Source organism: Camelus ferus, chromosome 10 (assembly GCF_009834535.1).
Source record: "Camelus ferus isolate YT-003-E chromosome 10, BCGSAC_Cfer_1.0, whole genome shotgun sequence".
In the NCBI taxonomy this organism is placed as follows: Eukaryota; Metazoa; Chordata; class Mammalia; order Artiodactyla; family Camelidae; genus Camelus; species Camelus ferus.
In genome coordinates this window covers 31824691-31878134 of record NC_045705.1, presented here as the reverse complement: position 1 = coordinate 31878134, position 53444 = coordinate 31824691, and the positions used below count along the sequence as shown (strand labels likewise).

At 36.1% G+C, this 53444-nt stretch overlaps 4 protein-coding genes and 2 pseudogenes across 4 annotated transcripts; 1 reads left to right on the top strand and 5 right to left on the bottom strand.

The window, feature by feature from the left end:
• The first annotated feature begins 11295 nt into the window (after positions 1–11295).
• LOC106729835 (olfactory receptor 4C6-like) lies at positions 11296–12228 on the top strand. Its single transcript, XM_032490488.1, has one exon. It carries the CDS (start codon positions 11296–11298, stop codon positions 12226–12228), a length of 933 nt encoding a protein of 310 aa, XP_032346379.1.
• A 2882-nt stretch (positions 12229–15110) lies between these two features.
• On the bottom strand, positions 15111–16037 carry LOC116656635 (olfactory receptor 140-like). The gene is made up of 2 exons (XM_032490487.1): positions 15656–16037; positions 15111–15544 (listed from the first exon to the last, which is right to left on the bottom strand). The coding sequence occupies exons 1-2, from the start codon at positions 16035–16037 to the stop codon at positions 15111–15113; spliced, it is 816 nt and encodes a 271-aa protein (XP_032346378.1).
• Positions 16038–28106: 12069 nt separating this feature from the next.
• On the bottom strand, positions 28107–29321 carry LOC116666660 (annotated as a pseudogene).
• Positions 29322–40274: 10953 nt separating this feature from the next.
• Positions 40275–40935, bottom strand: LOC102505340 (olfactory receptor 4A47-like). The gene has a single exon (XM_032490440.1). It carries the CDS (start codon positions 40857–40859, stop codon positions 40275–40277), a length of 585 nt encoding a protein of 194 aa, XP_032346331.1. The 5' UTR covers positions 40860–40935.
• Positions 40936–47021: 6086 nt separating this feature from the next.
• On the bottom strand, positions 47022–47985 carry LOC102505084 (olfactory receptor 4A47-like). The gene has a single exon (XM_032490439.1). The coding sequence runs from the start codon at positions 47940–47942 to the stop codon at positions 47031–47033; it is 912 nt and encodes a 303-aa protein (XP_032346330.1). The 5' UTR covers positions 47943–47985; the 3' UTR covers positions 47022–47030.
• Positions 47986–52374: 4389 nt separating this feature from the next.
• On the bottom strand, positions 52375–53026 carry LOC116666658 (annotated as a pseudogene).
• Between the last annotated feature and the right edge of the window lie 418 nt (positions 53027–53444).

The following is a 53444-nucleotide window of genomic DNA, read 5'->3' as shown; positions in this document are numbered from 1 at the left end:
GAGCATCTTCCTAAAATCACTCTTCACCCTCCTCCTGTCACTCAGAGCATGGGCACAGTACCACCTTCACATCCAAGACTGGGTGCCCCTTTGAACTCTCCATCATTTATATACATAACACGTAAGGGTACCTTTTTAATGTGTAGACAATTGTTTTTCAAATTTAAGTATCTTGCAGAAAACTTTTAAGTAGGGATGCTCTGAAGTTCAGCTTCAACCTTGGTCTTCAGCCAACATTATTTATCAGCTTGGACTCCAGCATTTGAAAGGCTGAAATCTAAATGGCTACATCAGAGACATCTCTGCCCTTCAGGGATATGACCACATAGATTACTGCCATGTCCAATCTGCATAATGGCACAATCACAGATTACTCACAGCATTCAGATTTATTATTAATCTATAAATATTTACTCTCAAATATTGGTGAACATTCTAGGTGTGATTTGGAGAGAATATCTTATTTGTTTCATTTTTTTCCACTTTGGTTTTCTTTGGATGTGAAACATTAAACAAATTGACATTCTTGTAATACCAGTGATTATAATATTAACCTCATCTCCAAAACATGAACACAGACATGACAGCCACAGCTACAACTGACAGTTCATCACGTGAAAGCAAGCACAAAAAAGATCACAAAGCAAAAACTAAATTGCACAACTTTTTACTTTCTTCATTTTTTTTCAAACCTAACACCTCATTGACAAAGAATGGAATCTTATTATTTTTCTTGCCACAAACTAAGTAGTAAAATTATCTGATAAGTCTTCCACAGTTCTGTAAATTTGGTGTGTGTGTGCATGTACACACCTACAAAATCCCTTAAAGTGTATGAAATTTCTCTTTAAAAATTTTTACTTATTGTTCACTTTGAACATTTTTATAGAATGATGACCATTGGAGGGGTCTTGGTGGATTCCTTTAATGAGACATTGAATAGTTAGTAGAATAGGACAGGAAGGGGGAAAAGAAGAAAGAAATAGGATGGTTCAGGTTAAAAATGCACTCTTTAGAGGAAAGGAAAATGAGCTTTTCATGGAATCACCCAGGGATGCTGGATGCTTTAGCTTCCATTTTAGTGCCCATAAATATTTACAAAATGATCCTCCTGCATTCAGCAGGAACTGACCTAGAGTTCTCAATACTGGAATATGAGTGAAGAACTAACAATTGCCAAAATTTCTATTCTTGCTTTGTGATATCAGAGAAGGCTGCTGGTACACCGGAGTCGGTAGAGAAGTCACTGTAATATCAGTGGTGCATGGTAAAGAGAACTCATTAGTGGTGTATGGTAAACATGTATAGTAAACTTAACTCATCATGGGTGATCATCTGGAATCAGTTCTATGGGGAACATTTTATGGGGACCCAGTCCTCTGGGAACATAGGATCAGGGCCTCCTTCAACACCCCATAATTAGATAGTAAGAATCCATAATGAAATGTGTTCTTAGATTGGAGTTGATTTTGATTAGGTTTGGAATCTTCATTATTTTACTCTTGGTTATTTTGCAAACTCTAACCTCGGGGCCCACAGGTTCTTGGAAACAAAGCAAATGCCATTCAATATATATTTGGGCACTTCTGCTCCCAACCCAGTTGTCAAAGGCTGGACAAAAACCATGCCCATAGTTTGCATATTTACTTTCCAATATGAACAAATTGGCCTGGTTAAGAAGTGTCTTATTACTTATTTTACTGGGGGACTGGTTAACGTGCAGGTGAATTTGTGGAGAGCTGAGATGGTCGGGATGTTGGGGATCTTCAGGATGACAGGCAAGATTAGTGATGTGAGGAAATAATTCCAGGAACTCACACAGGACCTGGACTAGTTTGGGCTTCCTACCCATCAGAATAGAAAACTTCACAATTGAAAATACAGCAATAGAAACTATCCAAAATGAAAAACAAAGGAAAAAGAGACTTAAAAACAAGGACAGAAAATATCAGTTAGCTGTGAAAAATTTTCAAACGGCCTAGCATATGAGTAATTGAAATCCTAAAAAAACAGAACAAGAAAAGCAACAGAAAAATATTTTTAAAAATAATAGCCACATTTTTTCCAAATTTTATCAAAATTATGTAAGTCCACAGATCCAATAATCCAATAAACCTGCGCACAAAAAATCATGGAGAAAGTTACAAAAAAAAATGTGTTATAATGCATTGGTCAAAAGCAGTGATAAAGAGAAAATGTTAATAGCAACCAAAGAGGAAAAAAATAAAAAAGAACTTTATGTACAGTTTATGCCCAGAGGAATAAAGGCAAAACTTACAGTAGACTTCTCACCAGAAATAACATAAACCAGAAGACAGTGGAGTAACAGCTTTGAAGTATTCAAACAAAACTTGTCCACCTAAAATTCAATACTTATCAAAAATATTTTTCAAAACAAAGGTGAAGTAAAGACTTTCAGATACTCAGAAGCCAGGGAGTTCATCAACACCCGACTGCAATACAGGAAAGGTTAAGGAAGTCCTCCAGTCAGAAGATGATACCAAATGGAAATCCAGATCTGCTAAAAGGAATGAAACCCCCAAAGTGGTAACCATGTGTGTAAATACAAATAATAAGATTTCTATGTGAGAAAACGTCAACACTAACTCATTTTTCCTTCCTGTAAAATGTAATTTTTATCTCAAATAAATTTCCATCTTAATGCTATCCTATCCATGTGCCCAATATTGAAACCCTGTATTTAAATACCCACTCGATACAGCCACGATTACCCTCCTAAATCCCCTGAAAGTTAAGTGTGCTGGTCCCTATAAAACAGCCCCAAACCAGGCTAAAGGTTGAGTGTATGGTAATTTTTAAAGCCTCATGGACTATGAGAAATGTATCCAAAATACCCTCATCTTTAAAGAACGGGGAATTTCTACACTGAAATAATCCCACTTTGTCAGTTATCTATCACTCTATAACTGTCTAGCCCTCTGAGGTTTGAAATGTCATCAAGAAGCAGAAGCTAAATGAACCAGCCCTGCGCTCCTGGAATTGTAACATGCTCTAGGTGGAAAATGAAACTGTGAGAGGAAGTGACTTTAACCATCTATCCCATGAAAACTTTTCTGAACCACGTTTGCACTTACAGGTACCACAAAGTAGAAGAAACTGATTATTATAGGAACAGTTAGCAACAAATATTTGGGATAAAATCAGGAATAGATGATGCTTTGGAGACTGTTTCCAGGGCAGTCAGAGAAGCTTTCTGCCAGATTTAAGATGTTTTGAAATCTGTTTGGAGAAGATGCCAAATACACCATTTACAGAATTCTTAACTGAAGCACAACACTGTTAAGACCTTTCAGAGAAAAACAGAGACAAAGACTCTTAACCTGGAGGGAAAAGGAGAAGCTTGTTACTGAAGAGAGTTGACAATACGTTTTTTTTAAGTGGGGAATTTGTCACATCTGTGGACAAACAAGCTAAGCTGATGCAATGATAAATATAAAGTCTTTTATCAAATAAAGATCAGTTCCCAGGAAGAACTCTAAACAGGCAAGGGAACATGCCACACAACCCTATCTTTGCACAGATTAAGGACAACCCCATTCATGATAATTTCTGTAGCTCCAACACCCCTTTGGTCAACTTGGCCCTTATGCTACCTTCCCACAAGGTGGCGCCCAAGTCAAATAGTAGACTAAGTCCAGTTCCTTCAAAGTTCACTTAGAAATTTTGTAGATTTGTCTTCAGAAAATGCTAATGGACTGTGTGCATTTTCAACCTAGAATTGTATTTCATCCTGTGGTCCCATTACTTTGGGGCCACACTAACCAATCCCCCTTAAAATCATAACCTAGCTCTCAAGTGAGACTTTGACGCTACTAGACCATCACACTCCATTTACACCATCCATTTACTCCCTCATTGTTCTACAGTGAATACAGGGCTGTTAGGACTGTTAGTGATACAGGACCATACCTGCTAGAGGAGTACTTCCACCTTTTTCTCTTTCTCTAAAATCCCAGTACTTTATTCTCTTTCCTCTGGCCCAAACCAATGACGTCACTGTCTACTTCAGAGAAACCTTGAAGCAGTTAGCCTTTAAGTATAGCCCTGTGTGAAAAGCTGGTATTTTTTCCCTGTGAACAGCTGTAGTCTGCATTTTAAACTTGTATTTAGCAGTTTGTACTGGTCCTCTCGAGCTCCATTCCACCTACCTTCACTTTGGAAGGCATTGGAATGCTAAAAGCCATGCTACTGGCATGCCCTAGAGCTTGGTCTCTGGATGGAAATTAGATTCCTCCCATTGTATGCGCACCTAAGGGATTTGGAAGGTGATAACTGCAAAGGCTGTGTTCTTTCAGCTTTTGGCAACAGACCCATGAACGAGACCTGGAGAAAATTCGTAATATACTATGCCCAGTGTTTCACAGCTGCTAAGTAGCAGTTAAAGCATTTCAATTCATATCTTTTAACTTCATTTAGTTCAATGCCCTGTAGACTAAAATAGAGCTTTTTTTTTTTGGTGTGTAAATTTCTGTAGGTATTTTGTTAACACAACTTCAGTGATATCTTCAGTATTAAAAATAATCTGACCAGGGAGTTACAAAATTATGACAAGATTGTAGCACTTCATCATCTGTAACTTTTGGTAATTGTGTTTCTCCACAACAATGCAATATTCTTGGCTTCTTTTCATCATCTGCTAGTCATCTCCTACCTGGGAGATGGAAATACAACCAAGGGCAAATCAAGGGTCAGCAGTGGAGAAGTATTAAAAAAAACTACCACTTAATCCAGAGCATAAGCAAGTATTTGAATAATATCAAACTGATAAATGGGAGTCTGATGGAAAATCATCAAGATCTCAGTGGGGGAGGTATTAAAATAATCATGAATGAGACACCAATGTAAAAAACTGGCAACAGCAAGTCAGGAGGTAATAGGACTCTAGGATGTAACAGAAGTCAGTTTGACTACCTCAGGGTAGAGAATCTTGATAGGTTAGGAATTCTTTCAAGGAACCAAGTCTCCCTTTCTACTTCTGTCATGCAATTGCTCAAGGATAACAATAGCTATCCAATAACTACTGTAGCTTTAGAAAGCAATTTTCCAAAGCTTGAGAAAGAACAATGCATGTTAAGAAGCATATGGCGCCGTTGGATGAGACCATGTGTGGCCATTCTGTAAATAAAATACAGATCACGGTGCAGGAACAATGATAAAGTGGCTAATTCTGTGATCTAGATTTCTGCTTGTGGAGCAGCATGTTGATCTGGTCTCAGTGATAAGTGATGTTCTTTCTCCTGGGAGCACCCTATTAAAGTAGGAGGGTGGAAATTCACTGGATCAAGGATTAGCACCTCCGTCAGTGGAATATCAACCACACGGGGGCCGATTAGAATGATGCCAGCCTGTGCCCTGTCACAGCTGCTGGAACCGTCACTCTGACCTCTTACAGCCCAGATTCATCACACAACGGAGAACGTTACATTTATAATAAAGCTTCTAAGAAGCTGAAAGAAAACTACTTCTATTTGATCTAAGAATACACTCAATTAGGATTCAAGAAGGGACCCTAATGATTTTGGTAAGCACTGTATTTGGATGCCTTTTAGCAATTATCCTTAATTGGAGAAAGTGGAAATCCTTTGATAAATCAGAAAGCTTACTTCTTCATTAAGCTTATAAATACTTAAGACTTCTGTTTTCAGTCTCTCTTTGAAAGCAATGAAAATCCTATCTCTACAAATTTGACCAAAAAGTAATAATTGGATAACCTTTACTTCATTTGTTTTCGATATATCATTATATCAGGCAGCTTGACACCCTCATTAAAAAACCCAAGCTGGAACAGTTTTTCCTGGCTCTTGGACTCTCTGATGTTACTTTACATGAATGAATCTTGAGTTTGGTAAGATCTTAGGTTAGACATGAGATGATTTTGGAATCTTTGTTTGTACAACTTGTCATTTTTGACCAACTGATAAAACTAAGCTCTAAGAATCATTTTATTATTTGGTTAAGTATTTAATTACCTGATGACTTTTATCCCAATTTCTCTCTCTCTCTCTCTCTCTACCTGTCTATCTATCTCAAGCTCTGTTTCTCTCTTTCCCTTTCTCTTTCTCTCCACCTGTCTATCTATCTCAAGCTCTGTTTCTCTCTTTCCCTTACTCTTTCTCTCCCTCTCTCCCTCCCTCCTCTGCCCTCAGTCTATGTCTCCACTTTCTCCCTGTGAGTTTGCATCTGTCTCTCACTCTCTATTTGTTCTTTCTTTTTCTTCTTTTTCCTACATCCCAAGACTTTTCTCTTTTCTTTCCTACTATTGGTCTTTAATCTCTGCTTAAGAAAATAAAACAAAACAAAACAGAAAAACTAAAGTACTACTTTTTCTACAATGTGTTATGTTTAGTCAGTAATAGTGTTAGATTGATGGCTTTAAGGATGGGTAGAAATTTTATATTTCTCTATATGTCAAAACACAAGTACTAAATTTAGTAGTAAGTAGATCTACCCATAGAAATGATGGTAGTGACAGCGACAATGATGGTGATGGTGGCAGTGGTGATGCCAGTGATGATAATGTTGGTTTCATGACATTAACCAGGGAGGTAACTTAGGAGCATCCTGGGCAAACAGTAATAAGTTACTGCAGACCTTAATTTTTTTTAATTACAAAATTATTGCCATTTTCATTCTGCAAAATTCTATTTGAGTTAGTTGCACTCTATTAACTAGTCCTTAGTTTTATGAAAAAAAGTACTGGGAAGATATTTGTATGAAGGAGTTGTTTTGAAGCCTTTCAGTGATAAATCCAGTTAGTGAGTTAGAATGCTCACAGAGTTCTATAGGATACAGGTCCACCAATTACACATAAAATTGACAGTCCAGATGCAAGCACCGGGACCACCCAGCTGCTCAAGCGGTCACTGGAGAAATTTTACACATATTTATATATACAGTATGTGTGTATATATATACATGTATATATATATAGTACATGTGTGTGTGTATGTATCTATCTATATCCATATCTATGTATCTATATCTATCTATATGAATATAAATATAAATAAATATAAATATAAATATAAATATAAATATAAATATCTATCTATCTATCTCAAACAGAAATGAGAAAGCCAAGCCACAGAGTTCAATTTCAGAGTCCCTGGAATCCAAATCCAAGTTATACCACTCACTAACTCTGTGACCTCAAGGAGGTGACACTTTCTACGATTAGCTAGTTACCACAGTTGTTATTTTGAAATGGGTATACTGATGAATCTAAAAAAAAATTAATTGCCACTCTCTTTTATCTATGAAACTAATTTAAATGTTTGTTGAAAAATTTTTCTGAATTATTTTTGACTATACAAAGCATTCTTGTAAGATTATAAAGATAAAAGAAAAATACTACAAAATAGAACTACAATTAAAAATAAGAAATGCTATACTTCAACTAAAAAGATACGTAACTCTGAAATTTTAAAAAGAAATAATAAAGAGCAAAAAAATAAGAAGTGGATATAAAAAAGAAAGATAGTAAGTTATAGAAAGAACAAACTCTCTGATACAATATTGGTGGGGAAAAACATTTTTAAAGGAGAATTTACCCATACTTACTCAGGGTAAAGTGTTCATAGTCTCTGATTCTGCAATTCCATTGTAAAAAATTACCTTACGGAAACATATACATATAGATAGACACACTACCATGAAATGATTGTCACTGCAGCATTGTTAAAATAGCAGAAATTGAAATAAAATAAATCTTCATATACTGACATGGAGTGGTGTCCATGGTAACTTTTTTTGTTAAAATGTACAGTGTATTGTGTACCTGTTGTATAATTGTATTATTAAATTGCATACATAAATATACAAGTTCAGTATTTCTAAATACAAATATACAGCTGAAAGAATAAATTACAGAGGCAAAATAATCACATAGCTAGAAAGTGGTCCAGAATCAAAACTAGAGCCAGTGCATGTGAGCCAAGGCCCTTACTCTCTGGCCTTCACTGCGCAGTGTCTCCCAGCCTCACCACTGGGCCTTTGCTCGTGTCCTCTCTGCTGGGAATAGCCCTAGTTCTCCTTTCTCCTAGCCATGGTCTAGCTTTAAGACACAGTTTCCTTAATAATTTCTTGATTTATTTATTTACTTTACAATGATTCCTATTGTAATTATTTGAAATTTACCAGCCCTGCCCTTATTTAAGGAAATGGATTACCTCTGAAAAACTTTCAAAATATTTGTTGTCTACTCAAGTAATGAGGGCAAAGTGAAGGAAGCAGACTATCCAATAAAAGAAAAGCATCCATCATAACTGCTCCTGTCTTTACTTGAACAGCCTTTGAAAAAGTAACTCCTTACTGACCAGTGTGAAAGGACTTACCAGGAGTGCAGCTGATGCTGAGATTCAACACCGGACTGAAGCTCAAGGTACTGTTTAATTCTTGGTTTTGGCCAAAGCAGAGATTATCCAGAAACAGCCAGTAAATGGCATCATTGTGCCCGGTTGACAGAGAAACAGCAACTAGACTATGGTAGCAGATCTGTTTTCAAACCTGGAGAAGAGCTGGCACCAGCGTTACCAGTGCCCTTCGGCTCCTTGGTGTTTCCTTCCAGTCAATAAGGTGTCTTGGATTGTATTGGTTCCACTGCATCCTTACTAATGTATTAAGGACTCTGAGAAACGTGAAAGGAGTGGCAATCCTTAAACATGTCTCTGTGGAAATAAGCGAAACATGAAATCAACGTGAAGTAGTCATATACAGAAAAGAAATGTTCCATGAGTAAGTGGAACAAATATTCAGGCTGGTGAGGGTGCAGGCAGGCACCGGGGGAAAGGCAGCATCTGGGAAGCCTGGTGTTGGATTGGTTGGTAGAAAGGAGTTGACAGAGGCAGTAAGAAAGCCTAGAACTTACAGACATAAGGATATGGTCAGGAAAAATGTGTGTAGGCTGCTTTCCAGAGTTTTCTCATATACATTACGTCCTTTGAACTTCACAGCAGCTCCGTGAGGCAGGAGGTGGGTACTGGGGGGCCTGAAAGCACAGTAGTTAGTGCTGTATGCTTTGGAATTAATCACATGCCTGCCAAGAAACTGTGGAGGTGTCATACAACTTCTCTATGGCTCAGTAGCTGCTTCAGAAAATCCACATAATAATAATACTTACATAATTTGGCTGTTTGTGGCGATTAAATGAGGGGGGGAAAAAATCCCTGTGCAGATTCATCTCAAATAATAAGCAATGCATACATGGTATCTATGGTTTCTCTTTGAATAATTGCACTGCTGCAGGAATTGAGGCTTGGGGAGGCTGAGATTATGTACTAAGCCTGCCAGTGGCCTGGCTGTGACTTAGGGGTAAGTTTGCTGTATCTGGATCCAGTGATGTTCCCTGGACACAGAAAGGCAGATGTGAAAAAAAGTGATGAGTCTGGCAGGAAGTGGGTGGGATGACAATGCAATAAAGTGAGGAAAACAGAGGAATAAAGTTGAATAATTAAGAGACAGGGTTCTGGAGACAAATGTTGAATGTCAGGTAGGAATCACTGTAAGTCCCAAGCCACAAGGACAGATGGGGCATGAGTTAGTACTTAGAACACTGGCTTCCTTTTTTTTTTTTTTTTAGCATGAAATGAATCACATCTCTAAGGAAATCTTACCCAGAGGCATAAACAGTGAATGCAATTGAGATTTGAATGTTTGTGTATGAAGAGGACAGAGTTCCTTCTGTGGCTTCTCAGCTAGTGAGCCATCCTTACATGCAAGAGAGGAAACTAACAGACTCGGTTAGTGATGTGACTTGGGATAAGACCCACTTCTCCCTTCCTGACTCCTGAGCCAGTGTTCCTTATGATGAACAAAGGTTCTTCTACGAAAAAATCTCAGTTCTTGGGCTGGGAGGGAGAGGAGGAGGTTAAGTAACATGAATAAAATGTTTCTCTCGTAGTCTCCTGTGGACCCTCTGCATTTGTGTAAGGAATGGAGGTGGCGGTGGGGTTGTTGAATAGCACGGCTGACCTCTCATCACTCACAGAGTGTTACAGTCCAAATACAGTTTGAAGCTATGCTATATGCAAAATTCCTGAGAGGAGGCAGCCTGCCTCTGCTTAGAAATCCCACAAATAGAAAGCATGTTTTCATTGTTAACTTTTTTCCAGGCTGCCATAGTAACTCTCCTGAAACCCCGCATAATCTTTTCTCTCTTCCGGAGCAGAACATAGCAGTTAAGCGTTTGAGCTTTGTGATCAAAATGCCAGCTCCGTAGCGCACTAGTTGTATAATCTTATGCAAGAGAGTTAACGTGCAAAGACCTCAATTTCTCTTCTTTAAAATGGGTATAGGACCAGTGCCCGCTTCATATGGTACCATGAAGTCTAAATGAGGTAGTATCTGCATCGTACTTGACACTGCCTGGCAACACAGTTAGTGAACCTGGTTATTGAATTGTTGTCACTGCTGTGTTCCAGAATCCTTTGCTCCGTGTAGGAAACAGAGGAACTGAAAGGAATGACTTGGACTGATTCAGATTTGAGTCAATTACATTGTGACCTGGGTCTTTGCTGAATCATCACACTTTGTAATCTCCATCAACGGACACTGTATTAGTCAGAGATGATATTATCACTAGTTTTCGATGTATTTTGATCATTTCATAGTTAGGAGTATAACACAAAATTATGAAAAAAGTGTCACATTGCTTGAAAAATAACCCAGAAGAATAATCCACTTCATGTTTATTGAAGATACAACAGGATAATATATTGTAACATACTTAGCACGGAGATTGGTAAATGATAAACTCACAGTGTAATTGCTAGAGAAGCAATACTGATGTTTGAAAGCACTGATTCTGGAGTCAGAAAATGTGGTTTGCTTTCCAGCCCCACTACCCACTCGCTGTGCAGCCCTAGTTAAGTTTCCTGAACTCTCTGAGAAGCAGTTGCCTCATCTGTAAAAGAGTCAGTCATAGGGTTATTCTAATGCCTGGAGCAAGGTAGGTACTTTCAAATGTTGGCTATAAATGATAACAACAAAAGGAGGAAAAATGTATTTCACATGGAAGGACCATTTAAAGAGAGAGAAGAAAAGGCCTGGGGAGATCCTAGCTTTAATGAACTTGCTCTCTTTTAAGCTCTTTATTTAGCATGTTATTAAAGGCCAAATGCTTAGATGGTGAATAAATGAAAAAAAAAAAAAAAAAAGGAACATAAGTTCCCTGAGATCCTGGAAATACATGAAGCCAAACAATCACTAATTATAAATGGTATGCTGCTTTTTTCAGGTTTATAACTCTCAGCTGGGGCTTATATCATCATCTAATACATGGGAAATCAAAACAATGTGACTGAATTCATCCTTTTGGGCATTATGAAGAATCCAGAGTTGAGGAGAATACTCTCTGCTGTGTTTCTAATCATGTATGTGTCCACCGTCTTGGGAAACCTCCTCATTGTGGTAACCATGGTCACAGATCAGAGTCTGAGATCACCCATGTATTTTTTCCTTACTTCCTTGTCCATTTTGGATGTCACCTTCTCTTCTGTCATTGCCCCCAAGATGATTGTGGACTCCCTCTCTGAGAGCACTACCATCTCCTTCAAAGGCTGCATGGCCCAGCTCTTTGCAGAGCACTTCTTTGGTGGAGTGGGGATCATCCTTCTCTTTGTCATGGCCTATGACCGCTACGTGGCCATCTGTAAGCCCCTGCACTACATGACCATCATGAGACCTCGGGTGTGCTGCCTGTTGTTGGGAGGGGCCTGGCTGGGGGGACTTTTCCACGCAGTTATACAGCTTCTCTTCATGTATCAAATACCCTTCTGTGGCCCCAATATCATAGACCACTTTATGTGTGACTTGTTTCCATTGTTGAAACTGGCCTGCATGGACACCCACATCCTGGGCCTCTTGGTCATCCTCAACAGTGGGGTGATGTGTCTGGCCATCTTCCTTATCCTCATCACCTCCTACATGGTCATCCTCTGCTCCCTGAAGTTCTGCAGCTCTGAAGGGCGGCGTAAAGCTCTCTCCACCTGTGGTTCCCACCTCACGGTGGTCGTCATGTTCTTTGTGCCGTGCATTTTCTTGTACGTGAGGCCTGTGGCCACCTACCCCATAGACAAGGCTATGACTGTGTCTGAGTCAGTCATCACACCCATGTTAAATCCCTTGATCTACACCCTGAGGAATGCAGAGGTGAAAAATTCCATGAGAAAACTGTGGATGAAACAAGGAAATCCTTCAGTTGGCAAGTGATAGAATGCTGAGCACATCACATGTTTCCTGTAAGGAGAAGTCATTCTTTTAGAAAGGTGTAAAAAGTAACTGTCTATTCTCCACCAACAGCCAGAGGGATCTCTTAAAAATATAAATCTGACTTATGATTTAGGGTGTTTACAACTGAAGGATTATGGTGCTCTACTGCTTCACATCCTTCCTTGGCCTCCCATTGCCTTTAGAACCTCCTTGCCTTATCCTAGAATCTCCTGGTTAATCTCTCTGCTACCTCTAATTTTCCAACCACATATTGAGTGCCTCCCTGCCCCTCACCATGAACCAGACGTGTTAGGTTTTTCCCATCTGCCCTTAGAGCTGATAAAGCCTTTTCTCACCTCAGTGCTGTTGCTTCTCTCTCTCTGAAAACAAGCTCTCATCTACTCAAGTGGTTGTTTGTCTATAGCTTCTGGTCCTAGATTAAGAGATTGGCATTCTCTCAGAGAGCCTCCTCTCATGAATCAAGTCAATGATTCTTCTACTCTTACCATTATTCTCTATGTCTACATCCTCTTTATCTTCTTAGTAACAATGACCAAGAGTTATTTGTGTATAATTATCATTGGATTTTTTTACTTTCCATCTCTCTCTAGATTGGACAACTACAAAAGAGGAAATTTTATTTATGCATGGCATTTGTTAGGTTTACAATAAATACCTGTTGAATGATTATAGAATACAAGAGCCAAATAACCAAATTCAAGTAGCCAAATTCAAATGGTTATGGGGGAAAAAGAAGGCAATCAATAAAATGAAAAATAAACAAAGGAAAACCAAAAGGCAGAAAGTGGCCGTAAGTACAGAGTTTGTGGAAATGGAGGGCTGTGACTATTTCATGGAACCTACTTCATATTGGATAGTCAGAGAAGAATTCTATTAGAAGGTAACATTTCAGCTGACTTTGAATTCTGTTGAGGGTCTCTTAGGAAAAGTTATGAAATATTAATAAGCTTAACACTGATGAGCACCAATAATTGACAAAACATATCAAAATGAAACAGCCATATGAGGATCAGTGGGATGAAGACTCTAGAGAGAGAAGACTAATGCAAGAGATACCGTGGTACTTCCAAGGAAATATAAAATACCAGAATGGATGGGACACAATGATCTGGGCATAGAGTGGCAAGGAGCAAGATCAGAAATGTACACAGGGCTTAGAGCTTGTAATGTTAGTATTTCTAGTCCTCCCCGAGCCCCCAGAGAGCATGAATGTAGTTGTGTCTTAAAAATGACCCAAAGCCAGAAATGTTTTAGGAACACAGAGTAACTCTAACTTTTGTGCTATAGAGGAGACGGGGAACATGGTGTGAAAAGCTTTTGTAGTTAGCTTCTAGTTGCCCTTTAATTTTCAATCATAGAAGAAACTTCACAATGCCATTTAAAAATACTGCAAAGTAAAGATTAATTTTAGCCCTAAATTTCTTTATTTCTTTTCCACCTATAACTAAAGACTAAATCCGTATCAGTGTAATGACTTGAGTCTTTAGGAAACTCTTAGGATGACCTTCACTTTATTATAATTACATAGTGAAAATATGAGGAAGAACCTTGGAGTGAGGTTCTTGACTTTATATTTGTTTAATATGTGAAGTAATAGGTTGATAAAGTTTGATGAATGAAATAGACTGATGCCAGCAGAGTACTATATTTTTATTTTATTGCATACAATTTTCTTATCTGTAGACCTAAATATACCACAGACAATTGTGTTTCACTTGAAAGAAAGTAAGACTGAGTTTTTAAGACCTGGATTGCAAGTTTGTAGCTGAAACTTTTGAAAAGAAGGTGCATTTCATCGTAATAGTCCCTGACACACTATATGGGGTAAGCGTGTGTAAGTAAACTAGTAAAGGCAAGTAAGTTACTGAAACCTCTCTGGCTTCAACTTGCTTCAGTGTAAAATGGTCATATTAATCATGGAATGACAGGCTTAGTATGTGGATGAAACAACTGAGGTGGATATGACTGATATATAATCAGGTGTTCATTTAGTGTAAAAATGTGCATCAGACCTACAGAGCAATAGCTTTGGAACCTAACTGTATGCATTTTTTGTTGAAATTGGATGAAAAAAAAGTTTACCCTTCTTCTTCCAAATGGCTTCACAAGTATTTACACTGAAAAAAATTCTTTATATTCATGACAAATTGTGAGCCATAAGGATAGTTAAGAAAAAGTATGAAAACAATTACATTTATGGATATATATGACTGAAACATTATACTCGACACCAGAAACTGAACCACTGTAAGCTAACTATACTTCAATTAAAAAAAAGAGTAACTTCAAAATTTCGGGCTTATTTTGTGCCAAAAAAAATTCAAAAATGGATTTTGAATTATTCTTTCCTCTTTTTATGGATGTCTCTCTTATTGGTTTTGTAAATTCATAGAGAAGGGATAAAATTTCAGCTGTGATTCCTTCAAGCAACTGTCCCTTCCCTGTGTGTCTGTCTAAGAATTTTTATCCCTTATTGGCTTTGCCAAAGGCTAAGCAAAAACAAGAGTTCTTAGGTGAAGGGCCTATGGAAAAGCCAATTTCATCCAAGTAACACATACTAAGAGTTTGGTAAAGTAACAGGAAGATTCTGGAGAAAAAAATCATACACTACAATCATTACTAAGGGTTGATGATTGTTCTCTCCATGGGCTATTAAGAAGCTATGACATGGATATTGAAGCCTTGGTAAAATACAAGTTATCAGAATAAATGCCTACCCATTACTAAGTAGTCAACAAATGCTAGTTCCTAGGCCTTTTTTCTCAGTGATCTGCAAACTTCCTTAATTTTTCTTTTGCACAAATTTCAACAGGTATAATCCTTCCTATGTAAATCATTACTTCTTCGGCATCATGAACAGCCTAAGTTACTCTCCTCTTCAACAAACTCCTCATGGCATTTTTCACCTCAGTGTTTCTCACTGTGTAAATGATAGGATTTAACATGGGAGTGAGGACTGAATAGAACACACTCACCAACTTGTCTACAGGGTACGTGCCCACAGGACGCATGTAGGTGAAGATAGAAGGGACAAAATAGAGCACCACTACTGTAAAGAGTGAGCCACATGTAGAGAGGGCCTTGTGAGGGCCCGCAGAGCCATGGGACTTCAGGGAGCGCAGGACGACTATGTAGGAGATGAGTAGCATGAAAAAAATGAGTAAGCACATGGCCCCACTGTTGGCTGCCACCACCACTCCAAGCCTGTAGGTGTCGCTGCAGGCAAGTTTCAACAGTGAGAAGAAGTCACACATGAAGTGGTCAATGACATTGGGACCACAGAAGGTCAAGTCATCTGCAGAAAGAATCTGCAGAGTAGCATGCACAATGCCCCCAGTCCAGACCACCACCACCAGGAACTGGCAGAGCCCCTGTCACATAATGGTTGTGTAGTGCAGAGGCTTACAGATGGCCACGTAGCGGTCATAGGCCATGACAACCAGTATGATGGCCTCTGAGCCTCCCAGAAAGTGTTCCAAAAAGAGCTGAGTCATGCAGCCACCCCTGGAGATGGTTTTCCTCTGCTGCAGCATGTCAATGAGCATTTTGGGGGTGGTGACGGAGGTGAGTGATACATCTAAGACAGACAAATAACTGAGAAAGTAGTACATGGGCGTTGAAAGTGTGGGGCTGAGGGAGATGGTAATGACAATGAGCAGATTGGCCAGTAGGGTAAATAGGAAAGTAAACAGGAAGACAATGAAGAGTACTTTCTGCAAGTGTGGATCCTGCATGAGTCCCAAGAGAACAAATTCAGTCACATTGTTGGGAGGCGTGAGGAGGTCCATTCAGCAAATAACATCTTCCTGGGGCCTGAACTACCTAGAACAGGAAAAAGGAAAGATATTCATTAATCATGAAAAGATCATGGTCTGAATTTCTTGGTATAAAAACTAGAGCAGCCACTGTACCTGTGGAGAGTGTCCTTAACACTCCTGCCTCAGTGCTTGATTCAGTTCTCTCTTACTTCCTCCATGATGTTTCCATCTCTTCAAACAAACAGTTGATGGGAAATTTACTCAGAAAACCGTAGGCTGTCCTCGTGAGATCTGGATTCTCATTCTGGTTCCAACTCCATGTGACTCTGGTACATCAGCTCTGTGTCCCATGATTCCGAGCCTTCCTCTGTGTCTGTGAGGTTACAAACTGTAAATCTCAGATGGGTCTTGTGAGCTGAGAGGTGCTGCACACAGGTAAGATGTATTCCATCTTCCATGAGAATTTACATTTGAACCCTCAGCTCTAACTGGAAAGAAAGACAATGGCGATGATAATCTACCATAAGCAGACCATTTAGGAAAATGTATATGTTGTTGTTCACATGCCCTCCCTGGTACCTCCTATAATACAGATGCTATTCATGTGAGCCTTGTCACTGAGCCTGCCGCACTGCCTGGCCCAATGCCTGAAGTTTCTGAAACCTATTAGGTGATTAGTAAATGCTTAGAGAATCACCATTCTCCGTGGGTAAGAACGCAACTGCTTCCCAGACCACAAACCTACCAGGAATTAAAGTGTGTTTGTCCCCCTGCTCTGTTTATCATTGTTTATCTGCTTCTCTATGAGAAACATAAATAAAAATCTGAAAAGAAGCTGTATTCCAGTTTAATAGTTTCTAACACATTTGTAGGGTAAATATGAAAATATGAATCACCTCTAGTTAAGAGTAAGTTAAGGGATCATTTTACTCTCAAGATAATTATAGTGTTTTTTAATCGATAATTCTTATTCTTCAAAATTCTGTTCCACACACAATTTAATATTGACATATTGAGTGAATTTACAGACTTTGTAGACTTGGGGAAAAAAACAAACTCTTGCATAGGTGTTCAGTACACAAGGATCTGTCACACAAAGGGAATCCCAATTTTCAAAATTCTAAAAATAATAAAAAATGAAAGAGTCTGCTAGATACAACAGAGAGATAGATAATATACATATATGTGTATAAACACGCACAACACAGACACATGTAAAATCTATTACTTACTGTAAATACCTACTACAAGTTCACTCATTCAACACATATTCCCTGGACATATATTAATGTATGTTTGTTCACACAGTCGTGAAAAGTATTGCTCTTAAATGCCTGTGATGCCTGAAATTTCATTACCAGACAGCAGCAACTCATCCCTCCATGATGTGAGTGACCTTCCCACCCCTTTATGTTTCTGCTACAGGCGTTCTCGTGCCTCCTTCTCCCTTCTTCCCACAGCATCCATCATCCATCATTCCTGGTTACAAGACACAGCATTACTAATACAATGAGGAAATTTGGGGACAAAAATTTCCCAAAGAAGAGGGAAAACATGAACATAATGAAATGTATTCGACCAAAAATGTCTTTTCCTTTGAATGATACATGTTTAAAGCTTTATTTTTTTAATTATCCAAAACAAAAGCTTTACACATATGAGGAAACAGAGTGCAGCAGCTGCAGTACACCCCCTTGTTGTGAGGTGGGAGCCCTCAACAGAGAGGAAACAAGAAGAGTGCACATAGAGTAAGCATTAGACATAATTAATAAAAGTGATTTAGAAATACCTAGGAAGAAATGGAAATTACTTTTTCCTTTTCCTTTGGCTCCACAGTATTCTTTCTAGGAATAAACCCTAAAGGAAAATATTTTTTGGAAGAGAAATGTCATTATTTATAGATGTGATCAACACTATTTTTAAGAGCTGTGAAAAATTTAGAAACTACATGGAATGTTCAATATTGGAGAGATGGATGACTAAAATATAGTGCATCTCCTTGATTCATGTGCATTTTTTACCAGAGGTGTTTAAAAAGGTTGTGCCATATCATAGGAAAATTCTTACATTGTTTTCTTAACTAAGGAAAATTTGGGATGTGAATTTGAATTATGTAATAATTCTAACTAATTTAATTCTAATTATATTATTATCATAACTTAAATATCTCTCACTGAGAAAAAAATATTTTATTTCTAAATTAATGTTATTGTAGTTGAGTCTCTCTTGATGTTTTCATGCTAAAGAGGGATTGAAGTCATAGATTGGTGAGGATGAGGGGTGATCATATAATTTGTAAGATCCATTTAATCTTGAAAGTCTGTGATTATATGATATCCTGGGGAAAAAAGTAAACCTTACCTATGAAGTTGTCTGACATAGCTCTATGGCCAGGGCCCCAGGCAGCTGCTAGTTCTCCAAGAAAGAAGTAAAGTCGTAAGATTAAAAATGCCACCTAGCTCAGCTATAATAAGTGTCTTTGCTGATTTATAAGCAGTACCTTTGGATAAGGCATTTTTCTTGAAACTTCAAAGTGCTACCACATTTCCTGTTTATAGCCCAATTCTGTGAAGTTTTTATCTGTGACTAATTGGACTCAGGGGTACTTCACCACCATTAATAGATCTTGCGAACAACCTAATTATTGCATATAACTGAATTTCAGAGGAGAACTCTTAGAGCACTCATGTTGTTTTTGAACTCCTCCTTAAACCTGCAGGAAGGCAAACGCTATGACAAGAGAAAAACATCATCAGTTTGACCACTTCTGAATTTAGGTATTTGATAACAAATGAGCATAATATGGAGTCCAAATATTGACTATTGTATAAACTAATCATTTAGGTAGGTAACTATCTGACTTTAAAATTTTTCAGGGTAGTATTTTATTTTCGTTGATCTACCATTCATTCTAATCATAATTTTTAAATATTGTTTTCAGATGTACAAGTGGTAATTATGAACCCTATTATAATTATGGCACTTTGGACCTGGTATAGTTTACAGTAGGTTTTTAAAGTGGTCATATTTTGTGTTAATGCTGGAATTAGATTAACATGATAATGATGAAAATAATTCAATTTTTCAATTATATTTGGAGATGGTAAAATGCAATTTTGTCACTTAATCTAACAGTAGACCTATGGAAAATGAAAAATGGGCAATAATATTCACAATTTATAACAAGAAAATATAAGACATTGAATAAGAACACCATTTGGCAAGAGGAAATAAGAAACCAGACCAGTAAACCCTGGGCCAGGATTCTTATCTTTAAATGATTGCTTTACATTGAAAGTGTCCTGATGTTGTTAAACTGCCACCAACTGTAAGACTTATTGCAATTATCTACTAAAATAAATAAATTTGAATATTTGACATTATTTAGTAAATAAATTTAACCAATTCAAATCAACTCAGGAATATTCCTGTATAGAACTACACTCACTCAACATGTTAAAATATGCTTTCTTTAATAAGAAGAAAAATAAATTGTGCATAACTCTGGATTGGATCTAGAGGATGTGGTCACTGTCAGCAGGATGTGTCATGTAGGAAAAGAGTTTAAGAAAACTGAAACCAGATGACTTAACCTAGTTTGACTAGACACTTTAATAGTATAATACTGTAATACTATGTGTGATGATAGATGCCAAAGACTGAATGAGGATGTGAAACTACCTAAAGAACTATAAGGAGTATGGATTTTGTGGAAGTGTCAGTGTGAAAATGGTTTTCAACTTGAACTTGTCTTTTAATTCTGTAATGAAAACTAGAATCAGATCAGAGAATTGGCATGTACAGACAGAGTCATCATTCCCAACCTCATAAAAGCTTGACATCCATTCACAGTGGCCGATTAAGTGGCCTTGCAGCCTCTACTTAAATATCTACAGTTTGGGGCAGAGAGATTGCTTTAGAACCCCAATCATTGCCTAGTCTAGCTCTCCAAGCCCTAGAGAAGCATGACATGGAAGGAGAGCAGAGTTAGGTGTAAATCAATGAGGACTGTCCAGGAAAATCTTTTCAAAAGAGGAGTTGCTGGAGCTATACCAGGAAAGTCCATATACAGAATACAAATCCAAGGCCAGAGTCATTTAAAACCCTGGAGAGTCACAGGTTCTCAAACATGAAGGGTAATTCAGAAAAAAAGCAGAAGAAATTATATAAAAATCTTATCACAGTTGACCAGAAACTAGGTGAGGTATGGTTTGATAGGTTCAGGGAATAATTTCACAAAAACCAAATAAATACCTGGCAAAGTATTCTGACAGCAGCTTAATGCATTTCACTAGGTAGAAAAAAACATGTTCTCAAAAATAAGAAAGCACTTAAGAGCAGAGCTCATGTTGTCTTAGTCCAATCCAGAGACAACTGTACCCAAAAGGACAACTGCAAGATTGTTCACCACAAAGAGAAAAGCTTTGGGAAGTAGACTGTGGTGTCATAACTCTTCCAAATTTACTTCTAATTGAAGTAGAAGCAAATATGACAACACTTATGGCAATAAATATAGTGGCTTGGGCAGATCACAGAACTTGGAAACACCTTCCAATTTACCTAAGTTAACTACTTCTAGAAATAGGGGAAGCTGTTCCAGATTATGGGAGAAGATAACGGCTTAGTGTGAAATAAAACTAGCGTCTGCTGATCCTGAAGCTAGTGCTCCTACGATCCATCACGTTTTTATTCATAATATACTTGCTAAATATTGTTACATCAAAGAGTCCATTGATTTTTTCAGTAAAACATATGGTATCCGTGAAGTGGAAGGCTGGATCTTTTTGTCAAGAGAGAAAACTATAAACACATCTCTGTGGCATATACACACATGCGTATTTTGGTAGCAAACTTCATTTTTGAAAAGAGACAAACTAATTCACAATAGAGTCTAATAACTTAGGTAAGGTATCTGAGAAGTACTTTTTTGATCAACTGTGGATTAAATATTCCTGTTTTTTCATATCTATCATAAACATTCTCCTAAAGCAGTTTTCAACAATGATTTTAGATTCAAAGAAACAAATGTAAAGCCAACTTTCTAACAGTAAAATTATTTTACAAATATATTTTACTGTCTGCTTTTGAAAAACATCTGCATTTAATTGCTACTAATAATTTTTGCTAATATAATATAGTGTTACTTCCTATGGTATATAATCAAAAATATTTTTATATACCAAAACATAATCAAATACTAGCCCTCCCAAAATTAAAAGACCACAGGATGTGGAGTAAGGGTATTTGGGCTCAAAGCTGGCTTTTCATGTTCTATGATCTAGTAATTTAACTTTTCTGATCTTCCTTTATTTTTTTGTAAAATAAGAACACCAAATTTTCATTTTATAATGCTGTTGTGACAATTTGATTACACTTTAAATTTTTCATATCAGTCTTAATACAGTAAAATTAATTTTTATAATCACTGACAACTTTTACCAAACAGAATAAGAAATCCAATATATTTTTAAATATTAGGTATGTCAGGTGTGTGCCAAGAGAGCATTGGCAAGTATCTTCTTTCTGTAATATATTCCACATCATCCTTGATACCAACAAGCCACACAGCTTAGTAACAACTGCTTATATACACAGGCACGTTATACAATTCAATAATTAGAAAAGGAAAGTTTTCAATTACTGTAAAACAAGAGAGGTTCTAATAAAATGCTGTGTTATTTCTGTTACATATGATTGGAAAAATAAGAAATTGAGACAAGGAGAAGTTAACCCTTGTATCCCAGGACATACAGTTAATAAGGAGCAAACCTGAAGATATAATTCAAGACAGTCTGACCTCCAGTCTTTATCTTGATCTTGGCCCCACATTACCTCCCACATAAAAACTTACCAAATAATTAGCCAGATTTTTTTTAAACATTTATCCTTCAACAAAGGCTTTCAGAAGACTATTTCTGATCTTAATTTGGTGAGGCATTGAAATATGGTTTCAAAATACACTTGGGAATTTGTAAGATGACATCTTCTTCCTCTGAGAATTTCTCATCTCCTCTCTCAGGAGAATTAAGAATTGCACAGTTATTTTATTTACTTTGTTAAGTCAGTTAATAACATTTAACTTTGTCCATTTCTAATGTTCCCTAAATTTGCTATTTAAAGAAGTATTATGTGAATATGGAGTGGATGTAGAGAACAGGGAACACTCCTACACTGTTGGTGGGAATGTAGTTTGATGCAGCCATTATGGAAAACAGTATGGAGATTCCTATAAAACTAAAAATAGACAACCATATGATCCAACAATCCCACTCCTAAGCATATATCTGGAGGAAACTCTAATTTGAAAAGATACATGCACCCCAATGTTCATAGTAGCACTATTTACAATAGCCAAGACATGGCAACAATCTAAGTGTCCATCAACAGATGACTGGATAAAGAAATTATGATATATTTATATAATAGAATACTATTTAGCCATAAAAAATACCATTTGCAGTGAAATGGATGGACCAGGAGATCATCTTTCTAAGTGAAGTAAGACTGAAAGAGAAAGAAAAATACTGTATGATATCACTTATATGTGGAATCTTAAAAAAAAGACACAAATGGACTTATTTACAAAACAGAAACAGACTCACAGACATGAAAAACAAACTTAGGGTTACCAGGGTGACAGGGGGTGGTAAGGGGTATTGGGAGTTCAAGATTTGTAGATACTATTATATATAAAATATGTAAAAAACAAGTCTATACTGCATAGTTCATGGAAATACATTCAATATCTTGTAGTAACCTATAATGAAAAAGAATATGTGTTTGTATATGTACGTCTGAAACATTATGCTGTGCACAGAAAACTGATGCAATATTGTAAACTGACTATACTTCAATAATTTTCAAAATTAAAACGAAAATTATAAAAATCATGTGACAAGCACTTCTTGACTTTTCTTTCATATTTAATCTGAAGGTAACCCTAGGAAATGAATATATTATTCCAAATTCATAGATATGAAAGCAAAGGGTCAGAAAAATTTATTTCACCTGTCTAGGCTGGTGTAACCAGTAAGTAGTAGAAATAAAAGACTGTTTCTGCTGTTTTAGTTCCTAGCTGTTAGCTGTCTAATTTAAGAGCTGAAATCTCTGGAAAGTGTTGGATATGGTTCACCATAATCAGAATAATATTCCTGGATTTCATACTATATTATAAATGAACTCTCTAAGAATTTGAGTACATGGAGGTCAGAATTTGATCTACAAATAAACAAACATGTAATAAAATCATAGGCATTGAGAATTGAAAGGGTTATAAGGGAGTATCTAATTCATTATTTTTATTTTGCAGTAAAAAACCTGAGACCCAGGGAAGGAAAGGAACATATCTAAAATTTCACATTCTGATGCTGGCAGGTTAAAAATAAAATTCAGGTTTCCTAAATTCCAACCTGTTTTATCTTTTCTCTACATGGAATAGCTGATATTCTTACTTGTTACAGAGTAATTCAAACAAAAGGCATTGTTGCATTTGCCTAATTGGTCTCTGTAATTACTTCAGTAAGCCTCATTGTTTCCCAAGCGAGATGTGCCTGGGGAAATGAAGATGTTGAGAGGTCATAAACAAATACATCTTTGATTCTATCCTATAGGATTTTCTCATATAAAGGAAAATCACACAAAGAAAAGATATTTTTAAATGAGATTTTTCTTTAAAAAAGAACAGAATTTTTTTTAAGCTCCAATTTTCCATATCAATTTAGTATGTCTCTCCATTTTATCCTTAAACCAAACAAATAAATTATGTTGGAACATGATAAGATGCTATTTCCTGTATATATCAAATCTCTTTGTCAGCATAAGAATATGGTGCTGCTTTTTCTTTACTATTTGGAAAGGGAGATTAGTTCCAAATACTTCTACCCAGTCCTTTATATTGAAATAAATTTACTCATGCATCAGGGACCCAATATGGAAATTTATGCCTTCTGTAGAATACCCATAGTCCACTAGATATGCAGAACTGGCCTGTTGAGAGAGCTTTGGGCCAATATTCTCACCTTGTAAAGCAGTTAATAAATAGAAATTCAATTACATAGAGTTGGGAGACCATGAGGGGGAACTCTTCTGTTCTGCAACATAGCAGAAACCAACAAAAGAAGAAAGACTCTTCTTTCCCGACAAGGGCTCAGCCAATGAAAAGTCATGGGCCCTTTAGTTACAATAGCCCTCTCAAATCCCTTTACCCCTTTATGAAAGCATTCTCCTTTCCTTGCCATGGAGGGAGTTGCCTGTGGTTCAACATGGTTACAGGTCTCAAATTGCAATTCTTGCTGATGCCAAACAAGCCCATTTTTTTGGAAAAAAAAAATCTGGTAATCTGTGTGTTTCAAATCAACAGACATCAGTTGGCTTTCTGACCAGTGGACCACAGTGGCATTCTGCCACCCAGGAGTGAGTGTTAGCTTAGAATCTGCCTCAAGTAATCTCCAGAAAGATTTGAGTATTTCTGTTTGCCCAGAGCACAATTACCCCAGTAAATGGCCTCTGCTCCCTCAGAGAAAGATTAGGTTGAAGATCCACATCACCTATTTGTGGTGCTATCACAGAGTTCTCATTCAAAATTACCTGAAGTAGCCTTCATTAAAAAAAAAAAAAAAAATTCTGGTTTAGAAATTATCCACACCTGGTGATTGGATGAGGAGCCATGATTTTTCCAAATTAAATCTGTTGACTCAATTCAGACCACTGTTCACCAACTCTAGATTATATTTGATCACCATCATCATCATCATGTTAGTTGGCTTGGGTTTTCACAATAAAATACTTCAAATTGGGTATCTTAAACAACAGACATTTATTTTCTTACTGTTGTGGAACCTGGACATCCAAGATCAAGGTACCTGCAGGGTTGGTTTATGGTGAGAACTTTCTTCACAGTTTGAAGATGGCACTGTCTCTGTCCCCTACCTCACATTGGAGGAGAATTAATAAAATGGCTGCACTTAGGCTAACAGATTGCTTATTCTTATACTTGCCCTTAACACGGTCAACTAACCGGACTGACTGGTTGCTACTCACAGCTCAAGGCCCATTGTTAAAGTAAAGCTATTAATTTTACAGTTTCTACTTTATTCCAGTAATCAAAAGTAACAATCATGCTTGGTCTCTGAGTCATTCACCGGAGAAGGTCACGGGACTGTAACCTTACAAAATAGCCTGAATTACTAAGAAGACCACACCTTGGTTGCTTATAAAATAAAGAGATGGAAAGAGTGACAACCACTAGACTGTATAGAATTGGTCACCTGGAGACACCATGATGCCACTCCGATTCTTATGAGAAGAAGATAATTCTGTTGATTGTTATCAATGCTTTATTGTTTAAGCTATGGCTGTATAATCACCCTGCCCCATCCCCAAGATGGGTTCACAGTTTTGAAGGCACTAGCCTGCTGTGAACTCCCTTTGCCTGGCAAAGAAATAAAGCTGTCTCTTTTTCTCTAAGCTCCAAGACTGAGACGGGAAGGGGGCAGGGCACAGCCATTCAAGGAATGCTACAGCAATTAACATCAAAATGGTGAAAGATTCAACCCCCAGTAGGCCCTGAGGCTCAAGATGGTGGGTGGTTTGACTTCTAGCAGACCTTGAGCTTCATTATATGCTCACTGTAACATATTAACATGGTGAGTAACATGCCCACAGGTGCCATGAAAGTCCCAAGGCTACCACAAAAGGTCACAGAGTGGGAAATGGCCAACTTCCTGGGAACCCCAGCCCCTTCCCCAGGCTAGTTAGACTGCTCCTTCCCCTTATTAGCATATGAAGCCACTGAGCCCATAAAAACTGGCAACAGTTGACTCCACCTCCTCTCTCCCCTCTCTCTCTCTGTTCGGAGACAGCCCACACTCGGTCTATGGAATGTGTACCTACTTTTAATTTGAGCACCCAACACCCACACCTTGTGGCCTTTCTCTTGCTTTTCAGTGTATCTCTCTGAATAAATCTACCTTTACTCAACTGTGGCTCACTCTTGAATTCTTTCCTGTGCAAAGCCAATGACCCACACTTGGTGGGGCACATCCCAGGGGCTCAACCAAAGCCTGGGACATGGCCCTCCTCATGCCCCACATCCATCTTTCCTGCATCAAGACCACATCTTTGAGTTTCAGTTAGGCTCATCAGGGGTGGGGGCCAATTTTTCTGCAACAACATGGCCTTTCCTCTAAGCAAACATCAGAGAGCAAGCTCTAGTGTACTTTTCATTTCTTATCAGAACGCCAGTTCCATTGGATTAGAACCTCACTCTTACTATCTCAAAGAGTACCAGCTATTCCAGTCCCTGCTGCTCAAGGCTTTCCAGCCTGCATGACAGGTATGAGTGAAGAAACTTTTTAGATGAATTCTGCCTCAGCCAGTTTCTAACCGCAAAGTTATCAGAGTAGCTAAGCCTTGAAATCCCAAATGAACTGATCAAATTCCTGACCCACTGAAACCATCTGAAATAAAGTGAATGTTGATGTTTTAAATCACTAAATTTTGAGGTGATTTTTTTATATGGCAATGGTATCTGTAACACTGCTGTAATTTAGATGTTGTAGTACTGGCTCATGGTAAATACACTAAATGAACAAAATAGAAAGCTAAGAAATAGAATAATAGATACATAGATCTTTATATATGAAACAAGTAGTGGCATTGTAGGCTAATTGGAAACAAAATTGTTACTCAATAAATGTACTGGGGAAAGCTATTTATCCTTAGAAGAAAGTAACATATACACCCATCTCATACCATACCTAAAAATGTATATACTATGTGGTTGAAAGATGTAAATATAAAAAAAAAAGACTTTAAAATATTTAAAGAAAATTATTTTTATACTCAGAACAGGGAAGGAATTTGAGAAGTGCATGCAGAGATATTTTACCCTGAGTCCAGCTTCCTCATCCCTACATACAGCACAGGTGGTGAATCCTTGATCCCAGCCATGCTCCCTCTAATGAGCATCTTCAGATCCAGCTGCCAGCTCCTTTAAATCTGACAGTTTTTGAAGTATTAGATTTCTTTCTAATTAAAAGACCTAGAGTGCTTTTTATTTCCTTCACTGTAGAATAAATAAAACTTTATTATTGGCATCAATTCAATACATCTCAAACATATGGAGGCATTATTATTGCTAAGCACACTGAGTGATTTCAGTTATAAATTGAGAAAAAAATGAAGGCATATTTTGGACCCAAGTGTCTAAGTTGTGGGTTGCATTTTGACGGGAAGCTTGTAATGCCAGAGCCTTAAAAATGCTCTTTGTAATACAGTATTTGATCCCCAAAACCACCATAGAGGTATTGTAAACAGAGAAGATACTTTGATTCATCACTTAAGTCAAGAACACATAGTTTATGGAGAATCAGAAAGACATTCATTATGTAAATCAAAATAATCTGTATCCCTAATGGTAAATATTTATTGCATTAAACAAAAAACTCTAAACCCAGGTAGTTTAATTTAATGAAGGCAGACTCTGAAGATATAGGTGATTTGAATGACTTAAATATATATTCAACTACTGGGGAGGCCACCTGAGCTAGATGCACAGCAAGGGGCTGAAAAATTTAATTCTTAGACAAAAACTTGATCACCAAAGAAAATCAACCACACTCTACCATTACAGCATAAATTTCACAAAGTTCATGTCTTGTGGATTTATCCTCTGCTATGAACATGTGCTGTGAAATTTTAAATTAATTAATTTGACTGAGAAATTTATTTTTATTGTTAGATTAACATTTTTAAAACAATCTAAATTTTTAATTTCAAATTTCACTCTCTCAGACTAAAAGGGGAACAAGTTCTATTAGGTCTTGTTTCTCTATACCAAGATGGTACCATACACCACAAACAAGAACTTGAAATAAAACCAAAAAATTGTTGTCAGTAAAGAATCTTAATACACTATGAATGTGTATATAAGAAATTAAACCTATGCAATTCTCTTGGTCTTAAGAACTATGAAATATTCCACTTACAAAAAGATTAATTTGTATAGCTATTTCAGAAAAATAGGCTAAATAACCCAAAGGAAATGATGTTTTAAATGCAATCACGTATAGTTTAAAGTATTGCATGATTCTGTAAATATCATGTCCTACATGAGGGATACAGCCCTTTTCCACCTAAGGTCAGATTTTTACTCCAAAGTTTCTTCATGGCATTTTTCATTTCTGCATTTCTTAGGGTGTAGATTAAGGGGTTCAACATGGGAGCTATTAAAGTTACAACTACCATCATGGATTTGTCAATGGGAAAGTTGACATTAGGCCTTGCATACGGAAAGATACAGGGAACAAAGAATAAAATGACCACCGTCATATGCGATGCACAGGTGTAGAAGGCTTTGTGATTTCCTCCCGCACCATGCATCTTAAGGGAGTGTAATATGACCCCGTAGGAAACTAAGAGAATGAAGAAGACAACAGTGCAGGTTGCCCCTCCATTAGCCATCATGGAGAGTCCGATGAGGTGGGTGTTGGTGCAAGCAAGTTTCAATAAGGGGTACATGTCACACAGGAGGTTGTCAATGACATTGGGGCCACAGAAGGGGAGCTGATGAATGAAGAGAAATTGAACCAGTGAGTGCAGGAAGCCTCCATCCAGGCCACCAGCAGCATGAGAACACATACCCGCCGACTCATGATGGCCAAATAATGAAGAGGCTTACAGATGGCTATGTATCGGTCATAGGCCATCACCACTAGAAGAATGACTTCAACACCAGCGAACAGATGATCTATAAAGACTTGAGTCATACAAGCCTGGAAGGAAATAGTCTTTTTCTGATGAAGCAAGTCAGTGATCATTTTGGGAGCAATGGCAGTAGAATAGACAGTATCTATAAATGATAAATAAGCCAGAAAAAAGTACATGGGGGAACCCAGGGACCGGCTGGCCACGATGGTCACCATGATAAGCAGGTTGCCTGCTATGGTCACGAGGTAGATGAGTAAGAAGGGGACAAATAGAACTTTTTGCATCTCAGGGTTCTGTGTGAGCCCCAGCAGGACAAACTCAGTCACATTGTTCCTGTTTTCCATGGTGATCTGAAGGTGTTGATCAGGTGTCAGAGTCTGCAAACAAAAGGGCCGATAATGACTTGGAGAGGATTGCAAACTTTCTGTCAAAAACTGTGATGTCTTACTGCACAGTGTTTGCTCCATGAGGGCTCACACAATGAGAGTTTGGAATCTCCTCCCATAAGCACTCTATCCAATATCACAAATTCCTTGCTTCAACTACAGCGACGAGATGTCCGTATTCTAACTGGGAGGCATACGTGAGACATGATCTGCCACACAATAAGAAAGCTGCTTTTTCCAGAATCTCTCTCACAAAGATGGCTGTTTTGACTTAACATACCATTTCTACTTTTCCTGAACACATTTTGGCTTCTGAGGTCCACCATGAAAACAATCTCATCTCTAATAACTTGATTTATATATTTACATAAAGCAATACTTAGTCATGGAACATAAAACCATAGGCTTACATTTAGATAACTATCTCTCTAAATTACTGCGAGCTCCAAAAATCAATAATTCAGTCACCCACAGTGTGAAAGATCCAGGCACACCCTGAGTATTCATTAAATGCTTATTAAACTCTGTTTAAATAAACTGAACTTCAAAACTCATCAGAGAACAACTGAACAGAGATAATGTATAAAATTCTTCCCAACCAATAAAGTACAATGAAAGTAATGTTTTGCTTGAAAATGCACCCACACACACACACAAACTAAAATGACACTTATTACAATGTTACTAGGGAAAAAATGGACAATATAAACCAAAGTGATTGATACTACACTGACATTTTTCCTACTTTCCAAAATTGTTTAGAATCAATTGTTGCTAAGTATAGCTTAATTAAGAATGCCAAATAAAAGCTGAGGCAGAATTGTGCTGTAGGAGAAAGAATTCTATACCAAAATCTAGAAATATATTATTTGATTTGGCTCAGTCATCTTGGGAAAATCACGTCCCAATTCATTCTTATTGAAAAGGTGATTACCTTCCCAGATGTGTTTCTGAATTCTTTTCATAGAAACCTTTATCTTAAATTGCATTCTAACACTTCTACTGGTAGACTCTCTTTATATTAATCAGGGTAAAGAAGTGTGCATTAAAGGTTATTTGATTATTAGAGTAATGAGTAAATTAGATTATTTTGTTCATATTGTAAGTTCTTGGTTATCTGAGTCTGTGTGGAATTTAGGACACTCATTCTCACTTGAGGATAATCAATCCTCTGTTGGGCCTTTCTGATATGATCCTGGGCCAATTTTACATGTAATGTGGATAATTTCATTTTGGCAGAAATATCTCAAATGTGCTCCATTTCAGTGTCTACATTTATAGACTGTCGTTTGTGAAGGGCAGGGGGTTTTTCTATTCTTTGTGCCTCTCATGAACCAATGTGTACTCAGACATCAGCGGGGGAATAAAAGTATAGAGGAGAGAAAATAAGAGATGACGAAAAAAGGCAGATAGAAAATGTCAAAGACTGTCAGCTGAATAAAATATGCTTTGAAATTTGTACGTGGTTTGGTTTAGAGGCATTGAATGAGTTAGTTAGAAGTAGAGGGATTTTGAATTTCCTGAGCTGTCAGTCTGGAGGTGGACTGGATTGTTAACTCAGCATCAGCACCAGGACTTGCCTCTCAGAATCTTTAGACTTCCAGAGTAAAGGAAAATGAGAAAATCAAACCCTGAACTTTCAGATGTATGAGTAGACAAAACCAGCTGCCTAAAGGAATTCCATCTTCTGAACTCTGGCATTTCATTGCATAATACATAATTCAGTGTCCCCACTCACAATGAGGATGCTACATCCACATTTGTAATGGAAAATAAATACACTTCATAGAGTTGTCTGAGGATTCAAGAGGTAACTTCTAATAGGAGAGTCTAACTCCTTGACCTATTGAGCACTTACAACACATAGTTTCTAACTGATTTTCCACTGTCACCTGTAGGGTCTATTGGGACAATAACCATACCTTACCAATAATTGTATCTCTATAATCCATGAGTGTGCCTTATGCAGTTTAAGTGATCGATAAATATTTGGCTATTAAAATGTTCTTATGAACATGATTACTATTCTAAACTGTTCAAAACTATTAATTTGACTTAGAGTAAGAAAAATTTCTATACTTTATCAATATTATACATTATTAAGAATAAATAGACCTGTCTCAAATATTTGTGAGATTCTTCAAATTTCGTAACATATTCAATGGGAACAAATAAAATCTTTGAAGAATGCTCAAAAATCTAATTCTATGATAATTTTCCCACCATGATAAATAAAATAAGGTAAACTAAGTAGATTTACATTGTGCCAAATTCAGCAACATAAGATGGGAAACAAATGGTATGTAAGATATAAAATACTGGGAAAAAAACTTTCAATTAGAAGGGCATTGAAAATTATAGACCCTGAAGTGTTGTTTCAGTCTAGATCCATTTGAAACATATGATCACAATTCATGCCTAAACATGTTTCTATTTAACTGTCTATATAGTTATTTCCCATGGAACCAATAGCTTTTTCTTAATGATTGATCAGTGGCTAAAAAATGATGCAGCAAAAATTTTGAGGTCCTAATAAACACCTAACCAGCTCATCATATTTTTTAAAAAGGAAATTTTTAAAAAATTTTTCCATGTTTTCCAAATCAATTTCTTCATAATAAAGGAAAAAGATGCTATTTCTAAACCCTGAATATGGCTGAAGAGACTTTGGGGACAAATAGAGAATAACAATTATCAGAGACAGTGCACTGCCTGTCTCATACATAGTCTTTGTCGGTTTGGTTTTGTTTGGTTTTATAATTTTGCAGAGGTGGCCCTGGATGACTGCAGTGTGCTTTATGAGAACTTGGCCTCTAAAATATGGCTTGGAATTTGAGCATCAGAATCCGTACTCACTACCTGTGAGAGCCAGATAAAGTGCTCAACATCATCTGTATAATGAGACTTAAAAAAAAGGGTTCAGTAAGATAACACAAATAAAACTCTCCAAAAATTATCGGACAAATAATAAATGTTAAGTAAATTAAAAGATGACTTACTACTCTTTGTTTCCCCACGTAACTTAAGCGTCCCATCTCTACAATTACTTCTATGGAAGTTTTCCCCCATATCCATTCTTTTGTCTAGTTATCCAAAGGATCATTCCCTGAGTAATTGATGGATTGACTATATCATTACCATGCACAATTCTGGAAACTGTCCTCTTTTCAACATTTACATTAATATGTGGAAATTGCCCTGTCTGTCTTTCTCCAAATCACATTCTTTTCTTTGAAATGTATCATTAAAACTAAACTTAACCTGAGGGATCTTCTTTCCATAAATTAAGAAGCCAACTGAGTGCATAATGTGATGTGTTCTGTTTAATTTACAGTATTTTTAAGGCCCTAAAAATGAGAAAATAACCATGTCATAAACCCACAGACAGAAATAGATATTGGCATTTTATCTGAGTCTGTAAATCTCATATCTAACAAAATTCATGAATTCTGTTTCCACAGATACTAAAATTCACTTTCCAGTAAGGCATAAGTATAGGTCAATGAATCTAAAAAGTAACTAAATGTCTCTGAACTCAAGTTTTCACATTGTAAGTTTTGAGTTTCCCTTTGTGATGAGGCTATTAGTCTACAATTTAAAAATGTTATTGAGAGTTTATACACAAAAGACTAGGAAGTAGAGACTCTAACAGATATTTTTATAGCAATGTTCACAGCAGAATTATTCACAATAGCCAAAAGGTGGAAACAACCCAAATGCCCAACAACTAATGAATGTATAAACAAGTTGTGGTAGATACAGACTGTGGAATATTAGTCAGCCTTAAATAGGAAGGAAATTCTGAGATATGCTACAACATGGATGAACTTTGAAGAGATTATGATAAGTGCAGTAAGCCAGACACAAAAAAACAAATATTTTATGATCTCCCTTTTCTGAGGTACCTAGAAGAGTCATGTTCTAAGAGACAGAAAGTACAACAGTGGTTACTCAGGACTGGTGGGATGAGGAGATGGACAGTTACTGTTTAATGGGTTCAGAGTTTCAGTTTTAGATGATGGTAAAGTTCTGGAGATGGAGAGAGGTGATGGGTACACAATAATGTGCTATGTATAGTTTACCACATTAAAAATCATCAATAAATAAAATCTCTACAGAGAACCAGAACATTTAAAGATACCACACACAAGGTAACAATTTATAAAGAGCTATATTGTTTCCATTATTTTAAATATATTAAAATATAAAATAGTTGTTGAAGTCTCTAAACTGTATAATGAAATCTAAAAAAAAGTTATTGTGAAGACTATATAAATGGCAGATTATGTTGTATTTTGCTTTGTGCTTTCTGAAATGCATAGCGCAGTGTGCATGTAAAGAATTCTCATATAGAACATTGGAGAAAATTATTGTCATTGTACTTATTCCAATAATATTTTACGAAATGGTGAAAATGCATGCATTATATTATTCCTGGAGTTTCTGGTATAAAATGTTTGAAGTCATATGATAAAACCTGCTTCTTAAGAAACATACATCATTAATTTCAAGTAAGCCTATTTTCCCTATTCTTATAACAGGAAAGAGTTTTTGTAAACATGTTACCTGGGTTTTCTATTTCCTGTTTGTTCCCTTGTTCCACATACAGACTTCCCCACTTCTGTCTTTGGTCCTTGAAGATGAAGGTTTTGTTCTATGAAGATAAGTCAGAATTTCCACCACATCAACCCTGGTGTGGCTGCAGAGAGATCAGGATACACTTAATCATTTTGTCACATAAGTATACATCTCTTGACCATGACCATGTTCCTTGACTTTGATAAATATTTTGCAGTTTAGATTATAGAATTATTCAGAGTTGGCTTCAGGAATATGCAATTGATATGGATGATAAGTCATTGAATTTGAAAGCTGTCACTGAAAATATATTTCCAGATCAAATTTAAAACTTTATTATGATATTTAACCACCAAATTAATTGAACAAAGCTTTGAAAATAGTTTTAGTCAATAATACAGAAAGCTGGATAAATGTTTTAAATGAGCTCTATTTTGGGTTTTTCAAAAGCATTTATATGACTATTTTAATATGGTTCTCATCCACTAAGGTAATGGCTTGTATCTCTTACATCTTGACAGTGACATTAATACCTAAGGAGAAATCTTCCCCCAGGTAAGTGAAGATATGGCTGGGCACTTAATCAACAATGAACAATAAATTACTTCAGAGTTGTCAAAACAGTTTGTCTCCAAGGCTGCTCATTCAATATTAAACTCACCAAGGAATCATGCTCTAGAGAACTGAGATCTTCCATAAGATCCTTCCAATGCATTGTATATTTTCAGAGTCTTCTGCCAATCACATTAGGGGAATTAAGTGGAAAAATAGCATTCTAATACCAAAGAATGAGTCACTTATTAATAGCAAAGACATAAGCTTACTTGAACAAGAATCCCTTATTTTCAGTTACTCAGTGAAAGCCTCAAATCCAAGGTGGTCCTGGAGTGAATTAAAAAGAATGTCTCTGTGTATGGCAGACGTACTTGGTGAGATTATCCCTAAGTGATTTACTAAATGTTTCAATTTAACTCAGATAACATCCACATACAAAATACCAACTCAGAACTTCTGTCCAAGAGAAAAGAATCTCTCTTAAAAAGAAATGCAAAAAAAATAGATAATAAAGACTTATAATTTGAAAGAGACAACTATAAATTAATATAAGAAGGAAAACATAGAAACTAAATCCAGAGGTCTTTAGCATAGCTATGGCAGGTCCTTAAATCTGAATCTCTGTACACATAGTCTAATACAACATACAATACAATAGAACAGGCACATAAAATCACACATAACTCACACATGCAGCATAACCAAGACGCTGAGAATACACAAGATTCAAAATAACCCTAAATAAACAAGCATTAAATTCCATCAGAGAGATTTCTGGAGCTTATGATCCAAGCCTGAGAGGAGATTGAAGGAAACTGAAAAAAACTATAGAGAAAAGAGGGAAGTAACAATCCCAAGGAAGATAGAGTACAGCCATAATCACATGAAAAAGAGTAAATCACACTAATTTTATTTTATTTTATTTTATTTTTATTTTTATTGAAGTATAGACAGTTTATAATATTGTGTAAATTTCTGGTGTACAGCCTAATGTCTCAGTCATACATATACATACACATAGTTGTTTTCACATTTTTTCTCATTATAGGTTACTATAAGATATTGGGTATAGTTCCCTGTGCTATACAGAAGGAACCTGTTGTTTATCTATTCTATAGTCAGTAGTTAGTTTCTGAAAACCCTCAATTTATTCCTTCCCATCCTCATTTACCCTTTGTAACCATTAGTTTGTTTTCTATGTCTGAGGTTCTATATCTCGTTTGTAAATAAGTTCATTTGTGTCTTTTTTTTTAAGATAACACATATGAGTGATATGTTATTTTTCTTTCTCTTTCGGGCTTACTTCACGTAGAATGACAATCACCAGTTCCATCCATGTTGCTGCAAAATGGCATTATTTTACTTTTTTTTTTAATCACTGAGTACTATTCCATTGTACAAATGCACCAGAACTTCTTTATCCAGTTTCCTGTTGATAGACATTTAGCTTGTTTCCATTATTGGCTATTGTAAATACCGCTGCTATGAATATTGGGGTGCATGTATCTTTTTTAATTAGAGTTCCCTCTGGATCTATGCTCAGGATTGGGATTGATAGATCATATGGCTGGTTTTTATTTTTTTTTTTTTTTTGAGCAGACTCCATACTGTTTTCCATAATGGTTGCACCAAACTACACTCCCAACAGCAGTATAGAAGGGTTCCCTTTTCCCCACACCCTCTCCAGCATGTATTATTTGTGGACTCTTTAATGATGACCATTCTGACTGATGTGAGGTGATAACTCATTGTTGTTTTGATTTGCATTTCTCTGATAATTAGCGATATTTAGCATTTTTTATATGCCTATTGGCCATTTATGTGTCTTCACTGGAGAATTGCTTGTTTAGATCTTCTGCCCATTGTAGGATAGGCTTGTTTGTTTGTTTGTATTTTGTCATTAAGTCATATTAATTGCATATATATTCTGGAAATTAAACCTTTGTCAGTTGCATCATTGTAAATATTTTCTCCCATTCCATAGGTTGTTATTTTGTTTTGCTTATGGTTTCCCTTGCTCTGCAAAAGATTTTGAGTTTAATTAATTAGGTCTCATTTGTTTACTTTTGCTGGTCCTGGGCTTTTATTTGCAGGGAGGTTTTTTTTTGCTGATTCTATTTCACTTTAAGTGATCAGTCTGTTCAAATGATCTATTTCTTCTTGATTCAGTTTTGGTGGACTGTATGTTTCTAGAAACTTGTCCATTTCATCTAGGTTTTCCAACTTGTTTCCATATAGTTTTTCATAATATTCTCTTATTTTTTTTTATTTTTTGTATTTCTGTGGTGTTGCTTGTGATTTTCCATTTTCACTTCTTATTTTGTTTCTTTGCATCCTCTCTCTTTTCTTCTTGGTGAGACTGGCAAGAGGTTTGTTTATTTTGTTTGCACTTTCAAAAAACCAGTTCTTGATTTGATTGATTTTTTTCTTTTTTTATTCTCTATTTTATTTATTTCCTCCCTGATTTTTATTATTTCTTTCCTTCTGCTGACTTTAGGTTTTGTTTGTTCTTCTTTCTTTATTCTTTTAGGTGGTAGGTTAGGTTATTCTTTTGAAATTGTTCCTGTTTTTTGAGAAAGGCCTCTAGCTCTATGAACTTCCTTCTTGGAAGTGCTTTTGTTGCATCCCATAGATTCTGTGTGATTGTGTTTTCATTGTCATTTGTCCTAAGGCATTTTTAAATTTATTCTTTGATTTGACCATTGACTCATTGGTTTTGTAGTAGCATGTTGTTTAGTCTCCATGCAGCCATTTTTTTCTTATTTTTCTTTCTGTGGTTGGTTTCTAATTTCATGCCATTGAAGTCATCATAAAAAGGGAATGTTGATGAAGATGTAGAAAATTTAGAATGCTTGTACATTTGTTAACAGGACTATAAACTGATGCTACTATTATGGAAAATAATACAGACATCCCTAACATAAATTAAAAAAAGAACTAACATATGATCCATCAATCTCCCTTCTGGGTATATGTAGAAAGGAAATGGTATCAATATCTTGAAGAAATACTTACACTCCCACATGAAGCATTTTTTACAATAGCCAAGTTATGAAAACAACCTAATTGTCTTTCAACAACTAAGTGGACAAAGAAATGGGATATATGTACAAATGGAATATTATTCAGTCAAAAAAAGAAAGAAATTCTGCTTTTAGAAATATGGATGAACATGGAGGACATTAAGTGAAATAAACCAGATACAGAAAGATGAAAATTGTATTACCTCACTTACTTGTGCAATCTAAAATAGTCAAGCTCATGGAATCAGATAGTAAGCAGAATGTGGATTCCCAGGGGCTGGAGGGTGGGATAAATGGGGATAAATTGCTCAAAACATACCAACTTCCAGTTATAAGGTAAATAAGTTCTGGGGAATCTAATATACAGCAAGGTGGTTACAGTTAATAATATAGTATTGCATACTTGAAATCTACTAAGAGAGTAGATTTTAAGGGGTCTAACCAAAAGAAAAACTAACCCAAATATCAAAATGATAATTGCATGAGGTGATGGATGTGTTCTTTAGGTTGATTGTGATTATCATTTCATGATCTATATGTATATCAAATCATCACACTGTACATCATAAATATATACAGTTTTATTTTGTCACCTATACATCAATAAAGCTGGTATAAAGAAAGAATACATACTATGTGATTCAATTTGTATGACCATCTGGAAAAGACAAAGCTATAGGAATAGGAATGGATTAGTGTTTGCCAGGACCTGGAGGTGAAGGGAGGAGGTGATTACAAAGGGACATGAGGAAATATTTTTACGAGGAAATATTCTGCATGATGATTGTGACAGTGGTACACAACCATCTGCATTTTGTCAAAACTTATAAAACAGACTAAAAAGGAAGAATGCTGTACGATAAAGATGAAATATCGTGTAAAAATGGAAAGCAAAAATACTTCCTACATTGAAACAGACAGTTGTAAAGTATAAGACAAGATTCTATTTATAATAGCAGCAAAAAAAAATCAAAATGACTAAAATTACAAAGAAACATACTAGATATATGTGAACATAAAAGAAGACTTGTTAAGTGGAAAGATCTACCTAGTTTGTGAATAAAAATTCTCAATTCTCTAAAGATATAAACTCTTTCTAAATAAAAACTTATTGCAAATACCAGCTAAACTTATTTTTTTACCAGACTAACTTATTTTGAAATATAATCATGCAGGAATAGACATAGTTCTGATAAGTAATTGTAATGAAGAAGTCCTTGGCTTATGAGGTATCAAAGTGTATTTTAAACCAAACACAATTGCATCTTGTGTTGAATGACACATGAATATAGAGATCAGTGGAAGATAATAGAGATCTGAATTGGATCCAATCACATGTTATTTTTACAATGAATAGTTGGAATATCAAAATTATGGGGAAAGTATGCATCTATTAAAATGGCCATTTTGAAGAATAATTGAAATATGATCCCTAATGAACTCCCTACATCAAGATAATGTGTAGATTGTATAAAAATTTAAACATAAAATATGAAACAACAAAAAGACCTAAAAATTTAAATGTTGGAAAATGTGGAAAAATAATTTGGTAATATTGAAATAGGAAAATTTTAAGTAAGCTATAAAATACAAAGGGAATGTTGATAGATTTAATTATGTAAAGGTAAAATTATTTCTATGTGGACAAAAATATTCTGCACAGTACAAAAACCTCTGAGGCAAATCGCAAGCTGGACAAGTAATAATTTCATATGCATGGGAATGGGATAATTTCCTCTGCATGTGATTAAATCATAAAATCAGTATGAAAAGTATCAGCAATCAAAAAAGTGTAAAATTAATTAATATGCAATTCATGAGAAAGTAATACAAATCACTTTAAACATGGGAATGGATATCCAAATTCAATTATAATTATTTATAATTAAAGTATACAAGTGAAACAATATTTCTTCATTTAGGTTTTCAAATACCACAATGTTTACCAAACATTGGTTGTTTGATAATGCCACAAAACAGGTATTTTCCAGAAATAAGGGAGTAGTGAGTTTGGTACAAGCTTATGCATGGCATTTTGGCCATCAACATTATAAATCATGTAACAACTGACTCAACAATTTTACCTTTCTATCAACATTATAACTACATATACCAGTTGACTCAATGATTTCACCTCTAGGAGCTCATACTTACACAATTTCAAAAATATTTCATTGCAGAACTATTTAACATCAAAAAAGACTGGGAAAAATATGGAAAAGAATAGATATATCGACTTCTGTGTATCCTTTATAAAATAAAGAATTTTGAAGGAATGGAGAATGATTTAAGTCTATATAAACTGGTATGTAAAGACTTTCAGAAGGCAGAGTTGTAAGATGCAAAATTTGTACAATTGGAACATAAACATACACATACATGGAAAAGTACAAGAATAATTACTTGAAGAACCTTAAAAACAGAATATAGTGAGTATATCTGAAAAGACTAGGAGACACTGGCATGGGATGGGTAGGAGGTTTATTCTACAATGGATTATTTTGCATAAATTTTATTTCTAATACTTATTATTCTGCATCATACTTATGAACTTATTTTAAATATTAAAATAATGCACTAAAAATACTTAAGGAAAATTAAATTGAATAAATAAGATAATCTATACAACATTAAATACTTTGACTAGTACCAAAAAAAGATTTAAAAAAATCAGACTGAAAATAAAAATAAGAATGAGAAACTACTAAAAGAAAATGCAGAAATTAAGTAAAAATTACTGTAACTCCATAAAAATTTTGACTAATAAATTATGTATTACTTATTGATTCCCTACTAGAAATGCATTCCAACATTTCAGGCAAAGTGACAAACCAGTCATCATATAGTTTATATTCTAGCAAGGAATTTTTATTAATAACACAAAAAAATGGTTCATTTTTGATTATAATTACCATTAATCCTTCAGAGAGAAAGTTTGATGCAGATTTATGAAGACTTTTACATTCTGGGAGATTGGTGCTAATGCTAAATTACTTTCTTTATGATGAATAAAGCACTTATTTAATACTCAATCTGCCTTTTTTTCCCCAGAGTTTCTTCATAGCATTAGTCGTCTCTGAATTTCTTAGACTGTAGATTAGCGGGTTCAGCATGGGGGTTATGACTGTATAAAACACACTCAATGATTTGTCAAAGGGGAAGGTCTTAGCAGGTCTTGTATACATGAAGATACAGGGAACAAAAAAGCAGACCACCACAGTGATGTGGGAACCACAGGTCTGGAGGGCTTTCCACCTCCCTTCCTGACTAACATTCTTTAGAGAGTGCAAGATGACTCCATACGAGATGAGTAAGAGTAGAAACACAGTAGCAGAGCTCAGTCCTCCATTGGCCACCACTAAGATGCCAATGACATAGGTGTCAGTGCAGATGAGTTTCAATAAGGGGTACATGTCACATGTAAAGTGATCAATGACATTGGGGCCACAGAACTGGAGCCCATAAATAGTGCTAATTTGAATAACTGAGTGCAGAAAACCTCCAGCACAAGACACCACCACCAGCACAACACACACCCTCTGCCTCATGATAACCAAATAATGCAAGGGCTTACAGATGGCCACATAGCGGTCATAGGCCATCACCAGCAGAAGGAAGACCTCTGACCCACCAAAATGTGCTCAGTAAAGAGCTGGGCCAGACAAAACTGGAAGGATATCGTATTTTCCCCAAAGAACAAGTCTGAAATCAATCTGGGGGAAATAGAAGAGGAATAAATTAGATCTATAAATGATAAGCTGGCAAGAAAAAAGTACATTGGTGAGTTGAGGGTCTTACTGACGGTTATAGTTACAACAGTGAGCAGATTGCCCACAAAGGTCAAAATGTAGAAGAGCAAGAACATAACAAAAAGGACCTTCTGCTCCTTTCGATTCTGTGTGAGGCCCAAGAGGATAAAATAAGTTACATTGTTCCTTGATTCCATCCAGTCTGCACAGGAGATGACTTCACCTATTAGTAAGAGTAAAATAATTAAACAATTCAAGTAAAACAATGTGTTTGAAATATCTATGTGTGTCTAGCATGTCAGAGACATTGTGAGTACTAGTACCAAGTTGGATAAGGCATAGTTCCTTACCCTCAGTGGTATGATGCATAATGAGGGATCAAACAATTCCAGATTCATAATAAGTGTCATTACAAGAAATTTACACAAAGCTTAGAGTCACACTACAGGAATACATCTATCAAACTAGAATAAGAGAAGGCATTCTATAAGAAGCAATGGTTTAGCTGAGCTTTAAAGGAAAAGTAAAAGAACAAGAAAAATGGAAGGGGAATTCTAAAAAAAAAGTACACCATTTATAAATTCACAAATCTATAATACTTCAACTAATTTGCATATTCCGTGTGATTAGATCAAGCTATGAATAGAAGTTTACTGCCCTGGATTGTCTCAGAACAAACTGAGACTTTGTTCTTAGGGTCTTTAGTTGGATATTCCTCCTTTTCCAGACCAATAAATAATGAAGTAGTCAAACTTCATGTCTCCAGACCATATCTATACCCTTATTTTCAAAAGTGTGTATGCAGTGTCTCCAATTTTGGATTTCTCCAGTTGGATATCAATTTAGCATATATAAAACAAAATTTAAATTTTTCTCAGTAAAAAAAGTGTTTCCTATCTTATTAAAGGGTATCAGTTTCAACACAATTGCTCAGATAAAAAAAAACCTTACAGTGTTTTTCACTCCCTTATTACTCATATTACCCTCATATTACTTACTCATACTTTTAGCAAATCTTGTTGTCACTACTCTGAATATCAAACATTTCATCGTTCCCTTTCCCCTGCTTCCTTCCTGACTCACTGCCAGGTCACTCCACTTTTATTCTGGCCATCAACAATTTGTTCTCCTGAAGCAGCCTGAAAGATTCTCTTTAAATCTTGCTTTGATCGTATCATGCCAAATACTGAACACTCCCACAGTGAATTCTAATCATGCAATTATAATTTATGTATTATATTTAATAGGTACAGTAGCAAGAATGGTAACCTCCATTTTTATTTGAAATAACTGAGACTCGGAGCATCTCATTAACTTTCCCAAAGTCACACATATATTTAAGCGATAAAACTAGAATTGGCATCCAAGTTTGAATTATTTCAAAATGATTCAGTTCATTACGTAATAAAGTCACACAATCCTGAAGCCTGGTTTTCGTTATTTGCTGTTATTCTCACCTTGTGGAGGCTTGTTCACCATCTGGAGGATGTGACTCTCCCAGTCACTCATGGTGACTTGGAATTCCTCTTTCATCCAATCTGAAAGCCAAGGGCGACAGGCTGCGTTATTACTCGAGGATGTATTTGGTTTCATGTGACTGTGCGTTCATTTCTTCCATGGACTCCTGATTATTCAGAAGAAAGTTTTCATTTGCTCTGTAGATTATTTAAAGTAATTCCGCAGTGCCCACCAAAAAAAAAATAAAAGTTTACTACGTTAAGATAATTTATCCAAAATATCTGCAAATCCTATGTTTACATTAGAAGAGAGCAACCAGCCATTTCCCAGGGAAATGCATCTCAAGTAACTTCTTTTCCTGCTAACTTTAAAATAGAAAAATACCATTCACATGTTCAGTCCTTTTTTTCCTCTCTTGTTGATATGACCAGGCTAGTTGGTTTGTGATTCTGAGATTCATTCTTGCACTGGTTTTCTTTCTTCTTTTTAATGCATTGCTTTAAACCTAACAATAAGCCTGAAATTTTTATATCAGTACTTAAAAGGATATCATCATTTGTCTCACTAGGGGCAAAGATCACTAGACATTTTATCCCTTCTAACCTCATTTATCTTTAAGTCTTAGAATTGGAAAGTGTCCAAGACTGATTCTTGCTTAATTAAATTCACTGGGATTTTTCACTACATTTAAAAAGTACATCAGTATATAAAGAGGTTATTAATCTTCAACACAGAATTAGGGTCAAAAAGATGTAACATGGGGGAAAAAACAGCTTTGTACCTGCTTTCAGACTATTGTGAACCAAGTACAAAGTATCAGCCAAATCTTTTTGTCCCAGTGAAGATTAATTCCTCAGATATTTCCCCACATGCCACAGCAAGCTTATCTTTCTTTTTATTTAATATTCAAATTGTCCATTATTGACATTTAATAAATTTACAAAAATATTATCACCAATTAAGATTTAATATCTCATTTAATATACAATAATTATTTATTTAATAATGTAATGAACCTACTTTATACCTGGAACTGTGCTATCATTGAGGACACAGCAATTAATAAAACAAAGAAAAAAATAACACACAGCAATTAATAAAGCAAATGAATAATGACATGAAATTTCTTTCCCACATGAATTCTGTATTCTTACAATAGAGTCAGACAATAAAGAAGGAAAGAATTTAATTAAGTGGTTGTACTCCTGTGCAGTGTTTATATGACAACAAATAGAATACTGTGACATAAATAAGATGGTAAATTTTACTGTGGAAAATATAATCAGGGAAGTGGTTTATAAAAGGTGATGTTTAAGCTGAGATCCAAAGAATAGGAATGGCTACCATTGGAAGCAGTGTTACAGACAGGGAAATTAAGTAAACTTTAATTAAGTTATCTCACTGCAGAGATGACATGATCTATACCTAGAAAAAATTCTAAAAGTTTAACAGGAACTTTTACTGCAGGATCATGTTGCAAAGATGTGGTGTGAGTGTATACTCACTCTTACAACCAGCTATGCCAGGACCTGGCCCCACCCACCAGCAGACAGTAGTCACTGCAGAATTCAAGGCCTGTCAATCAGTGGGACCAGGGGCCAGCCACATCTACCAGCATGTCCCCAGTAGTCAGCCCACAACAGGAGAGGATCCACGCAGCCCACATAATGGGAGTCACTAGAGCACATAGCGCTGGTGATCAGAAGAGAGTGTACTAATGGGATATTTTCTACGTAAAACCGCTTCTTCAAGATTTAGGAACATAACCAAACCACCAAATACATGGAAATAAAACACAGAAAATCAGGCAAAATGAGGCAATAGAGGAATATGTTCCAAGTAAAGGAACACAATAAAAACCCCAGAAGAAGAACTAAATGAAGTGGAGATAAGAAAGCTACCCAATAAAGGATTCGATGTAATGATTATAAAGATGCTCAAAGAACTCAGGAGAAGATTGTAACTCAGAAGATTGTAACTCAGGAGAAGATTGTTCTGACTACCTGGTCTTTGTTGTAAAAACTCCTCTATATCCTGGTTCCTGCCTTACCTCTTCTGAGCAGTCCCTCAGAGCAATCTGAGAGGCTGTCATCCCGGGCTTGGAGGGGTTCAAGTCCTCAGAAATGTCCACCAAATAAAACTTAACTCATAACTTTTACATTGTGCATTTATTTCAGTCTACATGATTCAGTGTTTTCAGATGAGAACCTTCACATATACCAAATGGACCTCAAATTCTCCATTTCAATTCATCATCTTTAATGAAATGTCAGCAGTTTCAGAAGCATTCCAGTTATCAAGTGCCCCTGTTTTTTCAAGAGCAATTACTCCTAAGGAGATAAAGTAGAGATGATGGTAATTCATCCAGTAAATATTTATTAAGCATTTATTCTAGGCCAAGTTTTCTCCCAGTTTCAGGGTATGCGATAATGAACAAAACACATACCCTATACCACTTCTGAGCAAATAACTTTCTCTATTTTGAGTTCCTATATTTCTAGACATGTACTGCTTGCATGCTATATTGTACACATGTTCATAGCAAAATAATGTTAGGACCCCTCAGACAGGTGTTTTCAGGAAACTCAGACTCACAGATGTGTCCCCTCAAGTTTAGGAAAGTACAGGGCCAATATGAAGTAGGGAACAAGAAAAAGAGATTCAAATATGGCCAAGGAAATAGGGGACCCTTCCAGCACCAGGAATGCTTACAAGGCCAGTCAGCTTTCAGAGTATTCTTATAGGTAGGCATAGAGAATTATATATAATCCTTCCTAAAGCTAATTGATATATTATTTATAATTACATTTACTTAGAAAAATAACATGTATATTATTAGCTTAACACTCTATGCCAAGTACTGAGTTCTATTATAATGTAAGACTCAAATAATAAAGATTTATGAGCATTGAATTGTCTAAAAGCTTATACAGATTGTTTCATTTGATCTTGAAAACATCTCCACACTTCCCCATTTCACAAAACTTAAGAACCTGTTAAACAAAAACTTGTTTTGCTAAAGTTTACATTATAAGTGGCAAAGCTGAGATTTGATCTCAGAAGAATCTTCCTCAAAAAGACTATGCTCTTTACCATTAAAGTATTCTTAAACTGGTCACCAGATCCTCAAAAATGTATGTGAAATTTGTAATAATGGAAAATCACACCAACAAAGCAAAATGGTAAAACTGAGTTTCTTAAAGTGAATGACTAGTTAAGATTCTAATAAAAATGAGTTTTTATTACTGAGTCTAAATTTGTACTGCTCACCACATAACAGGCCAATAAACTGAGACACAAGCTGTTAGGGCGAGGAATAGTGACTTTATCTGGGGAGCCAGCAGACCAAAGATAAGGTGGACTAGTGTCCCAAAGAGCCATCTTGCCTGGGTTTGGATGCTAGTTTCCTTACAGAACAGAAAGCAGAAGTGAGGCAGTAAAGTATAAAAGGTGAAAGGTGTTGCAAATATTTCCTGGTTCTGGCCAGACTCCAGAGGGCATGTGTGAATGTCCTGCGGTCAGTCACAGGCGGGCCTGGTCGGGATGTTTCCTTGAGCTCAACAAAGGTATTTTAGGTTAATGCTCAGGCACAGGAGGCCGGTCCCCAGAGAGGCGTCATCCATTATGTATACTTTAAGCTATAGGCGACCCCCCTTTAGTGATTAACTTATAGCAAAAGCAATAGAGCGCAAAGGTGAAAGTAAGAGAAGCAGACCCACTGTGAAGTCAGAGCTTTTCTTCCCGATCACTGGTGTGTCCGGTTTAGCATCTCTGTGTAACAAAGTGACAGTATGAGGAAACTGAGAATTAATTACTTCTGTGTAGACTGGTATGTAATAGCCTTCAGAAGGCTAAGCAGCTCAATGTAAAATTTAAACACAGGCATAAACACATGCATCTATGAAAATATGCTGCTATTTGCAAAAGTAATGAGTCAAATCTCAGAGCAGAGCGACTGCATCTGGAAGAACTGAGAGACAATGGTCTGGGATGTGGAGGAGGTTTAATTAAACATGGATTCTATTTTTAATATTTACTATCCATCATACTTACAATTTTTATTTAAAAATTAAAATATTAAATGAAAAATTTCATAGGTATAGCAAATGAAGCTGAATAAAGAGGATGGTGTATACACATTAAATTTTGTAACTAGCATAATAAATGGAATAATGATATAAGACAAGAATCTGACAAAAATGAAACTAAGAATGAGAAAGTAATAAAAGTAAATGCAGAAATTCATTAAAATTAGGGTAACTCTATAAAAATTTCATTGACTAATTCATTAGATATTATTTATTGACTCCCTGCTTAATGCATTCTGCCCTTCTCCACCCCACTAGGTGCAGTAATCAACCAGACATTACAGGATGTACACATTGACAGGGGAATTGTCATTGGTTATGAACATACAGTTCAACTTTTACTTCAATTATCATAAATCCTTTAGAGAAAAGGAAAGTTTGCATCAGATTTATGAAGACTTTTGTATTCCAAAGAGATTGGCCCTAATGCTAAATTAGTTTCTTCATGATGAATAAAGCACTTATTTATTACTTAATCTCACTTTTTTCTCCAGAGCTTCTTCATAGCATTAGTCATCTCAGAATTTCTTAGACTGTAGATTAAAGGGTTCAGCATAGGAGTGATGACTGTAAAAAATACACTTAATGATTTATCAATGGGGAAAGTCTTAGCGGGTCTCACATATATGAAAATACAGGGAACAAAAAAGCAGACAACCACAGTGATGTGGGAACCACAGGTCTGGAGAGCTTTCCGCCTCCCTTCCTGACTCAGGTTCTTTAGAGAGCGCAAGATGACTACATAAGAGATGAGTAAGAGCAGAAACACAATAGTGCAGATCAGTCCTCCATTGGCCACTACAATGAGGCCAATGACATAAGTGTCAGTGCAGACGAGTTTCAATAAGGGGTACACATCACAGATAAAGTGATCAATGACATTGGGGCCACAGAATGGGAGTCCATAAATAGTGCTAACTTGAATAACTGAGTGCAGAAAACCTCCAGCACAAGACACCACCACCAGCACAACACACACCCTTTGCTTCATGATAATCAAATAATGCAAGGGTTTACAGATGGCCACGTAGCGGTCATAGGCCATCACCAGCAGAAGGAAGACCTCTGATCCACCAAAAATGTGCTCTGTAAACAGCTGAGTCATGCAAGATTCAAAGGATATGGTGTTTTCCCCAAAGAATAAGTCTGAAATCAATCTGGGGGTAAAAGAAGATGAATAAGTGGCATCCATAAATGATAAGCTAGCAAGAAAAAAGTACATTGGTGACTTCAGGGTCTTACTGACAGTTATTGTCACAATAATGAGCAGGTTGCCCACCATGGTCAAAATGTAGAAGAGCAAGAACATAACAAAAAGGACCTTCTGCTCCTTTGGATTCTGTGTGAGGCCCAGGAGGATGAAATAAGTTACATTGTTCCTTGGTTCCATCTAATCTGTACAAGAGGTGATTTCACATATCAGAAGCATTTTACCTACAAAACAAGGCAGAAAACTTTTAAATGCATTCATTACAGTTTTATATTTTAATTATCCATTCCATTAAAACAATGTGTATGAAGCATTTATTTGTGCCCAATGCATCAGAGATAGTGTGATTACCAAGTTGGATAAGGCATAGTTCCCTCTCTGTGATATGATATATTATGAGGAATCAAACAGTTTCAGATCCACATAATGAATAACAGTATTAGACATTTACAGAAAGCTAAGAGTCACAGAGTAGGAATGTATCAGTCAAACTAAAGTCAGAGAAGGCTTCTCTAAGAATGTAATTCCTTAGCTAAGCTTCTAAGAGAAAGTGAAAGAACAAGAAAAGATGGGAAGGAAATTCCATGAAGGTATACCATTTGTAAGTTCTGAAAATGTAATACTTGACACCCACATAAGCTAATTTACACATCCCAGTGTAGGTAGATCAAAATATGAATAGATGGCCAGTGCCCTGAACTGTCTCAGAACTCCCCAAACTTCTCTCTTACTGTCTTAGGTGGATATTCCCCCTTTTCCTGATGATTCATTGCTGAAGCCGTCCAGTTTTGTACCTCCAGCCTCTGCCTCTACGTGTATAAGCAGCATGTACCATTTTGGTCATCTCCAGTTGGGTATCAATTTAATATTTATAAAACATCATTTAAAATGTCCACAATAATAAATGTGTTTCCCATCTCATGAAATGGTACTGCCTTCAAAGTAATTGTTCAGATAAAAAGTTCTCACAGTATCGTTCGATTCTTTATTTCTTTCATATTAGTTGTTAATACTTTGAATATTTCCTGTTGTCTCTACTTTCAAAATACATCACAAATTGGGTCATTTCCTACCTCCCCCCACTTCTGTTTTTGCCCATTGTAATCACCTCCTGCCAAGTCTCTCCACTTTTATTCTGGCCTCCATGAATCTGTTCTCCTTAGGTAGTCCAAAGTTTGCTCCTTAAATTTTGTTCTGATTATATCACCCAACTGCTCTAAACACTTCTAGTGGATTCCAGTTATGTACTCAGAATATGTGTCACAGTTAACATTTAGAGTGATAGGAACTATTTTCACCTTTTTATAGCTGAAAAAAAAATGAGGCTCAGACCATCTCATTAATTTCCCCAAGGTCACACATTTTTACATGATAAAACTAGAATTGGAATCTAGGTTCAATTTATCTCAAAATGATTTATTTCTTACATAGTAAAGTCACACAATTGTGAATCCTGGTTCCCACTATGTACTGTTATTCTCACCTTGTGGAGGCTTGTTCCATAATCTGAAGGATGAGTTTTTAAATTACTCATAACCTGGAATTCTCTTTTTATCCGATTTGACAACAGAGGGCAAAAGACTGCATTATTACTTGAGGATATATTCTATTTCATTTCGCTATGTTTATTTTTTCTATGGAGTCTCCTGAATATTCAGAAGACATTTTATTTGCACTATAGATTCTTTAAGAGAAATATCATGGTGACTACAAAAAACAAAGGTTTATCATGTTTGGATAATTTATCAAAAAGATCAGCAAATCCTATGTTCACATAGGAAGATTGTAACCAGCCATTTTCTGAGGGAAATGTATCTCAAGTAACTTCATTTCCTCAACTTCAAAATAGAAAAATATCATTTAATTGTTTAATCCTTCTCCTCTATCTTGTTGGTGTGGCCAGACTAGTTGATTTGAGAGTTTGAGATACATTCTGTTTCTTTTTTTGTTATGATTTGCTTGAAGCCTAAAAAAGGATCTCCTGAAAAATTATATCCATTCTTAAATGATAATATCTCTGTTCCCACTCGGGGCAAGATCACTGGACATTTTATTCCTTCTAACCTCATTTGTTGTTCAGTCTTAGAATTGGAAAGTGTCCAAAACCAATTCTCACTTAATTAAATTCACTGGGATTTTCCACTACATTTTAAAAATTCATCAGTATGTAAAGAGGCTACCAAACCTCATCACAGAATTAGGGTAAAAAAGATGTCACATGAAAAAAAAAAAAAAAGAAAAACAGCTTTATAACTGCTTTCAAACTATTGCAAACCAAAAATAAAATAGCAGCCAAATATTTTGTGTCAGTGACAATTAATTCCTCAAGTGTTTCCCCACTTGCCATAGCAAGCTTATCATTCTTTTTGTTTAATATTTGACCTATCCTGTCTTGACATTTTTTAAATTCATGAAAATGTTATCACCATTTCAGATATAATATCTAATATTGTATCTGATTATTATTTATTTTAATACTTAAGACAACTATGTTATACAAGGAACTGTGTTATAGTTGAGGTGACAGCAATCAATAAAACAAGGGAAAAAAATCACATGAAAGTTTCTTTCAAGATGGATCTTATATTCTTACAATAGAGTCAGACAAAAAAAAGGAGACAATTTAATAAATTAGGAGGTTAGGGGACCATTCCAGCAACAAGAATGCTTACAAGGTCAGTCAGCTTTCAGCATGTTCCTTTCTGAAGGCCCAGATAAATTATGCATGAGGCTTTCTAGAGATAGATTAATTAATTATTATGTAATTAATATATTTATTTACATATATACTTATAAAACTAACATGTTTATTAACTTAATACTCTATGCGAAGTAAGGAGTTCTATTACAATTTAAAAGACTCTAATAATAAAGTGTTCACAATAACTAACATTTCTGAGCACTTAGTTATCTAAGAGTTTATACAGATTCTTTTATTTGATTTTGAAAATATCTCCACCATTTCCCATTTAACAAAACTTGAGGAAGTCTTGTTTTGCCAAAGTTTACATTAAAATGGGAAACTTAAGATTTGATCTCAGAAGAATCTTCCTCAAAAAGACTATGCTCTTTAACATTACAGCATATTTAAACTGGCCACCCAATGCTCAAAAATGTACGTGAAATTTGTAATAATGTAAAATCCCCACCAATAAAGCAAAACTATGAAAATGAGTTCCTTAAAGTGAATGACTAGTTAAGATAATAAAAAAAATGACTTTATTACTGAGTCTAAGTTTATACTGCTCACCACACAACAGGCCAATAAACTGAGACACAAGCTGTTAGGGCAAGGAATAGTGACTTTATCTGGGGAGCCAGCAGACCAAAGATAAGGTGGACTAGTGTCCCAAAGAGCCATCTTGCCTGGGTTTGGATGCTAGTTTCCTTACAGAACAGAAAGCAGAAGTGAGGCAGTAAAGTATAAAAGGTGAAAGGTGTTGCAAATATTTCCTGGTTCTGGCCAGACTCCAGAGGGCATGTGTGAATGTCCTGCGGTCAGTCACAGGCGGGCCTGGTCGGGATGTTTCCTTGAGCTCAACAAAGGTATCTTAGATTAATGCTCAGGCACGGGAGGCCGGTTCCCAGAGAGGCGCCATCCATTATGTATACTTTAAGCTATAGGCGACCCCCCTCTTTGGTGATTAACTTATAGCAAAAGCAATAGAGCACAAAGGTGAAAGTAAGAGAAGCAGACCCACTGTGAAGTCAGAGCTGTTCTTCCCGATCACTGGTGCGTCCAATTTAGTGTCTCTGTGTAACAAAGTGCAAGTGTGAGGAAACTCAGAATTAATCACTTCTACATAGACTGGTATGTAATAGCCTTCAGAAGGCTAAGTGGTGCAATGCAAAATTTAAACACAGACATAAACACATGCATGTGTGACAATATGCTGGTATTTGCAAATGTTATGAGTCAAATCTCAGAACAGAGTGACTGCGTCTCAAAGACTGAGAGACAATGGTCTGGGATGCAGAGGAGGTTTTATTCTACACTCTTTCATTTCCATAGATTCTATTTTTAATGTTTATTACTATCTATCATCCAAATTATATATTAAAACTAAAATATTACATTAAAATTTCACAAGTAAGGCAAATGAAGTAAAGATAATAGTCCATACAGCATTAAGTATTTTAACTAAGATAACAAATAGAATGATGATTAAACACAAGAATCTGACAAAAATGAAATTAAGAATGAGAAAGTAATAAAAGTAAATGCAGAAATTCACTAAAATTAGTGTAACTGTATAAAAATTTCATTGACTAATTCATTAGATATTATTTATTGACTCCCTGCTTAATGCATTCTACCCCTCTCCACCCCGCTAGGTGCAGTAATCAACCAGACATTATAGGATGCACATTCTAACGTGGAAACTGTCATTGTTTTTAAACACATAATTCAATCTTTGATTTAATTATCATAAACCCTTTAGAGAAAAAGAAAATTTGCATTAGATCTATGAAGACCTTTACATTCCAAGGAGATTGGCCCTAATGCTAAATTAGTTTCTTTGTGATGGATAATTCCCTTATTCAATGCTTGCTCTGCCTTGTTTTCCTCCAGAGCTTCTTCATAGCATTAGTCATCTCAGAATTTCATAGACTATTGATTAAATGATTCAGCATAGGGGTGATGACTGTAAAAAAACATGCTTAATGATTTATCAATGGGGAAAGTCTTAGCAGGTCTCGCATACATGAAAATACAGGGCACAAAGAAGCAGACAACCACAGTGTTGTGGAACCACAGGTCTGGAGGGCTTCCCATCTCCCTTCCTGACTCAGGTTCTTTAAAGAGTGCAAGATGACTCCATATGAGATGAGTGAGAGCAGAAACACAATAGCAGAGCTCAGTCCTCCATTGGCCACCACTAAGATGACAATGACATAGGTGTCAGTGCAGATGAGTTTCAATAAGGGGTACATGTCACATGTAAAGTGATCAATGACATTGGGGCCACAGAACTGGAGCCCATAAATAGTGCCAAGTTCAATTACTGAGTGCAGAAATCCTCCACGTAAGACACCACCAGCAGCACAACACACATCCTTTGCCTCATGATAACCTAATAATGCAAGGGCCTACAGATGGCCACACAGTGAACATAAGCCATTACCAATAGAATAACAATCTCTGATCCACCAAAAAAATGCTCTTTAAACAGCTGAGTCATGCAATATTCAAAGGATATAGTGTTTTCCCCAAAGAACAAGTCTGAAATCAATCTGGAGGAAATTGAAGAGGAATAAGCCATGTTCAAAAATAAGCTCACAAGAAAAATGTACATTGGTGAGTTCAGGGTCTTACTGACAGTTATTGTCACGACAATGAGCAGGTTGCCCAACAAGGTCAAAATGCAGAAGAGCAAGAACATAACAAAAAGGACCTTCTGCTCCTTGAGACTGTGTGTGAGGCACAAGAGGATGAAATAAGTTACATTGTTCCTTGCTTCCATCTAGTCTGTACAGGAGCTGACTTCACGTATTAGAAGCATTTTACCTACAAATCAAGGCAGAAAACTTTTAAATGCATTACAAGTTTTATCCTTCATTTATCCATTCAATCAAAACAATGTGTATGAAGTATCTATTTGTGCCCAATGTGTTATAGTGCAGAGCTCTACAGATGGTCACATAGGGTCATAGGCCATGACCACAAAGAGGATGATCTCT

Bases quoted from the DNA above. Each gene is read 5' to 3' on its own strand.
- LOC106729835 (XM_032490488.1), top strand. From the start codon at position 11,296: ATGGGAAATCAAAACAATGTGACTGAATTCATCCTTTTGGGCATTATG.
- LOC116656635 (XM_032490487.1), bottom strand. From the start codon at position 16,037: ATGGACCTCCTCACGCCTCCCAACAATGTGACTGAATTTGTTCTCTTG. The intron at 15,545-15,655 runs GTAAGCCTCTGC...TTCTTTCTGCAG, and splicing joins TGACCGCTACGTGGCCATCT to ATGACTTGACCTTCTGTGGT.
- LOC102505340 (XM_032490440.1), bottom strand. From the start codon at position 40,859: ATGGCCTATGACCGCTATGTGGCCATCTGTAAGCCCTTGCATTATTTG.
- LOC102505084 (XM_032490439.1), bottom strand. From the start codon at position 47,942: ATGGAACCAAGGAACAATGTAACTTATTTCATCCTCCTGGGCCTCACA.